Raw genomic sequence first — 72,089 nt, 5'->3', positions numbered from 1 at the left:
AATAGTTGTAGCAGGAATCTTCTTGCTTATTTTATTTTACCCTTTAACAGAAAACAACAAACTTATTCAAACAATAGCACTATGCTTAGGAGCCCTTACCACCCTATTCACAGCAATAGGTACCCTCACCTGAAACAACATTAAAAAAATTGTCGCTTTCTCCACTTTAAGCCAATTAGGCCAAATAATGGTAACAATTGGCACCAACCAACCCTATCTAGCATTCTTACACAACTGCACACATGCTTGTTTTTAAGGCCATGCTATGCATATGCTCCGGATCTATTATTCACAGCCTGAACGACGAACAATGTATTCGAAAAATAGGAGAAGCCTATTCAAAGCCGTACCTTTCACCACAACAGCCCTTGTTATTGGAAGTTTAGCACTGACAGGAATGCCTTTCCTCACCGGCTTCTATTCTAAAGACCTGATCGCTGAAACTGCTAACACGTCTTATACCAATGCCTGAGCCCTGCTAATAATTCTAGTCGCCACTTCCCTCACAGCTGTCTATAGTGCTTGCCTTATCTTCTTCCCACTACTAGGACAACCTCGCTTCTCTCCCTTAACCTCAATAAATGAAAACAACCCACCCTTAATTAACTCCATCAAATGCCTATTAATTGGAAGTGTTTTTGCCAGGTTTATTATCTCCAACAACATCCTCCCAACAACGGTCCCCTGTACCTAAAATTAACTGCCCTTCCAGTGACGATCCTGGGCTTTGTACTAGCACTTGAAATTAATCTGAACACACAAAACTTAAAATTTATTTACCCTTCAAATACCCTCAAATTCTCTAGTCTTTTAGGATATTTCCCCACTGTCATGCACCGTTTACCTCCCTACCTAAACCTATCAATAAGTCAGCATCCTCCCTCTTAGACTTAATCTGACTAGAAAATACTTTACCAAAACCCACATCCCTTATTCAATTAAAGCTCTCCATGCTAGTCTCAAGCCAAAAAGCCCTTATCAAACTATATTTCCTATCATTCCTTATTACCTTCATCCTTAGCTTTTATTTAATTACCACGAATAATCTCCATCATAATCACAATACCAATAAACAGCGACCAGCCGTAACAATTACCAACCAGGTACCATAACTATATAATGCTGCAATCCCCATAGCTTCCTCACTAAAAACACCAGAATCACCAGGGTCATAAATAACCTAGTCTCCCAGAGAGCCACCAGAGAACTACGTTGAATAAAAGATGTGAGAGTACACATCTGTACCTTGTGCCTAAGGAGAAAGGATTCAGTCCTTCATAATTAACTATGAATTTGGCTATAGATTTTTTTCGTAGTGGCCTTTATTATATTGAGGAATAATATTTTATTCCTATTTTGCTGAGAGTTTAGAAAAATCATGAATGGATAATTGAATTCCGTCAAATGCTTTTCCTGCATCTACTGAGATGATCATATATTTTTGTTTTTGTTTTTATTCTATTGAAATGGTTAATTCTACTGATTGATTTTCAAATGTTAAACCAATCTTACATTCCTGGAATAAATCTCTCTTAAATCACTGGAAGAGATATAGGGGTATGGAATTGGCAGGAGGGGAGGGATGCGGGCACACAGCAGCCCTAAGACGGGTGATGCATACATATGGGCCTTCATTTTACTATTATTTTTTTCACCTGTATACATATGTGTGTGTGTGTGTGTGTGCCTGTGCATATACATTACATATAGTCTTCTTTGTATGTATAGTTCATAATAAAATGTGTTATAATAAAAATATTAACAACAATATGTTAATAAGTTTTGAAAACCAAGACCAAAAAGGACATATTTCTGGAAAAATATGAAATGACAGTTTCGGTGCCAGAAGAAACAGAAACTGGAATAGACAAATTAAAGAAATAGAAATGGTAATCAATGAGACTTCCCTCCCCCAAACCTCCAGGCTCAGATGTTTGATGTGATTTTTCCACATCTTTGGGAAATTCCTGCCTTACACAAGTTGTTCCAGAAAATACAGAGAAAACTGTGCAATTAATTTTATGAGGCTGTCTGTAACTTATATTTCAAAGCTGAATAAGTACATTAGAAGAAAAGTAAATTAGAGCCTCATTTGGCAAAAATTCTTAATTCAGCTAAATGAATCAAACAGTGTATTAAAAAGTAATATATTGGGCTTCCCTGGTGGCGCAGTGGTTGAGAATCTGCCTGCTAATGCAGGGGACACGGGTTCGAGCCCTGGTCTGGGGGGATCCCACATGCTGCGGAGCAACTAGGCCCATGAGCCACAGCTGCTGAGCCTGCGCGTCTGGAGCCTGTGCTCCGCAACAGGAGAGGCCGCGATGGTGAGAGGCCCATGCACCGCGATGAAGAGTGGCCCCTGCTTGCCACAACTAGAGAAAGTCCTCACACAGAAACGAAGACCCAACACAGCAAAAATAAATAAATTAATTAATAAACTCCTACCCCCAACATCTTCTTTAAAAAAAAAAAGTAAATATATCGTGATTAAGGTTCATTCTAGAAATATAAGACAACCTCTGAAAAATCTATCAGTGTAATTCAAAATGACAGGCTAAAGAAGGAAAAGTATAGTTTCCTCAAAAATTCAGAAAAGAATTTTATAGAAATCAAACCTTATTTTTGAATAAAAATTCTTGGAAAATGAAATGTCATATACCAAAAACTCATATTAAACATCAGATGCAATGTAGAAACTTTAGCTGCCTTCCCACTGAGTTATGAACTAAGACCCTCAGAACAGTTGGAAGGCAGCTATGCTCACCACTACGCAACCAGTCCTGCCAAAGGCCCTCAGAATATTCTCTTTGTATTCAGAGGCAGCTATGGTCTTATGGTTAATAGCAGAGACTCCAGAGCCAGGCTGACTAATTTAGGTTCAAAACTGACTCAGTCCTCTTTGGTTGTGTGACTTTGTACAATATGCTTAATCTCTCTGTGCTTCAGTTCATGCACCCATTAAATGGGGATAATAACAATGTCTACCTTACAGAATTGCAAAGGTGTTTTCCATATAGCAAGTAATATTATTGTCATTGCCATTATTATATCTTAAAAACATGCTACCAAGTGAAAAAAAAACTAAGTAAAAGAACAAGGTCTGCAGTTAAGATGATTATAGGTCCAACAGGGTTTCCCTGTTGTTCTGGGAGTATTAATAATAAGAGCACTTCTGTTCACTCTCAAAAGTGTTTCTGGATTGGGCAGCTAATTGTAGGATCAAGCCGTCTGTAGCACTATGTACTATACCATGTATGTGAATTAAAATAAATACACACACAAAATGACACTAGTGTCATTTTATAAGGACACATGCAAATTTAAGGTTAGATCAAATGGTACAGTAGTTATCTATGACGGGGAAGGGAGTGGAAGGGAATAAGGGGAATAAAAGGGAATATATGCAAATGTATATACATATACCTGCAAGAGAGGGGCCTCTCGTGGACCAATTATGATAATGAGCCATGAATGAAGAATCTAGAATAGTTCAATTCTGAAAGATGGAGGAAGGGGAAAGGGAGGGAAAAGAAGAAATAAAAAAGAAAGAAGAGAGAAGAAAAGAAAAGAAGTAAAATATAAAATTAGTGCCTCTATCCTCCTTCCAAACAATAGAAAAATTTTAATGCCAATTACCCCTCCCCCTTCTTACATTATATTACATTATTGGATAGAGTTTTAGGATTTTAATTAGCCCTTATTTTTGTATCCAAACCTTGTCATTATTTCTGTTTTATACAGTTGAATTTGTTTAGATTAACAGCCTGTTTTTAAATTTCTTTACTTACTATTCCTTTTTGAATCTCAGACCTTTTTATAGATGGGATTTTCTTTTTTAACAGAGCTAAAAGTGGGACATTCTCTCAGTCCTCATCTTAAAATGCTTTTATTCCACCTCATTCTTGAATAGGCTTTGCTGAATTTAGAATTCTAAGATGGCAATTACATTCTTAACAATATGGAGCTACTATTCCTATTTGAAGGACTTTTGATTTCCATTGGTGGAGTTGAGAAGCCAGCTGTAAGGCAAATTGCCGTTCCTTTGTAGGTAATTGTTTTTTCTCTCTGGCACTATTAAGATAAGCTTTTTGCCTGTGGAGTTCTGGATTTCATATAGTTTATCTAGGTATGGGTTTATTTTCCTTTATTCTGCCCAGGATTTATTGGGCTTCCTGAATCTGAGGGTTGGTGTCTTTTACCAATTCCGAGAAATTTTTAGTTTTTATCTCTCGGATGAAGAGTTTCAAAGAGTTCGACTTGCTTCTATTTTTAAATTTTTTTCTTTTTTTTTTAAACTAGTATTTTTTAAGCATTCAATTCCTTTATGTTTTTATTCATTTCTAATATCTTATTCTAGAGCCTTTTCCAGATCATTCTATCTGTAGTTTCCAGGGTTCTAATCCTCCTGATTATTATGGGTTGCTGACCCTGACTCTTGGAGGAATATTTTAGAATGAGTGTTTTAATTTTGGTTTGTGAGCTCATCTTCACCAGGCTTTATCTGTGGGAATTTCTCGTAGCTCCTGCTCTTGGATCACCCTCCAAGATCATTTTGCTCTTGTGTTTTTCAAGTGTCCCAGTGATGTCAGTTTCATGGGACAAATTTTAACTATGTTTCTCATCTTGGAGTTTTCTAGACCACATAGTGAATATAAAATAGGCTGCAAACCTACCTAAGGAGCAGGCTGGATGATTGAATTTATGAGGGGAGACAATTTTTCCCCACCCAGAACCATCCCTACAGTGGCAGGTGGACTTCCAGAATCCATTCTTTCACTTAAGGCAAGATCTTGATGGTACAGCTATATGTAGTGATGTTAATTCCAGTTGCCTGTCTTTTGCAGACTAGTTTCCTACTCATTCCCCATGTGGGTCTGAAAACCCGGGCACCTAGGTTCCTGGGCCCATAATGATTCCCTGCACTACCTCTCCTTTGCCCCATCAGACATTCTATTAGTTCACTTTCTCACCACTCTAGTTTCAAGCTCCACTTGCTTCCAGAATATAAATACTTCCTTTTTTCCTTTGTGGGTTCAGCTATGCATTAAAAGCAGTTTGCATTATAGTTTATCCAATATTCCTAAACTTGTAGTTAGGTATTTGTTCAAGGACTGGAAGTCTGAGAGGTCCTGATTTGTGTACATTACTTTTGTACCTGCCCATCTTGCTGAACTGACATATTAGTTCAAATAAGTTTACTGGTGGATTCTCTTGGATTTTCTATGTAGGCAATCATATCATCTACATTATTCATTTCAAATATTTATACCTAATATTTATTTGTCTTATACCTATTATTTATTTGTTCTTTTCTTGTAAAACTGGCTAGGACCCTTAGTGCAATATTGAATAATACCAAAGACATATTAATGCACATAGCTCATAATGCTTCTCTTGATTCACTATTAATTATGATATTTGCTGTAGGTTTCTGGAAGATGCTCTTTATTAAAAAAAAACTTTTCTGAACCTATAAAATTTAACACTCACCATATAACTCAAGTGATGTTAAATGATTCTGCTAATGCTATCATAAGCCAGAATTTTTACCTTAGGTATAACATATGTATCATGCAAACATAAGCAATGGTACTATGGAGATTTCCATAGAGATATCAGGGACTGGGTACATTCTGAGGGCCTCAGACCACTACTGAAGCTACTCCCCAAGATAGTGCAAGCACTGTCGGAGATGCCCATTTTTAGCTCCTGGGCTGTTTGTTACCCTTGCCACTATCCTCGAGCCATGTCCAATCCTGACCCACTCAGTCTCATATTACTGTATAGCCATTACCGGTAGAAGAGTTTACTTACGAGAAAGTTACTTATTCCCCACGTGAACAGAGCTGCAGCTGCAATCTGTAATCCCACCATGTGATGAGAAAACACCCTAGATGTTCATTGTCAGGCTCTGTGCTTTCAAGTTCAAAAGCCTTTCTGCAAAGATAATGAAGATGAGTTTTCTCTCTGTTGGTCAGTGTGCCTTGTTGGTGACTTTTGGGTCCCTGCATATTCAAATGTCTTAGGTCCCGTTCCCTAGAAGCAGAGATTAACACAGGGGTGAAGGCACACAGGACTGACTGGGGGAGGAGAAGAGCATGAGGTACACGGGACAACGCAGGGGAAGACCCAAGCAAGGACAAGGTCTTAGCTGGAGCACGATTCCACCTGACCTGCCCCCCGCCCCCCGCAGTACGTGGGGGTGATTTGGAGCTGGGAGTGTATCACAGCGTGGATCTCAACTGGAGGCCAGGGGGCTGCCTTTTGTTCTCCTGTGTCAGTGAGTCATGGCTGTGGGATGCCTGGGTCAGGGCTGTCAAGAGGGCTCCACTTCTGCTGGGGGTGGTTCTCTAGAAGAAGCAGGAACCATAGGTCATCTACCCTCACAGCAGCTGGGGATGAGTGTGCCCACCACAGGGGTCTGGATGGGACTCTAACAGTCCACTACACCTAACCAAATCTGCTTCTAGTTGAGGGCACTGCTGGGTGACCGAGAGGTAGACATCAGATTCACGGGACAAAAGACTATGACAGCAATGCCAATAGTCAGCATTGCTCCAGGAATTCAGGACCTGGGCACTCAGCCTGTTGGGGAAAGCTGTGAAATGCCAAAGGGAGTTGGCGTTTCAAGAAGACACTTTAAGAAAACCGAGGAATGTACTGGAGGTAATTACTTCTCACTCAACTGCTCTTTAAACATATACATATTCATGAGCGGGCAGTGGGAGAGGCTGTCTGATCGTTAACTCGCTGTCAAAACATGACATTTTTTTCTTCCACTTAACACTGTGGCCCGCTTTCATGTCCCCAACATCTCCACGCGATCCAAAGACTCCAGGATGAGAACTATTCTATTAAGTTTCCATCATGGGCTGGGCCTGGCGCCAGCTTCCTATTTGACAGTGAAATCTGTTCGAGCGGATCTGTGACCCACTTTGATGTGGTTGCAGATGGAGGGCTCAACCTCCTTGAAAATTCAAATCCCTCTTTGCTCCCTTGAGGGAGAGAGTTTAGTGCAGAAACTGCGTTGGCTTTACTGATGGCCTCTGTACTCCTCTGAAAAGCCTTCAACCTCGTAAGACCCCTTTTCCTCCCAGAAAAGAGACATGATAACAAAAGGGGAGGTCATTTTAAAGATTTACTACCTTTTCTCCCTTTGTTCTTTCCTTAAGTGAGGCAAAGTGACGTTAATTTTCATCCTTTGGTTAACACAGAACATAACCCATATATTCACCAAGTCTGGTAGGAGTCCTTCAGTTTTTCTTGTGATGGTCTCTATTTGGGACAAAGAAGTAAATCCAAGATAGTGAGCAAGACAAAGAAGGGAAAGAGAAGGTATAAAGCGATTTTATCTGCCAGGGTCATGCAGGAAAGTCAAAGGGAGAAGTTAGCTTTGAGGAAACAAATGCAATTTCCAAGGTCAGAGGGAAAGATAAAAATTGAAGGCACTTTAGAATGTTACCCTAGTGCTCCGTATAAACAAGCATTAAAAAAACAATTTTTCCTAATTCAGATAGCACTGGAGGTTCAAATCTGTATTCTGGTATAATCAAGGAACATTATTTATAAAATACCAATTAAAGGTGGTGGGGTTTTTTTTCTTTTGTTTTTGTTTTGCAGAGAAGCTCAAAATTGATCTTCCATATTATTATTCACCGAGGCTGTCTCGAAGAGAATCTAGTCATGTGATAAATAAGTAATCAAACTGGCAGCTTGTCCTGCATCCATCCTCTGTACGCGGATTTGGCCAAACCCTTTCAGCTTCTCAACAATTCATTTTGCTATCGCATCGTTTCTTCTTTGTCCGGAGCAGTTTCTGCTTCCTGAGTAAATACGTATGCAAGTGGGCTTCTCCGAATGCACTTCAGGTCTATTTAGGTGCTGCCTTGTCACCCATTGGGAGGAATGTCAGCGAGAGATAAATCAAAGAGCTGTCACCTTCTTCCACGGCACATTGTAGGGGACATTAACTCACCTCCAAACAAGACAGAGGTGGCCTTTCTGTCTCTGGGTAAAATCTCCCACTGCTGGCGGCTGGGTGGGAGTTGTTGCAGGAGCTTCAATGGACTGCATAACCTTGTCTCCGGCAGGTGGGGGCAGTGGAAGGAGACAGGCAGGAGACCTCTCCTCTCTGTCTGGAATCCTCTCCTACACCTCCCCCACCCCCTTCCCCTTTTACTAGACCTGCTCCTTCTCATCCTCCAGGTCTCAGCTTCAATGTCACCTCCACAAAGAAGCCTTCCCTGAGCGCTCTGCTGTTCCCATCACTCTCCCTATTGGTTTCCTCCACAGAACAAACATAGCACAATGTGAAATGATGTGCATTCTTGTTTCTTCTGGAAGGCCAGCTCCAGGAGGGCATAAGACCTCACCCATCTTATCCATCAACGCTGACCCAGCAGTGACCCCGTGTCTGGCCCACGTAGATGCTCAATACATATTGCTGATGCTGTTGTTGAGACTTGAGGGGTAATAACTCGAGGGGTCATGGCTCTTCCCCCTATCCCCATATTCAGAACTGAGTGAGCTGATGCAGGAGCTAGGAGACTGCAGGTCCCAATGTTGGCTTTGTTCTGATAACACTATGACCAGAGACTGTGGCTTGGATCTATGGCCAGACGGGCACTCCAGGCCACCCTCTCCACTTGAACTGACCCACGCAAACTGAGTTGCAGGCTTTGAGGTTGAGGGTGGAGGTGATGGAGGGGGAGGGCAAGGAAAAGAGGGGAGGTAGAGGAGGGAGGAGAAAGGGGAGGAATTGTGGGCCAAAGGTGTGGAGAGCCAATGTCCTCCTCCAGGAAACCTGAGGATCTGGGAGAGGGTAGTCTTCCCACTTCTGGGCTCTCTCCTGTCAACCTTGATCAAGTGGCCAAACACATGATGATTTGAGAACCTTCAATTCAGCAATTCTTTCTTTTTTCTTTTCTATTATGGTTTATTACAACATATTGAATATAGTTCCTTGTGCTATACAGTAGTACCATTCTATGTATGCTAATCCCAAACTCCCACTCCATCCTTCCCCCATCTCTCCTCCTGCTTGGCAACCACAAGTCTGTTCTTTGTTTTTTTTTTTTTGTGGTACGTGGGCCTCTCACTCCTGTGCCCTCTCCTGTTGCGGAGCACAGGCTCTGGACGCGCAGGCTCAGCGGTCATGGCTCACGGGCCCACCCACTCCGCGGCATGTGGGATCTTCCCAGACCGGGGCACGAACCCGTGTCCCCTACATCGGCAGGCCGACTCTCAACCACTGCGCCACCAGGAAAGCCTGACAAGTCTGTTCTTTATATCTGTGAGTCTGTTTCTTTTTCATTTGTGTCATATTTTAGATTCCACATATAATTGATATCATGTGGTATATGTCTGTCTTTCTGACTTACTTCAGTAATCTCTAGGTCCATCCCTGTTGCTGCAAATGGCATTATTTCATTCTTTTTTATGGCTGAGTAATGTTCCATTGTATATATATACCACGTCTTCTTTATCCATGCATCTGTTGATGGGCATTTAGGTTGCTTCCATGTCTTGGCTACTGTAAATAGTAATTCAGTAATTCTTTATGGATCTCTCTGGTGTGGGACCTGGGGCTGGAAGCCTTTGTCTGTCTTACTCACGTCACAATGTGGGTTTCAAGAGTAGCCTAGGCTGATCGCATCACTCATTCTTTTCCCCCAGGTTTCATTGAATGGAGGCGTACCACTACTTTCAGCTCTCTGTCCCCTCACCTAGGACCCTTCTGAAGACTGAGATGCCCCCTCAGGTTACCCCAAGGGGTGGGAAAATGAGGATTGTCTTCCACTTCCCCACCCCTCTGCCCACCCAGCTCCCACAAAATGGGGCACATGTAGAATCTATATGAGGGCATCACCACGTCTGTTCAGCAAATATCTGCTGAGAGTCAGGTACCGGCTAAGCCCTGCGGGATTCCAGAGATGCGTGGGGCCTGAGCCAGGCCTTGAGGATTGGCATTCATTCATTCATTTATTCTACAAACTGAGCATCCACTCCTTGACCAGCATTGTGTCCAGAACTCGGGCTGCAAGTGGTCAAGACAAATGCTGTTCCTTTTGGAGCCGGTGGCCAGGGAAGACCTCTCTGGGGACGTGCTGCTCAAGCTGACTGATGAGAAGCCAGCCCTCTCAGCATCTGGGGAGAGCAGTCCAGGCCAGGAGAAGAGCTTGTACTGAAACCCTGGAGCAGGAAAGCCCCAGCATATTCCAGGACCTGATAGAATGTGGCTGGGGCAGTTCTTGGCACAAGAGAGGTGAGTTGGAGAGGCAGCAGGCTCACCAGCCCCCGGAGGCCATGGTAAAGTGTTCAGATTTGCTCTAAGACTAATGGAAAAGCTTTGAAAGGTTTTGAGGTTTCTAAGCAGGAAGCAGTGTGATCCGATTATTAAGATGGCTCTGGTGCCTCAGTGGAAGACAGATTGGAGGGGAGCCCAGTTAATTGGCTCTGGAGGCCAGAAGTTGATGTTGGTGCAGGTTAGGATGGGGGATGTGCCAGGTGGCGCTGGTTGTGTAACAAACTAAAGCTCAGTCATGTCAAATCAACAGCCATTTTTTTGGTGCTCATTATTCAGGAATTCAGGCGGGTAGAGCAGGAACCACCGTCTCTGCTTCCCCGCGTCTCATCTGGGGAACTTTGATCAGCTCAACTGGGACCAAGTGTCTGTGGCCTAGTATCGCCATGAGGTGTCCATGGTGCTGGAATGTCCAGATGGTTCCTTGTTTCCCCTGTGTGGCTCCTTGGTGCTCCTGGCCTCTTCCTCTCTCTCTCCATGTGACCCACCAGCTCCTCCCCCCATGGCTGGGCCTCCCACCGCTTGGTGGTCCTAGGCGATTTGAACTTCTATATGATGCTCGTTTCAACAGAGGCAGGAAGCAGAACCTGCCAGACCAGTTAAGTTCCTCTCCAGGAACTAGCCCGGCATGACTTCCCCATAGTCTATTCCTCAGAGCTCTCAAGGTCCCTCACATTCTTGATGGACCCCACCTCTTGATGGAAGCATGACAAAGTCACATTGCAGAAGGCCATATAAGGTGGGAGATGTCATTGCAGCCATCTTCAGAAACGGCCATCAGCCACATGGAAAGTGGAGAAGAGAGAAGTGGACACGTCCCAGGTACTTTTTTCTCTTAGAAGGTAAACTCAGTAAGAGAATAGTGTAGTAAAAGACAGAAGAGCTAGAGATCTGAACACCCCTGTGTGGAAAACTCTGAATCTAGGTAGAAACAATACTTCATAAAATAAAAGTATGTTTTTTTAAGTTCAGAGAAAGGAGAAGTAATTTGCATCTGGGGGCAGGGCAGGCTACTACATTTGGTTGCCCAGGTTGTACACTGTACAACTCTGGGGGCTGACATTCACATATGCAACACGCCCTGTGGAGGAGGATCCAGAAAACTTCATGGAGGAGATAGCGTTTGAGATGTAGGATTTCGATGGGTGGAAGAGATTGGTGGATGGATTTCCAGGTAGAAGATGTAAGGGAGCACTACAGAGGTAGGAGTGCTTGTGTGGTTCAGTGTGAGCGCCCTAGTTTGGCTGGTGTGTAGGAAAGGGAAGGGCAGTAATATGGAATAAGGCTCAGAAAAGGGCTTGAAGAAGATCACAGGAGGCCTTGAATGCCAAGCTCAAACTGTAATTTATTCTCTAAGCCAGGGGTCAACAAACTATGGCTTACAACCCAAATCTAGCCCACACTTGTTCTCAGGCCTGGCCTGTGGACTGATGATGGTTTTTACATTTCTGAAGAGTTGTAAAAACAAAAGAAACAAAAACAAGAAAGTTATACAACAGAGGCAGCAAGTGGCTGGAAAAGCCTAAAATGTTGACTGCCTGACCCTTTACAGAAAGAGTCTTAGGAGGTTCTTGTGTGCCTCTCTGTGCTTGACAAATGGTATTCTGGGGACAGGACCTGGGGAAACAGGAGGTGGGAAGAGAGAGGAGGCAGGAGAACAGGTAAGAGGTGGCCCTAGTCAGCCAGGTGCCCAGAAGGGGGAGCTTGTGTTAGGGAGGTAGTAGGTACACAAATGAGCCCCACCAGGACCATTCATGGGTAATACTGCTGATTTCTTCAATATCAGGGAGCAAACGGTGATGAACACACCTGCCAGGAGACAAGGATGTGCTGGGCAGCCCATCACAGGGCATCCCACGCTGCTGGGCTTCTTCACAGCCCACTTGCATCAAGGGTTCCGTGTCAGGTTCTATTTGAAGATTAAAAAAAATTTTTTTATTATTATTTTTTTTGCTAAAACTAAATACAGTTGAAAATCATTGGTAGAGATGACAAGGTCCCCCTTTCATCCCAAGAAGCCCAAGGAATTGTTTCTAATGAAGAACTCACTGTTACAGAGGAATTATGTCTCCCTGCCCATCCTTTCCAGAGCTATGAGCTTCTGGATGGTTCTTGATGTTGGTGGCGGGGCAGCATAATGGGAAAGACATGACCACTGACTCTTGCATCTCACTAGGCACGTGGCTTTCCGTTTGAGCATCAATGTCCCCAAGGGAAAAACACAATAATATCTATGTCACAGATAATGTGACCTGTCTGTCACAGAGATTTGAAAAATGTATGGAAAGTACCTGGCACGTGGTAAGAGCGCAAAAGGTAATTATTATCATTATTCTTTTCATCCTCTCCATTCAGGGCCAGCCTCACCCTAGGACATACCTTTGTAGCCATTTTGCTTGAAGCATCCTAGGGTTGGAAGGGATCTGAGCCATGTGAATTCTTAGTCCATGACTCCCCTTCCTCTCCCTACAAGCAAGAGTGGTTTCTGACAATTAGAACAGGGCCCATGTGGAATGGATGTTGCCTTGCAAAATGTTACCACTGATGCTCCAACGGGGACCCTGCCACGTCACCAAGCATCGATGGTCAAACCCCACGGGAAATCCAATGGGCAAGGCAGCCCATTCTACGTGGGGGGGCAAAGTACCAATGATAAGAAATACTTAGAATCATTTAAAGCTCTTATTTTCCACCTGCTGGCTCTGAGGGTCCCACAGCTATGCTAATTTTGCTTCTATCTCAATGTTTCCTCCAAGTCTTTCTTTTCCCTGTGAAACAACATAAGCTCTTTCTGCCTTCGCTGTCTGCTGTTTTTATATTTTTCCAAAGGTGAATGTCTTCCTCTTCCTTCTACCGTAGCCAGCACCCTTCACCCTTCACCATGTGAAGGGACTCGCTGGCCAGTACCTGGGGCCTAGGGCAGTGGTGTAGGGCGAGGCTGCCAGCCGCCGGATTTGTGTAAAGATGAAGGATGCCAGCCTTCAGTGAGGCAGACAGAGGGCAGGGAGACAGTGGCAATCAATCCTCGGTTATATATAACTGTTCACGCGCAGCGGAGCCAGCCCCATGCTGACCACCCACTCTGCAGCTCAGCCTAGAGGCCGCGGGCAGCAGGCTTGCTCACTTCTCCTGAGGCCCCTCGGCAGATTGTGGAGCCAGAGAGGGTAGGAGGGGGGGCTCTGGGCTCCTCTGCTCAGCAGAGCTGGATGCATGACCTCTCTGAGCATAATTTTCTACCCTGCCACCTCCATCCTGGTTTTCGTCTTAACTCCAACTGTCTCTCTATTCTGCCTGGATGGGGCAAGAGGGAAAACTGGGGTTGAATTCAGGACAGAAGTGAATTCTGGCTGTGCAGCTTTGGAGGAGCCACTTAACCTCTCTGAGCTGGTTTTCGCCTCTGTCAAATGAGCCTAATGATCCCTCCTTCATGGGAATATTGTGAGGATTAAATAAGGTGTGTGTGTGTGTGTAGTTGTTTGAAGCAACCTCCCTGTCACTCAGGAGGATCCAGTAGAATTGAGACTATGACTCAGGAAGGCAGAGATATCCTCCCAAAAGCCTCATCCAGGGTGCCACTTACTCCTGTCTCTTTTGGTTAGCCTGAGGAAATCCTCTCCTTACAGAGAAAGTCCCTGGGCCCCATGCATCAGAGTGCTGGGAAGGCACTGGTTGGAACGGCAGAGCCGGGGTTACAAAACCGATGCTGTTCACAGTGGGGAACGGCCAGCCTGCCACAGTGCAGACAGACACTGACCAAGAGCGCCCATCGGCACTTCCACCTGTAGTAAGCTGCCTGCTCCCTTAGAACCCCCATTGCTAAGAGCACCTGCTCCCCTAGACTCTGCCCTGGATGGGAAAGGACTTCACAATACAAATGTGACGTTCAGGAAACTCCCAGGAACTGACTACGTGATCATTTCTGTCTAGTTGATGGGTGGCCCGGGAGCTCTTCCTCCTCTAATTACCCTCTCATTACCGTCAGGAAAGTTTGCTGTAAACTGTAGAGGCATCAGAAAGCCTAGAGATTCAGCGAATGTCAGGATCCTTCCTGCTTTGGAGCCTGTTAGCTGGTGTCACCATGCCCTTGATGAAGAACTTTCAATGACTCCCTACTGCATTACATAATGAGCCTGAACTCCTCTGTCTGGCTTTCAGGGACTCTATTTGGGATGTAAAGTGACTGCTTATAATGGGCCATCTTTTGAGGGTTGCCAGGCACTCTGGTTCTGGGGTTCCCCCATGTTAAAGGACCCTTTGGAACCTGCCACTCAACTAGGACCTGCTGAAAGTGCTGTGCCACTGATGGGTTTGGTTCTGAGCCTCTCCCCCCAGGGGTGGTGACTTGCTGCCCGCTCCCACATTTCTGCTACTTCTGCTTGCTTCTCCCACCCTTAGGTCTTGTAGGAGCTTCTGCTTATAGCAGTGAGAACAAACAGTGTGATTCAGAGGGAACTACCTCCATCTAAAGACAGTGCTTGAGAGGGGACACAGTTATGAAGGGGAGGGAGGTAAAGCAAAACTGATGGGTCCCCAGATAAAGAATTCCATGTAGTTTTCCTTTCCTTCCCTTAAAACAATAATGATAGTAATGACAACTTTAAGAAAAATAAGAGAAAATATATCTGTACACTTCTACACACATATAATTGGAAAGTATAATATAAATAGACTTTTTTTTCAGGGCAAAGAGGTTTGTGGGGAATTCAATCCATAGGGTCTCCTTACCATAGTTTGACAAGTGGCCATGACAGTTCAAGGTTCATAGATTTTCGGGTATGATTTTGGCCCCCGGGGGTTGTCTTGGCAGAGTCTGGAGGTATTTTTGGTTGTCACACTGAGGAGGGTGCCGCTGGCATCTAGTGGGTACAGCCCAGGGACACTGCTTAGCACCTCCTGTAGGGCACAGGACAGCCTCCACGACAAAGAATGATCCAGCCCAAATTTCAGTGGTGCCAAGGCTGAGAAATCCTACCCGAGAACAGTTTCCCCCCTCACCTGATCACAGACTGTCCAGAGGTGTTTGTTAAAGAAGAAAGCACCCCAACCTGGCATAAGGAACCCGAGTTTCCACTAATGGGGCCTAATAAAGAATTTCAAAGCTTCTTGGCGTGATGGAGTCAGCACCCGTCCTTCTCCTGGTGAGAGATAAGAAGATCCAGTGGAAGGACCTTGTCCAGGGTCAGCAGTGGAGTCAGGACCCAGATTTCCAGCTTCCTAGTACAGGGCTGTTCTGACCACCTCACAAATATCAGGGATGGTCATGTCCTCCCTCCCTGCCACTCTCAGAAACCGGCATGCAGGTGGGGAGAGCTCCCGGCCAACCTCAGGACAGAGCCTGGTCTGGGCCACTGCTTAGCAAAGAGGCCTGTCATGGGCTGGGACCCCTAGAAGCCGAGCCTGAGACCAGAGTCTGTGGGCATGTGATTTATCGAGTGAGAGCCCTTGGAAGAACCCAGTAAGGGAGTGAGGGAAGCAGAAGTAGTAACGGGAAGGAACACAAGTCTGGTTTCAGCAGAAGTTTAGCTATGGCATGTCCTCAGGGAGCACGACCTGCGCCCCCAGGACCCTTCCCACCTTGAGGCAAAGGAGGGGGGCTTCTGTACCCCTGACTACCTTCTCTCCATCACTCACTGCTGTTGGCCTGGGGGACCCTGGGGAGGAAAGCAGTGATGTGCTCTTTTCAACTCCTATCAGCTGGTGAGACCAACTGCACTAGTTCAGTGACATCACATTGGGAGCTTGAAATTGGCCAAGGGGGGAATATTTACACTGAGGAAATCGGCAAGTGCTACAAACCAGTACTTTTTTCCGTGAGCCCTTGTTCTAGCACACCCCTGGGGGGAGGGCTCTGTGACTCCCAGGTGGTGGCTTCAACGTGCCACAACTAAGGAGCTGGCAAGACGCAACTGAGAGCTGGTGCAACCAAATTAATTAATTAATTTAAGAAACAGTCCAACTGTAAGCACTAGAGAAGGCTATAGCTGTTAGGCGAAGCCCCAGCAGGAACGTAAGGATGGGCAAAGCCTAACTAACCCGAAACTGCATCTGGTGATGTCCTTCCCCAACCCATTGCAATGTCGGTGTGAACAAAGAACGTCACCTGCCATTTCAGTAAACAAAAGATGTTGAGGCCATCAAGCCACCAGCCTCTGCAGTCATCCCCAACAGTGCACTCTGAGGGGATTCAGGATGGAGAAAAACAGGATACTGGCCCTAGATAATTAAGGTGGATATCAAAGGAATAATTTCAGTAAGCCCAGATCTTGCATCTTCCCGCACATAGAAAAGTGCTAAATTCATTAACCTGAGAGGTCTGGTTTTCTTGGGTTGGTTGGTGTCCATGCAATTAGGAAAGCTGTGTCTGCTAGCTGACAGCTGTGGAAGTCAGGATTCCATCCTCCCACGGAGAGTGGGAGAGAGGCCCTATCTTCCTGATAATTACTTTTCACAGGAATCTTCCCCAGGCCCTAGAGAAGGCACCCCTGAGTTGTAGGAGGTACATATACATCTCAAAGGGACAGAGGAAGGATTAACAGTTGTAGATCTCTAAGAAATGGAGACTGGAGTCGACTTCAGGTGTTGGCTAGAACAGTAGTAAATTTTCTTGGCCTCCTGGAGCTTGCCCAGGCAGGCATTTGATGGGGGGCTAGGGTCTTCCTAGGGACAAGGCCTTATGCTCCTAGAAGCCCTGCTAGGATTTGGTCCTCTCCCAGTGCAGGGATTTGGACAGAGTCCTTAGTTCTCACCAGGGACCCTTTTCCTGGCCCCTCACCCTGAGCTGGCCCCTGCTCTGGGTTCCCCAGGCACTGGCATTCCCTGGAGTAAATTATCACATTATTGTGATCACTTGTTTTATTTGTGTCCTCTGATGGAAAACTGCCTGTGATGAGAGCCTGTTTGTCCTGTGCTGCTGTATGTCTAGCGCCTGGCCAGGGGGAAACACTTAAGAAATGTTGAATGAATTAATGAATGTTTAAATGAATGAATGAGTCCCAAGTAAGAAGCATCTAAGACAAGGTGGATTTAGGCAGAACAAACTGGGGGAAATGAGGGGAAGGTGAAAAGTCAGACAACCTGGGAGCCTGTTACACTCTCTTTAGAATCAGAGAGAAGCGAGGTTTGACAAATGTGTCAGATGATGGTTTGAGGGGCATGGGACCTGCAGGCATTTAATGCCCCACCTGGACTTCTGTCCTGGGTCGGGCAGCTCCATGCTGCCTTTCCCTGGATGTGGGAGTGACAACAGGGACCAGAAATGAATGAGTCAGTTAATTCCACATTGCACCAGCTCTCCCCTCCCTCTCCTGCTATCACACTTGTTTCCCCAACAAGCTATCAAGCACTTTAGAAGGTGCAGAATTAGTGAGAGAATAAGCTCTTAGACAGAACTCATCCAAGGGACAGACTGATCTCCTTTGAGAGCAAATCTCTGGAAAACTGAGTAACCTGAGTGGTACACAGCCTCCTCCCTCTTGAGGCAGGTGGTGGGCAAGGACAGGTGAAAAACATCGTCTTCTTATCCTCCTTGGGTGCAAGTCCTTTTTGCAGGGAAAGCTGTCCAAGTACTTAATAGAAGTAATTAGGGGTCGGGTGGTCACGAATGGAAATCTTTCAGTACCCAGCCACCAATGCCAAGCTTGGTCATGCCAAGGAGAGGCGAACATGGAGGGGGTGGGGGGGGAGGGTCCAAAGAGGAGAAGAGGCAGCCACCACCATCGCCCCACAGGATGTGGTGATCTGAGGGGGGCTTGTTCTCCCGGCTCTCAGACTAAAGGCAAGCTGTGAAGTCTGGGGGTTTGCATCCATAATCAGCAGCCCACACCGGGCAGAGGGGAAAGATTCAGAGCTACAAAAAAGATGGGCAACTGCTAAGGAAGGAAATACAAGTGGTTCCTGACATTACTGCAGCCCAAGGCTCAGAACTGTGCCCTCTGCAAGGTGAAGAAGCACTTTAACGTACTCAGCATGTCTTGTAAATCCTTCCTTTGTTGTATTCGTCACACGTTATGTGTGGCTTTCAAGTCTTTAGAAATGGTGGAAATTGATCCATCCATCCACCCACTGATCCATTCATCTGCTCACCTACTCACCCATCCATCCACCCACTGATCCATCCATCCACCCATTCATCCATTCATCTGTTCACCTACTCACCCATCCATCCACCTTCCCATCCATCCACCCATCCATCCATCCATCCATCCATCCACCCACCTCATCCATCTACTTCACAGATATTTATCAGGTTCCTGCCAAACCCACAACAGGGCTAGGCTCTGGGCATACAAGACAAACAAGACAAGCATGGACCTTGATCTTGCACTTCACAATCCAGAGAGGAGGAAACAGTACACAAGCAAGCAAACAAAACCCGAGAAGCCCACACAACGAGTCCTGTGAAGAGAATGAAACAGGGTGATAATGGGTTAGAGGGTGACAGGGAAGGGTTTCTTCAGCTGGGATGGGCAGGAAGGACTTTTTGAGAAAGTGACCTTTGAGCTAAATGACAAGAAGGAGAAAAGATCTATGGGGAGAGCATCCCAGGATGAGGGGACAGCCAACTGCAAGGGCCCTTGACTGAAGAAGCCAAGGGGCTGAAAAGAGTGAGTGATGGGGACCTGCGTGGGGAGAAGGGGAGGAGTCAGCAAACTCAGGGACCACTCACAGCAGCACCACACAATCTGAGGGCCAGCTTGCTTGCCCTCCCAATACTCATGTGAATACCCTGATACTCACATACCAGAAACTTTTATTACTCTGCTATTTTAATGCTCCAGTAATACTCCTCCCAAATACTCTGTTTGGACCATTTCAGTGGCTGTAGGTCAACTGCAATAAGCTGGCTTGGACCCCAGCCTGGACTCTATCCCACCTCCTCACCCTCTTGGACTTCCTTCCTTGAGGGAGGCCACATAGTGTGGCCCTCTTCAGATGGGATACTGTGTGTTCCCCTGTTCATGCGACAGTTGAGGGCTCCTTTCTGCCAGTCCTGGTCAAGGGTTGGTGTTCAGTGATGGTGACCCACTGGCTCTGACCTCATGGAGCATCTCTGGGTACAGAGGATTCCATGAGGCAGGGGGAGACATCCACAGTGCCAGCTCAGAGCCACCTAGTGGGGATGTCCTGCCCCTGCATTTCATTTTCTTTTTCTTTCTTTCTTTTATTTTAGCACCTTTATTGGAGTACAATTGCTTTACAATGGTGTGTTAGTTTCTGCTTTATAACAAAGTGAATCAGCTATACATATACATATATCCTCATATCTCCTCTCCCTTGCATCTCCCTTCCACCCTCCCTATCCCACCCGTCTAGGTGGTCACAAAGCACCGAGCTGATCTCCCTGTGCTATGTAGCTGCTACCCACTAGCTATCCATTTTACATTTGGTAGTGTATATATGTCCATGCCATTCTCTCACTTCGTCCCAGCATACCCTTCCCCTCCCCGTGTCCTCAAGTCCATTCTCTACATCTGTGCCTTTATTCCTGTCCTGCCCCTAGGTTCTGAGAACCACTTTTTTTTTTTCAGATTCCATATATATGTGTTAGCATACAGTATTTGTTTTTCTCTTTCTGACTTACTTCACTCTGTATGACAGACTCTAGGTCCATCCACCTCACTACAAATAACTCAATTTCATTTCTTTTTATGGCTGAGTAATATTCCATTGTATATACATGCCATATCTTCTTTATCCATTCACCTGTTGATGGACACTTAGGTTGCTTCCATGTCCTGGCTATTATGAATAGAGCTGCAATGAACATTGTGGTACATGACTCTTTTTGAATTATGGTTTTCTCAGGGTACATGCCCAGTAGTGGGATTGCTGGGTCGTATGGTAGTTCTAGTTTTAGTTTTTTAAGGAACTTACATACTGTTCTCCATAAAGGCTGTATCAATTTACATTCTCACCAACAGTGCAAGAGGGTTCCCTTTTCTCCACACCCTCTCCAGCATTCATGGTTTATATATTTTTTTCATGATGGCCATTCCGACGGGTGTGAGGTGATACCTCGTTGTAGCTTTGATTTGCATTTCTCTAATGATTAGTAATGTTGAAAATTCTTTCATGTGTTTGTTGGCAATCTGTATTTCTTCTTTGGAGAAATGTCTATTCAGGTCTTCTGCCCATTTTTGGATTGGGTTGTTTGGTTTTTTGATATTGAGCTGCATGAGCTGCTTGTAAATTTTGGAGATTAATCCTTTGTCAGTTGCTTCATTTGTAAATATTTTCTCCCATTCTGAGGGTTGTCTTTTCGTCTTGTTTATGGTTTCCTTGGCTGTGCAAAAGCTTTTAAGTTTCATTAGGTCTTATTTGTTTATTTTTGTTTTCATTTCCATTTCTCTAGGAGGTGGGTCAAAAAGGATCTTGGTGTGATTTATGTCATAGAGTGTTCTGCCTATGTTTTCCTCTAAGAGTTTTGTAGTGTCTGGCCTGCATTTAGGTCTTTAATCCATTTTGAGTTTACTTTTGTGTATGGTATTAGGGAGTGTTCTACTTTCATTCTTTTACATGTAGCTGTCCAGTTTTCCCAGCACCACGTATTGAAGAGGCTGTCTTTTCTCCATTGTATATTCTTGCCTCCTTTATCAAAATAAGGTGACCGTATGTGTGTGGGTTTATCTGTGGGCTTTCTATCCTGTTCCATTGATCTATCTTTCTGTTTTTGTGCCAGTACCATACTGTCTGGATTTCTGTAGCTTTGTAGTATAGTCTGAAGTCAGGGAGCCTGATTCTTCCAGCTCCATTTTTCTTTCTCAAGATTGCTTTGGCTATTCAGGGTCTTTTGTGTTTCCATACAAATTGTGAAATATTTTGTTCTAGTTCTGTGAAAAATGCCATTGGTAGTTTGATAGGGATTGCATTGAATCTGTAGTTGCTTTGGGTAGTAGAGTCATTTTCACAATGTTGATTCTTCCAATCCAAGAACATGGTATATCTCTCCATCTGTTTGTATCATCTTTAGTTTCTTTCATCAGTGTCTTATAGTTTTCTGCATACAGGTCTTTTGTCTCCTTACGTAGGTTTATTCCTAGGTATTTTATTATTTATGTTGCAATGGTAAATGGGAGTGTTTCCTTAATTTCTCTTTCAGATTTTTCATCATTAGTGTATAGGAATGCAAGAGCTTTCTGTGCATTAATTTTGTATCCTGCTACTTTACCAAATTCATTGATTAGCTCTAGTAGTTTTCTGGTAGTGTCTTTAGGATTCTCTACGTATAGTATCATGTCATCTGCAAACAGTGACAATTTTACTTCTTCTTTTCCAATTTGGATTCCTTTTATTTATTTTTCTTTTCTGAGTGCTGTGGCTAAAACTTCCAAAACTATGTTGCATAATAGAGGTGAGAGTGGGCAACCTTGTCTTGTTCCTGATCTTAGTGGAAATGGTTTCAGTTTTTCACCATTGAGGACGATGTTGGCTGTGGGTTTGTCATATATGGCCTTTATTATGTTGAGGTAAGTTTCCCTCTATGTCTACTTTCTGGAGGGTTTTTATCATAAATCAGTGTTGAAATTTGTCAAAAGTTTTTTCAGCATCTATTGAGGTGATCATATTATTTTTCTCCTTCAATTTGTTAATATGGTTTATCACATTGATTGGTTTGCGTATATTGAAGAATCTTTGCGTTCCTGGTATAATCCCACTTGATCATGTGTATGATCCTTTTAATGTGCTGTTGGATTCTGTTTGCTAGTATTTTGTTGAGAATTTTTGCATCTATGTTCATCAGTGATATTGGCCTGTAGTTTTCTTTCTTTGTGACATCTTGGTCTGGTTTTGGTATCAGGGCGATGGTGGCCTTGTAGGATAAGTTGGGGAGAGTTCCTCCCTCTGCTATATTTTGGAAGAGTTTGAGAAGGATAGGTGTTAGCTCGTCCCTAAATATTTGATAGAATTTGCCTGTGAAGTCATCTGGTCCTGGGCTTCTGTTTGTTGGAAGATTTTTAATCACAGTATCAATTTCAGTGCTTGTGATTTTTCTGTTTATATTTTCTATTTCTTCCTCGTTCAGTCTCAGAAGGTTGTGCTTTTCTAAGAATGTGTCCATTTCTTCCAGGTTGTCCATTTTATTGGCATAGAGTTGCTTGTAGTAATCTCTCATGATCCTTTGTATTTCTGCTGTGTCAGTTGTTACTTCTCCTTTTTCATTTCTAATTCTGTTGATTTGAGTCTTCTCCCTTTTTTTCTTGATGAGTCTGGCTAATGGTTTACCAATTTGTTTATCTTCTCAAAGAATCAGCTTTTATTTTTATTGATCTTTGCTATTGTTTCCTTCATTTCTTTTTCATTTATTTCTGATCTGATCTTTATGATTTCTTTCCTTCTGCTAACTTTGAGGTATTTTTGTTCCTCTTTCTCTAATTGCTTTAGGTGTAAGGTTAGGTTGTTTATTTGAGATGTTTCTTGTTTCTTGAGGTAGGATTGTATTGCTATAAACTTCCCTCTTAGAACTGCTTTTTCTGCATCCCATAGGTTTTGGGTCATTGTGTTTTCACTGTCATTTTTTCTTGGTATTTTTTGATTTCCTCTTTGATTTCTTCAGTGATCTCTTCGTTATTAAGTAGTGTATTGTTTAGCCTCCAGGTGTTTGTAGTTTTTACAGATTTCTCCAGTAATTGATATCTAGTCTCATAGCGTTGTGGTCAGAAAAGATACTTGATACAATTTCAATTTTCTTAAACTGCCCCTGCATTTCTTACCTTCTCCGGCAGCTCTTAGGGTGTGGAGAGCCCAGCGCTTCCCCCAGTCTCAGCAGAATCTGCAGCCTCCCCCATCAATCAGGAAGGAACGCAGGTGCTGATTGGCTTTGATGTCCATATCCCCGTCCTACCTGAGCCTTCTCTGGTTTGGAAGCTGGCTGGTTGCCGTGGCTGCAGGTGGTGGCAGCCCTTCCCAGGGAATCTATTTGCTTATGTTGATAAACCTGAGTGGAAACCTGAGGGAGGAGGCTGGAGAGACGGGGAAACTGGGAGGCTCTTAGGGGGTCTGGTTCTAAGCCTGGCCTATGGTCTAGTCTGACCCCACACCTGGGGCATTGTCCCCATTTCCATGGGTAATACAATGTGGTTCTGCAGGGTGAGTGAGGGATGGAAGTCTGGGATTAAAAACCTGGACAGGGCAGGGATGGTGTGGGGAGGGGCCCCCCAAGGAGCCACCGCATGGCTGGTGGAGGCCACACTGCCCAACGCAAGTGTCAACCCTCAGCAGATGTGATGGATGCTTGGCGGATGCCAGTTCATGCTGGATTTCGAGCCTGAGAGAGGCTCTCCATTCCCATAAATACATAGTGTCTGTGGGCTGGGGGATAGCCTGGGGTGATGGTACTTCTGCTGACTTGCAGTCAGGCTGGCAGGATCCACCAGGACAACATAATCTGAGTATTGATGTGGGCTCATGTGTATTCCTGGTGAGTGGACCCTGGGGACATGCGAGCAAAAGTGGCCTCTGACATTTATGCAGGCTCGTGAGCCCCAGATGCAGCTGGGACTGTTAGGTCACTGGCAGCGGGGCTGGGGGCTGATTACAACATGTAGAAATGAGAACTGAGCTCCTGTGATACCTGCTGAGGTCTTCAGACAGCTGGAACTCGGCTCCTGTTATCTGATGCTGGGATTCGAGCTCTGATCCTACTGTTCTCTTTAGACAGCACCCTCTTCTATGAATGCTTAAGGATTCTGGAGGAAGATTCTGGAAGAGGAGGGAAGGTGTCCCTCCCACCGTTCCACTGTATTCTCATCAACTCTGCCAACAAGTCAGTGTTTCTCTGCTCACAGGGGAGGGCTTGAGGCTCCCAGAGGGTCCCTGGCACAGCCCAGGGCATCAGGTATGAGGATAGGTGGACATTCCACTGGAGACTGACCCTCCACCCCCGAGGGCTCCTTTTGAGGCTGGTTGACGTGCGGTTGCCCCACTCTGATTATTCACAGTCAGGGGCTCACTTGGGGATTGTGGATCTGTACTGGAAAAGCACTCCCAGCGCTGGTACCAAAGATCTCCAGAGAGCAATTGAGTTCATGACTAACGTCCTGAGCATGCATGTGACGTTTTACCAGAAAAGCACATTGTATGTTTTCCAAGGCTGTCTCACTTATACCCTGGAAAGACATGTTTTCAGAAAATGGATCACGTTTGCAAACAACAGAGAACAATGTTCCTTTCTGTTTTGAAAAATTCTTTTACGTGGAAAAATAATAAGTTTGGATGTGTGTTCATTAGCCTGGAGTCTTAAAGAACAAGGCTACCTTGTTGGTTGCAGGCAAATGAAATCCACAGGGGTCTGCTTTGGGGAGGTTCGGTGAGAGTAGACCACTTTGCAAATAATAAATCACTTAACCTTCAAGGTCATTAGAGACCACTAAAAAGAATTTTATGGCCAAGGCCCAGGGCCTGCAGCTGGCTCAGTCGGTGGTGGTGAGATGTTAAGGAAATAGAGCCTTGATGTGTTCCAGGGTCCAGTTAAGTGTAATAAGGGTGTAAAAACCACCTGTCTCCAGCCACTGACTGCACCTAGAGTTCAAGCCTATAGCATTGGTGGGCGGAGGAGAAGGAAAGGAGAGGGGGGAGGGAGAGGGGGAGAAGGAGGAGGATTGGCGGATGGGGAGGGGGACGCATGGATGTTCAGTGCGAATCTCTCCATCACTGGGGAAAGCAATCAGTGTGCATGCATTTTTCAGCCTTTCTGTATAAAGGTTCCTGTGGACCAGCCCCATAGGGAAGAAGCAATATTCAGTTCTAGGGCCAGAGCCAGGGTGTGTGGCCACCCTTTGGTCTCTACTGTGGTACCCAGGCCTACCTGTACCATCTGTGAAGCCAGAACCAGAGTACAAATACCCTCCACACACCCATATCTAAACATTCATAAGTCATAAAGATAAACTGCTAAGAAAACGTTCCACCCAGCTACCTTGACAAAAATACCTTCCTAATGACTTGGAAGACCAGGTTTAAATGATGATTCTTGAATTCCTGGAAATCTGCACCAGAATATGGCAGTGTGGGGAGAGCTGAGCCGTATAAGACCTTCCCCTTTCTCTTCCCAGCCCTGGCTCCATCCTGAGCCTCTAAGGGTCTTGGGTACCCATATGTGGATACCTCAGCCTACACATCCAGCCTCTGTTCACATGCCCAGCCAACATCCACTGCCTGGCTGCTCAGTTCACCCTGGAGGAGGGATGCTTGGAAGGGGCCCACCCCCGAGCTTGGGGTCATTTGTGCAGAGAATTCTGGGATCCTGAGGATGTGCTAAAATAGGGCACTGGTACTGGGTGGGAGTGTGCCCTTGGCCTCACAGATTCTTTACCCCAGAGGAAGAGGACAACTGGAGGAGAGCTGGAACAGGGCCCTCCAAAGCACTGGGTCCAAATAGGGGCCCATTGCCCAGGTCCAAGGGCCGCACTGGTGGCTCCTGCTGTGTTCACGATGAGAGGAATTCATTTGTGATGCTGCCGTAACCTTCTGGTCATCAGATCTTAAGGAGAGCAAGATGGTAAGACAAGATACTTTGGTGGTTTTGATTCTCCTGAATGGGTCTGAGATGTTGAACTTGAGGCTTAAAATAAACTCATTCTGGGTGCACCTAGCAAGTGCAGGTTGCTTTTCCTGGAGTCTAGCATACAACCCCAGGAAATGTGCCATTCTGTGCTGTCCCTGCCAGGTCAGCTCCTGCTGACCCGAGAAGGGAATATGCAGTTGGGCGTAGAGAGGGCATGCAGTGGTCAGAGCACAAAGCCTATTCCAACACTGACTAGCTTTGTCCCACCAGGTAAGTTATTCCCAAGACCAAATCAGATCTCTCAACGACCACATGGAGGGGATGGATCCATAAAGGTGAGACAATAATGGTACCTGCCTGTAATGCTTTATTTTACATGTCAAGTTGGCTGGGCCACAGTGCCCAGACGTGAGGTCAAACATTATTCCGGATGTTTCTATGAGGGTGTTTTTAGATTAAATTAACATTTCAATCAGTGGACTTTGAGTAAAGCAGATTGCCCTCCATAATGTGGGTGGGCCTCATCTCATAAGTTGAAGGCCTTAATAGAATAAAAGACTGACCGCCCCTGGGCAAGAGGGTGTGCGCAGCAGATGCCTCCAGACTTGAACTGGTACATTGGCTCTTCCCTGGGTCTCCAGCCTGCTGGCCCATCCTGCAGATTGTGGACTTGTGAGCCTCCACAATCACATGAGCGAATTCCTTAAAATAAATCATATATATATATATATACATACACATCCTATTGGAGAACCCTGACAAATATACTGCCTTTACAGGGGTGAGTTGTACAAAGGGCTTGGTTCAGCACCTAGCATGGACAGTGCTCTCGATACACATGAACTATTATAACCGAGAGCACAGCTTTGGAGTCCTACAGCCACAAATCTGTTCCGGCTCTGTCGTGTCCTGTCATCCACCACCTTCTCTGAGCTTTGGTTTGCTCACCTATGAAACTGAGAAATGGAATATTGCCTGCCATGTCAGTAAACAAAGGATGCACAGTCATCAGTGATTGTAGCCACGGCCATGGCGATCCGGTGAGCCCTGAGGGAACTCAAGAAGGAAAAGATCTACCTGGATCTAGCAGCCATCAGACTACAGCCACCCCCCCTCAGTGAGCCCCGAGGAAACTCAGGATATGAAAACACAGGATACTGGCCCCAGATAGGTGAGGTGCATATCAAAGGAATAATTTCAGTAAGCCCAGACTCTTGCACCTTCCCATATATAGAAAAGCACTAAATTCCTTCAGAGGTCTGGTTTTCTTTAATTAACAATAATCTTTCGACGTTCAGACTACCTACCCTTTGTTGCAAAATTCCTACATATCCTAGCTGCCCACTGTTGCCTCCTTGGAGCAGTTCTCAGGGCTCCTTGAGATGCTCCCTCCCCGGCTTGAAGTCCTAAAACTTCCCACCGAATAAAACATAACTCTCAGTTTTTAGGTTGTGCAGTTTTTTTCAGTCGACAAAATGAGGATGATAGCAGCTCTCCACCTGAGTTGTGAGTATGCTTAAGTAGAGCTCAGGTTTTTAGAGTTTCTAGTACTGTGCCTGGAATTCATTTGTTTGCTTTTGCACCCCACATGCATACTGGTTGTGCCACTACTGTTCAAATGCTGGAGACACAAAGGGCCTGAGTTCCTGCCCTTGGGGAGCTCATGTTCTAGTTCAGAAAAGGTAGACAATAAACATGTAAACAAACAGGTGGGGTAACTTCACACCATGGTACACGCTGTGCAAAAGATAATACAGGATGGCGTGATGAGAGTGGCTCTGAGGAGGTGACACTTGAGACCCAGATGACACTAGTGGAGATCTGGGAGAGGGAAACGTCCGGCGCAGAGGAGGCCCTCAACTGGTATGCAGCATTACCACTGTTGTTAATGATAACTTGAGATGATACAGCAACAGAGAGCACTAAATCATCACCTGCTGCTTGTGCAATGTCACTTCTCAAAGGCGTTTCCCCAGTTGAGCTGTGGCTCCTGGTCAGTATATTTCCTTGGATTTGACCACAGATGTCCCTAATGTCCCCATGTCCCCAGTGTTTCACGGGAACTTTATATCCAGGAGATGACTGTTTCAACTGCCAATACTTGAAAACTCTTCTTCTTCCCCCAAATCATGTTCTTTTCAAAACTCTAGGTTGCAGTTCGCAGAAATGATGGTTAATTGGCACCCAGCAAGCCTTGGGGCCCCTCCCTTGCTCACTCATTCATTCAGTAAATGACCACCGGCCCCTACACTCTGCAGGGTGTGTGTCTTCCGAGCAAAGAGCTGAGCCTGCTGACCACAATGAACCACTTGAAGTGGACCGAAGGATTAAAATAGACTTATTAAGAGGGAATTCATCTATCAGAACCTATCATAACAAGGGTCTAGTGCAGTTTCCACAACTTGGGGTATCACCTCCCTAGGATTCTGGGAAAAACACAGTGTGCCTTCGGTGGGGGCCCAGTTGGATCCAGGGCCTTTAGTTGTGTCCCTGGTAGGATGCTCCCGGGAATGGCGATTGGAGACTGTGATGACAGACCGTAATTCCAACCCCACACAAGTCTCAGCTGAGTCTGTGGCCAGGCTGGGGAGGTGCTGGTGTTAGATTGTTTCGTGTCCTCTGAGCCCTCGGCCCCCTACTCCATGGTCTTTTCTATCTCCCCTATGACGGCCCATCAGTGCAGTTCTCTCTCCTGACTGAAAACTGTCTCCAGGAACCTTCATACACAATAAGGTACAAATGACGGCTGGAACATTTCGACAGGAATTCGAGCAGCACCTAACGGTTCGTGATGACCATTTTGTTTGCCTATATTGTTTCCTCAATGGAAGCATTACCTGCACTGAGGGTGGGGCCCACGGAGGTTGCCATGGAGTCTGGGAAGATGCTGGCCCACTTCTCCATTTGCCCAGCGACTCTGAGAAGACAGCCCCTCTGAGCCAGGGGTCTCCTCCACTGGAGCCAGTAATGCTGGGGGCTAGAAAGGTGACCGGGAGTCTCCTCGAGGGTGAAGAGGAGAAAGAAGAGTAGAGACAGAGAGTGGAAGAGGAGGAAAGGAGAGAAGGGGAGAGGGAAGCAAGGAGGTGGGAGAAGGAGGCAGGATTCAGCTCAAAACGACCCAATCAGAGGCCCCCGAGTGACGGCTGATTTTATGCATCAAGTTGACTGGGTCATAGGGTGCCCAGTTATTTGGTTAAACATTCTTTCTGGGTGTGTCTGTGAGGGTGTTTCTGGATGAGATTAGGATTTGAATCTGTAGACTGAGTAAAGCAGATGCCCATCCCCAAAGTGGGTGGGCAGCACCGAATCCATTGGGACCTGAATAGAACAAAAAGGCGGAGAAAGGAGGAATTTCTCTCTCTCCCTCTCTCTCTCTCTCTCTCTCCTCTCTCTCTCCCTCTCTCGCTCTCTCTCCATCTCCATCTCCCTCTCCATCTCTCCCTCCCTCTCCCTCCCCCCGTCCTCTCCCTCTGCCTGACTACTTGAGCTGAGTTTTCTCCTGCCCTCAAACTAGAACTTAACCATTGCCTCTCCTGGCTATCAGGCCTTTGGACTCAGACCAGAACTGCACCACCAGCATTCCTTGGGTCTCCAGCTGGCTGGCTGCAGACTGTGGGACTTCTCAGTTCCCATAACTGCCCGAGCCAATTCCTTGTAATGCACATAGATGGATACGCAGAGCTCCAATTGATCCTGTTTCTCTAGAGAGCCCTGCCTAATACACCCATCCATCCACTCTTGACCGGTTCCTCCCACTTACTCTCTGTCACAAGGTCTCATTTCTTTCCTTCATGGCGCTTATCACTACCTACAATTATAGTTTTGTTTACTTGTTTGTTTTATATTCTACCCATAAGATTATTGAGGCCCAAGCGAGCTGGGGCCCCACCTTCCTTCTGGAAGGTGTACCCACAATTCCTGGACCAGGGCACTTAGCAAGCACTCAGTAATTCTTTGTGGAGGCAAAGATGCAAGAGAGCAATGAGGAAGAAACATAAGGAATATATTATGGAAAACAGTGGAAAGATACTTCCCCAAATATCCCAGGAGCTTCTCACCAGCCCCTCGTCTAAGCGTCAGTCCCCAGCAAGGTCCGACGCTGCCGATACCCATCATCTTGCATCAACCTGCTGGGTGCATGGCATTGTTTCCTACTGTCTCTGAACCAAAGTGCTGCAGTCCACATCCTGGAAAACACTGCCTGTCACAGCCTATGCTCCAAAGAATGTCACACACACCCTAAGGCCACTGATGGAGGTTCTACAGAAGCCAAGTCCCAGGTTTGTTTTGTTTTTTTTTTTAACATTTTATTGGTCCAATATAACCTGCTTTTTGGAATCCTGGCCTCCGGGAAAGTTTATCACAAGTTCTGGAGATGACAAGTCTGGAACGGTGCCAGCACAGAGAATGAACAAGCGTTATTCAGTTGAGGCGGGACTCAAGGCTGAAGGAGGTGGCGAGTCAAGATGGAAACAACTGCTGTGCTTCAGAGGGAAGAGTGACTCTCGGCAGAGGCCATCACAATTGTACAGAAACGACTGTTCTTCCTTTACCAGTTGCCACCTCTTAGGATAAGGATCAGGGTTTGAGTTCTGTCAACAAATGTTTTTCTGACCTGCTCACCAAAATATAACAACAGACACCCTTTGGCCAGGTCTTAGCTTTTTCCTCGGTGCCACTGTAGCCAGATGTGGGGCTGTTCTCTGCGTAACACCCTAAGGCGGCCGAAGCCCATTCCAGAAGGGGCAGAAGTCCCACTCCCGTGGAGACGGACCTGAACTCCAATCCCCACTGTCTAGGCTGCTGCCTCTCAGGAGGAAGGAGAAGCTGCCTGGTTCTGCGGTCCAGGTCAGAGAAATGGACGGCACAAAGTCACCTTTGCAGGTGAGAGCTGCCAGTCTTCACATCCCCTGTGCTGTTTTCAGCTGTCACCTCTGAAACCTGACTCGGTCATCTTCTCCCCACACGCACCTCAAGCCGAGAGGCAGGCTCTCCTCGGGGAATCCTTCCTGGGCTCCTTCGCTCTGCGGATTCTAAACTCTGAGATCAGCGGTCTCAGCAGGTGCGCCCCGGGGGCAAGGCTCAGAGCAGGCGCTGCTCTGGTCACTGATGGTCACTTCTTCTCCGTTTTCAGCATTTCCCTCGGAGGAGCGCCACCTGCTGGGGGTCTGGAGAGCGAGGAGGGGGTGCAGGTGGCTCAGTCGTCCTCATCCTCATCTTCGTCCTCAGTGTCTTTGTTGGGGGCGCACCTCTGGAAGCACTGCACCACGGTGGCCAGAAAAAAGCTGGAGATGATGGCGGCGATGGACACAGCCACGCCAGAGAAGATGATGATGAACAGGTCTGTGAGCGAGAGGCTGAACTTGCACTCGCTGAAGCTGGCCTCCGACAGCTCTTGCAGGAATATCCTCCTGTTCTCCATGGGCAGGGAGCATTGGATTTCGTCAAGGCCTGTGAGAAAGGCAGGCAGAACGAGAGAGAGGTTTAGGCTGCAGCCCAGGATTGCCTACAAGTTAGCAAGGTGAGTGCTTACCAGGTGCAAAGCAGGCGCGTGCCCCCAAACACAAAAGGGGGAAAAAGTTGACTTGAATGCAATTTAAACGTTTTCAAAAAGCCTCAGGGGAATCACATGGAAGAAACCAGAATGTGCTGGTCTCCCTTACTTTAAGGTGTGGCACTCTTGATTTTGAATCACTCAAGGTGGTGATGGAAGGGAGCATAATCTTTTTAGAGTTTAGAAGCTCTGTAGACCGTAATCCAGATCTGGTAATACCCAGCGGCCTCGGGGCAGAGGGCAGGGCAAGGCTGTGGGATGCGGAGGGGTGGTGCCAACCAATGGCAGTACCCTCCAGTGTGTAAGGCAGCTTCCCAAGAAGAACGCCAGCCTCCTTTCCACTGCCACCCAGGAGAAACTGAACAGAGGATCAGTGTAGCGCTGTAGAAACTCCACTCACTACCCTAGAAGGGTTTTCCCTTGGCAGGAGTGGGGAAAATAAATATGTAGTTATGATGCTTGCATGAGCTCCTCTGTGCTTCAGAATCACCTGAAGACTATACCGAAATCCAGATTCCCAGGCTCCGCCCCCTGGAGAATCCAATTCAGCAGGCTGCACTGCGACCCCAGCCTCTGCATTTTTAAAATCCAGGTGATTCTGATGCCGCTGGTCCACGAGGCACACGTGAGAAACATTATCTTCTAGTTGGTGAGAGAGACTGAGGGGTTTGAGAGAGAGTTCCTGGGACACCCACCCCGCTACAACCAGAAGAGCCCTTGTAAACTCTGTTTTATATATTGGGGTTCCCTTTAAGATCTCACTTGAAAAGTGTTTGGCTAATTTAAAAAGAAGTTTCAAATCCACAGTTCAAAGCAAATGTTACATCTGGGTATGTGCTGAGACAGTGCTTCATAGCAACAGCAATAAATGCAATCTAGAGCTTACCATGGGCCAGGCGCTGTTCTAAGCACTTCACACATCATAAATAGTTTAATCCTCACAACTCTGTGAGATAAGTCCTGCCATCATCCCCATTTTACAGATGAGGAAACAGGCTCAGAGAGGAAAAGAAACTTGTCCAAAGTGGCACAGCTAGTAAGTGGCCTAGCTTGGACTCTAACTCAAACCATTGCCTCCAGGGACCTGGCCTGCAGCCACTGTGCCTCCAAAAGGAACAGAAAGCAGGTGTGGGGCTGGAGAGGAAAGCCAGGAAGAGAGGGGCTGGGGCACAGGAAGCCAACACTGTCTTCTCATGGCTGCCACCAAGAGGAGTGGTGGTGACAGCAGTTGTCGGTCACCTGGGGGTGAGGGACATGTTCCTAGTGTAATGGATTCATGGCATTTTAGAGATACCGCTGTATGACTGCTCCTCTATCAGTTAGCGGTTCCCCTCGGGGTACCCCATCTACCATCAAGTGAAATGGTAGGGCAGCTACAAGAACTGCAGGCTGGTGAATTTTACCCCTTCTACTTACTCGTAGGAGCCTAAAGCTGAGGCTTGCCTGGGACAAAGGACCATCTGTAGATAGGGTGTCGACTAAGGTCTAAAGGATGAGATGGAAGCAGTTATGGAAGAACAGTCCAGGTAGAGAAGAAGGAAGCTGGCAAAGAACTCGGAGTTCGGGGAACCGTGCAGCTGGGGCATCAGAGTGAGTTCATTCAGCATGAGCTGGGGCGGGAGAGATGGGCATGTGCTGAGATGAAGCCCCTGAGAACCGGAGTCTTCAAATAAATACTATGAAGAAAGGCCCACCTCCACCCCCAATCCTGTTATGGACTAGATTGTATCTCCCCCCACCCCAAATTCATATGTTGAAGCCCTAACCTCCAATGTGACTATATTTGGACACAGGGTCTCTAGGGAGGTAATTAAGGTTAAATGGGGTCATAAGGGTGGGGCCCTGATCAATAGGATTGGTGTCTTTATAAGAAGAGGAAGAGATAACAGAGAGCTCTCTCTTTCTCTCTGTGTGTGCACAGAGGAACGGCCATGTGAAGAAACAGCGAGAAGGTGGCCATCTGCAAGCCAGGAAAACAGGCCTCAGCAGAAACCAAGCCTGCACACGCCTTGGTCTTGGACTTCTAGCCTCTGGAACTGTGATAAAATAAATTTCTGTTGTTTAAGCCACCCAATCTGTGGTATTTTGTTATGGCAACCCTAGTAGACTAAAAACAATCCTCACTGGACAAGAACAAAAGATACAGACTTGTGTTAGTATTAAGCTCTAAAGACTGTTCGTTATCAAGCATAATCTGCACATCCTGATGGATATACAATATGAACTACATACAAAGTCAAGTTACTGTCATAGTTTCACGAACTTCGAATATAAGAAAATGCATGATATTAAAATGCATAAAAAGGTCAGACCTGTCTTTGTTCTGGAAGAGGAGAGAAAAATAAAGTAATAGTACCTAATATTCATATTGCACTTACTACATGCAAACACTGTTCTAAGTTCTATATTAACTCTTAATTCTCACAACTATTATTACACCCATTTTATGAATGAGAAAACTGAAGCACAGAGAATTTACACACCTTGCCTTCAGCAACACAGCTTCACAGGGATGTGAAGACACCGTTTTGACATTAAGCTCACCTGCCTGCAATTTCTGTGTATCTTTGGCATCCTTTCAGTTCTCAGGAAACCTTCAATTATTCTCTTTTTCAGTGCTTCCTGGTTTCAGAAAGCTGCCTTCAACCCATATCTAGCATAATCTGAAAGTCAGAATGATTCCTCACACCTCAATAATTAGCTGGTTTCTGTTCTGCAAAGAGCAGCCCTGCTAATTGCACAGCAATCCTGCCACCACCCTTTGGGTCTTTATTGTGTATCTTCCCTTCTAGCTCAGAAACAGAAGGTGGAGGAAGAATGACTGAGCTTCCTCCTTCCTTCTGTCCTGACCCATCTTTTATGCAGTCTATAGCCAACCCACTGATGCTCTTCTCCCCATGGGAACTGTTGCTCAGCAACCATACTCACGTTCCCTCCTCTCCCTGAATGGATGCCTACCTTAGATATCCAAGGAATTAGCTGGACCAAAGCTCTGCAGGTTTCTCCAGTTTACACTTGACTACGTTTTTGACTATTTCTTTTCTTAAGCCAAGCTTTTGTTTACTTCTGAGCATTTTAAATGCATTTGAACAGAACAGGAGAGCTTTATGAAGAGTTATTGTGGGGTTCCCTTGCAGACATTATTTTTTTCAATGGAAAAGCAGGAAAATCAATTGACCTGCCTCTTCTTAACATCCACCCCACCCCTCCCCACCAGCCAAAGATGTTACAAAAATAAAAAAGATGGACACCATTGGACCACATGAAGCTCAGCCAGTTTCTAAAACGAAGATAATATTTGCCATTTTCAAACCCGTAACAGGTCATTATTAAAGAGAGAAAAGGTCTAGAAGTCATTTTTTCAATGAGCTGTATTAACTGGCAAACACCCCAACAAAACAACACGAGCCCACAGAGCCTGCCATTTAATTCCAACCTTTGCTGGCCACGACTCCTCAAGTCGATTCTGATTTCTACGGTGTTCTTTGTGCCTTGAGATTACGCCTGGCATTTTTACAAAGCGACACTTTTACAAACTGTCATATCACATTTCTCTGTGGCTAGAGGAAGCAGGCTTGCTTGAAAAACCCCCCACACAAGCCCACCAGGAGTGGGAGGCTCTGGACCCACGCTCAATGGAGCCATCACAAGATACACTGACTTAATGGGTTTCCGTAGCTCACAAAGGGCAGAGAAAAGAGAGTCAGCAGGACCCAGCAGAGGCGGGCAGGGCACCACTGCCGCCCGCTGTAAGGACACAGTCAAGGCCAACTGCAGAACTCAGGAGTTGGAGTAATCTGACTTTGGGGTGCCCTCTTCTCTCCTGCCGGAGCTACTCTAGACCAGGGTTTCTCAACCTCCGCGCTACCAACATTCGGGCCTGGATAATTCTTTGAGGTAGGAGGCTGTCCTATATACTGCAGGATGTTTATCATTATCCCTGTCCTCTACCCACGAGATGCCAGTAGCATCCCCACCCAGTGTGACAATCAATAATGTCTCCAGACAGTGCCACATGTCCCCAGGAGGAGGTCGGGGAAGGAGACAGAATCCCCTGGTTGAGAACCGCTGCTTTAGACTGAAATGCTCAGCTAAGTAGGTAAGCTTCTAAGGCAGGGCTGCTCTTGGCTACTAGGCAGACATTTAGTTGTTAAATGGCTTTTTAATTCATGCATTAAACAAAATGGGTAAAGCTTAATGTTAGATACCAAAAAAAGAAAAGAAAAGAAAGGAGAGAGAGAAAGAAGGCAGGAAGGGGGGGAGGGAGGGAGGGAGGGAAAGAGGGAGGAGAAAAAGAGGAAGACGCAGTCCTGGCCTCAAGGAACTTAGGTCTAATAGGGGCAGCAGGACACAAGCATAAATAGTGATATTTTAGGAGAAAGAGTGAGAAGTCGCCCAAGAGGTCCAGTGAAAGCTGGAGAGAAGTTGCGAGGAGAGTGCGGGGTAGGGGTCTCTGGGGGGGAGGCCCGGAGGGACAGAGGGAGGATGGCTGGTCATGAGCCGTGGAGGGGAGGAGGGGAGTCCATGTGATGTCCCTACTTGATTTGGAATGTTCTCCCTCCTTTTCTTTTCTTTTCTTTTCTTTTTTCTTTTTTTTTTTTTTTGAGGTACGCGGGCCTCTCACTGTTGTGGCCTCTACCGTTGCAGAGCACAGGCTCCGGACGCGCAGGCTCAGCGGCCATGGCTCACATGCCCAGCCGCTCCGCGGCATGTGGGATCTTCCCGGACCGGGGCACGAACCCGCGTCCCCTGCATCAGCAGGCGGACTCTCAACCACTGCGCCACCAGGGAAGCCCCTCCCTCCTTTTCTGAGTCCACCTCCTCAGCTGTCTGAGTTAAGAATAGTAAACAAGAACCAGTATTTATGGGGCACTTCATGTGTGCCAGGCCCTGCTCTTAGGGCTTTATACACATTAGCTCACTGAATCCTCAGGCCAACCCAAAGAGGAGCCTCTAGTCATCCCCACTTTACAGGTGTTCAAAGTGAGACACAGAGGAGTCAAGTGACTTGCCCAAGGCCACACCGCCAGGAAACAGACAGAGCCTAGACTGACACCAGCCACTATGCGGTCCCACCCACTTTCCCAGGCAGGGAGACCTAAGGCTGCACCAGCCCCTCCCAGGGCCTCAGAACAAGTTCCCTCCTCCAGGCAGCGTCTATTTTTTTTTTTTTTTTGTTATGGTGTAGAGCATTCCTTTCTTTCTTTCTTTTTTTTTTTTTAACATCTTTATTGGAGTATAATTGCTTTACAATGGTGTGTTAGTTTCTGCTTTATAACAAAGTGAATCAGCTATACATATACATATATTCCCATATCTCCTCCCCCTTGCGTCTCCCTCACACCCTCCCTATCCCACCCCTCTAGGTGGTCACAAAGCTCTGAGCTGATCGCCCTGTGCTATCTGGCTGCTTCCCAATAGCTGTCTATTTTACATTTGGTAGTGTATGTATGTCCATGCCACTCTCTCACTTCGTCCCAGCTTACCCTTCCCCCTCGCGTGTCCTCAAGTCCACTCTCTAGTAGGTCTACGTCTTTATTCCTGTCCTGCTCCTAGGTTCTTCATGACCTTTTTTTTTTTTTTTTAGATTCCATATATATGTGTTAGCATATGGTATTTGTTTTTCTCTTTCTGACTTACTTCACTCTGTATGACAGACTCTAGGTCCATCCACCTCACTACAAATAACTCAATTTCGTTTCTTTTTATGGCTGAGTAATATTCCACTGTATATATGTGCCACATCTTCTTTATCCATTCATCTGTCGATGGACACTTAGGTTGCTTCCATGTCCCAGCTATTGTAAATAGAGCTGCAATGAACATCGTGCATGACTCTTTTTGAATTATGGTTTTCTCAGGGTATATGCCCAGTAGTGGGATTGCTGGGTCATATGGTAGTTCTATTTTTAGTTTTTTAAGGAACCTCCATACTGTTCTCCATAGTGGCTGTATCAGTTTACATTCCCACCAACAGTGCAAGGGGTTCCCTTTTCTCCACACCCTCTCCAGCATTTATCGTTTGTAGATTTTTTCATGATGGCCACTCTGATGGGTGTGAGGTGATACCTCACTGTAGTTTTGACTTGCATTTCTCTAATGATTAGGGATATTGAGCAACCTTTCATGTGTTTGTAGGCAATCTGTATATCTTCTTTGGAGAAATGCCTATTTAGGTCTTCTGCCCATTTTTGGATTGGGTTGTTTGTTTTTTTGATATTGAGCTGCATGAGCTGCTTATAAGTTTTGGAGATTAATCCTTTGTCAGTTGCTTCATTTGCAAATATTTTCTCCCATTCTGAGGGTTGTCTTTTCGTCTTGTTTATGGTTTCCTTGGCTGTGCAAAAGCTTTTAAGTTTCATTAGGTCCCATTTGTTTATTTTTGTTTTTATTTCCATTTCTTTATGAGGTGGGTCAAAAAGGATCTTGGTGTGATTTATGTCATAGAGTGTTCTGCCTATGTTCTCCTCTAAGAGTTTTATAGTGTCTGGCCTTATATTTAGGTCTTTAATCCATTTGGAGTTTATTTTTGTGTATGATGTTAGGGAGCATTCTATTTTCATTCTTTTACATGTAGCTGTCCAATTTTCCCAGCACCACTTATTGAAGAGGCTGTCTTTTCTCCATTGTATATTCATGCCTCCTTTATCAAAATAAGGTGACCATATGTGCATGGGTTTACCTCTGAGCTTTCTATCCTATTCCATTGATCTATATTTCTGTTTTTGTGCCAGTACCATACTGTCTCGATTACTGTAGCTTTGTAGTATATTCTGAAGTCCAGGAGCCTGATTCCTCCAGCTCCGTTTTTCTTTCTCAAGATTTCTTTGGCTATTTGGGATCTTTTGTGTTTCCATACAAATTGTGCAATTTTTTGTTCTAGTTCTGTGAAAAATGCCATTGGTAGTTTGATAGGGATTGCACTGAATCTGTAGATTGCTTTGGGTAGTATAGTCATTTTCACAATGTTGATTCTTCCAATCCAAGAACATGGTATATCTCTCCATCTGTTTGTATCATTTTTAATTTCTTTCATCAGTGTCTTATACTTTTCTGTATACAGATTTTTGTCTCCTTAGGTAGGTTTATTCCTAGGTATTTTATTCTTTTTGTTGCAATCGTCTTTTAAAGAGATGTTCTGGAACTCTCCAGCAACCCTCCTGGTCCCCAGGCCCTGACCTGGAAAGGTCAAGGTGCTGGCATAGCCTCTCCCTGGTCAGGGGAAGTGCTCTGTGGGTACTGTGAAGTGCAGATGTGGAGGGAAACCATCCTGTGAGTGTTCGAACAGACCCCCGGGGGGGCCCTGGCTCTACCTCTTGATATCCTATGATCCTGGCCCAGGCCCTGTCTCCCCAAGCACTGCCTTGTGATGATGCTCTGAGCATGTAATGAGGGGATATCTGAAAAGCTCTTACCAGGGTGCCTGGCCACCATTCAAGCTTGAAAAAGCCACTGTTAGTATCATTCAGATTTTCAAGGTTTCAAATTGTGAGCAGGCCTGACTCCCGGTATCTGATGAGGGTGGCTTTGTTAGTCAGGGTTCTCCAAAGAAACAGAACCAATAGGATGAGTATACACGGAGATACTTATTATAAGGAATTGGCTCATGGAACTATGGAGCTGACAAGTCCCAAGATCTGCAGTCGGGAAGCTGGAGACCCAGGAAAGCTGGTGGTTTAGTTACAGTACGAATGCCCACTGGCTCAGGACCCAGGGAGGGCCAGTGTTACCGTTCTATCCGAAGGCAAGAAGGAACTGATGTCCCAGCCCTAGGCAGTCATGCAGGAGGGGTTCCCCCTACTCGAAGGAGGGTCAGCCTTTTTGCTGTAATCAGGCCTTTAACTGATTGGATGAGGTCCACCCACATTAGGAAGGGTCATCTGCTTTACTCAGTCTACTGATTCAAGTGTTAATTTCATCCCCAAACACCCTCACAGACACACCCAGAATAATGTCTGACCAAACATCAGGGCACCCACGACCCAGTCAAGTTGACACATAAAATCGGCCATCACAGTGCTCTCTACACTTCCAGCAGCAGCAGGAGAGATGCTTCTCTAATTACATGAGAATGAGGCAGAAATTTAAATGAAACTCTCCTTTCCTCTACTTGCTCAAGACATCTGAGATAGGGAGGTGGAACTCGTTAAGGATCCTTAATGCCAGAAAGATCTGCATGTCCAGAGTCATCCTGACTACAGAGCCGGTGGAGCCTCCTTCTCTGCTCTTCCTCTGTCTCCTCCCTCCTCCTCCTCCCTTTCCTTTCCTTCTCTGTCTTATTCTTTGTATTTTTAAAATTTTGGTAAAATATGCATAACATAGCGGTTATCATTTTAACTATTTTTAAGTGTATAAATTCATTGGCATTAAGTACATATACCACGATGTACGACCATCACCACTATTTATTTCCAAAACTTTGTCATCCCCCAAACTCTGTACCCATTAAACCGTAACTCCCCTTGCCTCATTCCCAGCCCCTGGCAACCACTCCCTACTTTCTGTCTCCATGAATTGCCTACTCATATAAGTGGAATCATACAATATTTGTCATTTTGTGCCTGGCTTATTTCACCTAGCATAATGTCTGCGAGGTCCAGCCATGTTATAGCATGTATCAGAAGTTCCTTCTTTTTTTTTTTTTTGCGGTAGGCGGGTCTCTCACTGTTGCGGCCTCTCCCGTTGCGGAGCACAGGCTCCAGACGCGCAGGCTCAGTGGCCATGGCTCACGGGCCCAGCCGCTCCGCGGCATGTGGGATCTTCCCGGACCGGGGCATGAACCCATGTCCCCTGCATCGGCAGGCAGACTCTCAACCACTGCGCCACCAGGGAAGCCCCAGAAGTTCCTTCTTTTTTAAGGCTGAATAATATTCCATTGTATGGCGACACCACATTTTGTTTATCCATTCATTACTGATGGGCACTTGGGTTGTCTCCACCTTTTGGCTATTGTAAATAATGTTGCTATAAACCTTGGCATACAATAGACTTGTTGAAGTCTCTGCTTTCAATTCTTTTAGGTACATAACTGAGAAGTGGAATTGAGGGATCAGATTGTAATTCTACATTTAATTTTTTGATGAATGACCATAGTGATTTCCGCTATGGCTACACAGTTTATACTCCCATAAACAGTGCACAAGAGGGGCCTTCCTTGATAGTGCAGTGGATGAGACTCTGCACTCCCAATGCAGGGGGCCCGGGTTCGATCCCTGGTCAGGGAACTAGATGCCACAACTAAGAGTTTGCATGTCACAACTAAGGAGCCTGTGTGCCGCAACTAAGGAGCTGGCGAGCTGCATCTAAGGAGCCCACGAGCTGCAGTTAAGGAGCCCACCTGCCGCAACTAAGGAGCCCATGTGCTGCAACTAAGGAGCTGGTGAGCATCTACTAAGGAGCCCTGGAGCCACAACTAAGGAGCCCACCTGCTGCAACTAAGGAGCTCATGTGCTGCAACTAAAGATCTGGTGAGCCGCAACTAAGGAGCCCTGGAGCTGCAACTAGGGAGCCCGTCTGCCACAACTAAGACCCGGCACAACCAAATAAAAATAAATAAATATTAAAAAAAACAAAAACAGTGCACAAGGGTTCCAATTTCTCTATATCCTTGCCCACACGTGTTATTTTACATTTTAAAAAATGGCCATCCTAATGGAAGTGAAGTAGTATTCATTTTCCTGGTGGTTTTGATTTGCATTTCTCTACTGACTAGTGATATCCAGCATCCTTTTATGTGTTTATTGGCCTGCTCCTTCTTTTTAAATGAAGGCCATAGTCTCCTAAACAGCCTGCATGGGGCATTTCATCAAGGATTAGCAGCCATGTTGCAAAAGGTTGGTCCCAGGTAAGTCAAACCTGGGTAGAAAACAGGGCTGAGAAACCCTGGGGCGGGGACCCAGAGGCACACTGGGCAGATTTCTGAAAAGGAAGACTAGGCATATCTCTCAATCCAGTATCATTCACCTACTACTTCCTGCGCCTTCATCCACGCCCTAAACTGGGAAGAATGTGTGTGTGCAGGGGGTGGGTAGTATTTACTGAGCACCTGTTATGTTCTGATGCAGTGCACACCCCTTAACACACGTCATTTATAGTTGACCTCCAACTGGGAGGTGAGTGGCATTATCCTCAATCCATAGCTGAGGAAGCGGGTCTCAGAAATCTTTGGCAATTCACGTACTGTTAAATAGGGAAGCCCAAATTCAAACTATTCTCTCACTTTGTTTTACTCCAAAGCCTGTGTTTTTCCCGTCACTCTATGTCGTCTGTAACGCTGAAGAAAGTGACATCCTCAGCCTCAGGAAGTTTATAATCTGACAGAGGAGCCCAAACTAAAGTACATCAAGCAATGGGGAAGGAAGACAATATATGGTTGAGACTCGACTTTGGGCTTTACAGATTCAGAGAATGAAGAGCCAGGGTGTGTGGAAGGTCTGGTAATACTCATCCGTATTTATGGAATGAACACATACCTTTGAGTTCAGGGGATTCCTGGGGAGGAATGAGAAAGGCATTGCAGGCAAGAGGCCCGGATGGAATCTGGAAGTGTGGGTGAGAATGACATTAGAGGCGCCCTCCTGGGCTAGGATAGCGACCCTCAAATACAATATCTTCCCAAATGGCTGCCACAGGCTGATGTCCAGTGGCTGCGTGTGGAGTCGATGGAGCGCGTCATGGCCAGGATCTGAGAATCTGGATTAAGAGATTAAAGGATGGCAACGCTGAGCCAGGCTCAGATTGCAAAAGATTTTTTTTTTTTTTGTCAAAGCAACAATAGTGGTCTTTTATCTTAAGAATCTAAAAAAACATTCAAATCAGCAGATAAGGCAATGTTGTCACATGGAGACCACTGTCAGGCTGCCCTAATGCGACAGGACACATGCTGTGAGCCTGCTCACTCATTCATGTCACCTGCTGGCCCCTGTGCAGGCATGTGCGTTTGTACCCCCCTGGGGCAGTGGGTTTCTGCCTGTCCTGCATCCCAGAGGCAGCCAGGGACTGCAAGGCATGGGCATAAGTTTAGGGTAAGACCACCCGCCTGTGACTAAGATCTCTCAGAAGCCTAGAGTCTACAGCTATGATCCTCCGGCTTTTGACTTTTACATAATGGTACAAAATTTTTTTAAAATAAGAAATAGGGCTTCCCTGGTGGCGCAGTGGTTGAGAGTCCACCTGCCGATGCAGGAGACACAGGTTCGTGCCTGGGTCCGGGAAGATCCCACATGCCACAGAGCAGCTGGGCCCGTGAGCCACGGCCACTGAGCCTGCGCGTCCGGAGCCTGTGCTCCGCAGCGGGAGAGGCCACAACAGTGAGAGGCCCACGTACCGCAAAAAATAATAAATAAATAAATAAATAAAAATAAGAAATAGAGGAGACTGACACAGGGCTGCAGCTGATAATTCTTCTCAGGACATTAAACACACACATGCCATCATCATCTTATAAAAGAGAGAACATTGGTACACCATTAAAGTTAAGAAAGGGAGGATAACAGCAAATCAGTTAATACACTGGCCTTAAAAAACACTCACCACAGTGCCCTCATTGCTCTCATTTTGCCTGGAAAAAAGTGACCACTGATAAAAGGCCACATTTGGGAAGCATTGTCATATTCCGTACTCTCTATCCCACCTGGAACAAGAGCCCGGGGACCACTTCCTTATTCTTCAAGACCAGAGGTACACCTGCAAACTACAGCTCCAGGCCCAAATTGCCCTTCCTTCCCTCTCCCACATGTATTTGTAAATAAAGTCTTACTGGAACAAAGCTAGACCCCCTGGTTTACACATTAGCTAAGGCTGCTTTCGAGCTACAATGGCAAGTTTGAGTAGTTGCAAGAGATTCTATGGCTCACGAGGCCTAAAATATTTACTATCCAGCCCTTAATAGAAAGTTTGCCAACTCCTGTTCAAAACTCAACCCAGGAAACACCTCCTCTGGGAAGCCTGCCCTGAATGCTTCCTGTGTTCCCCCTTCCCCTGAATCAGACCCCTCCCTTCCTGGCCCCCCACACCTCCTCCACAAAAGTCAACTCTTCCACGGGGCGGCCTGTGTCTCTCACGTCTGCAGACACAGCTGCCAGCTCAGGGCCTGGCACACAGCACACGAACATCAGGAAAACTGGGAAAATCTAAAACAACTCAGAAATATCTGGGTGAGAAGGATCCTCGTGCATGGTTCCCAGCCGGGGTCCTGCAGGTGGGCTGGGGTTCTGTAAGCAAGGACTAGTTGTCAAAAGGCCAATCAGTCACTTGTTTGTGAGAAGGCCTCAGGGGCTATTTACTCGAACATGCAATTTGGTAGACAAAATCTTTCAAACTCAGGGTCTGGAAACATTAATACAATAGGTTCTTTACTGGCAAAAATGCTGGGAGCTATCAACTTTTGTGATTTCTCTGTCTTCTTCAGTGAAGTGCATCCGAGATGCGGAGACCTCTTCCTATTTATTACACGTGATTTCTGAAATAATACTAGTAATAGCTGGTGGGTTCAATAGATAACTCAGTTCCCGCCCTGAGTTTGGAACTGAATGATTGAGAGACACAGGACTCAGGGGAAATAGGTGAGAACATCAGTTTTGTTACTGATAAAACTGCAGGAGTCTATGCTGTCTTCCTGTGTCTACCCTACTGGCTGCCCCAATTCTCCCTTCAGCAGCCAGAATGAGACTTTTACAGAAAAACTTATATCCCATCATTCTCCTGCTCAACACCTCCCACCACCACCGCCACTAAGGCTCCTCATGTTTCCCAAAGTGAAATCCACGATCCCTACCACTGTTCCCGCAAACCCCTCACTCCACCTTGCTTGCCATTCCTCAGACACCCCATGCACAGGCCTACCTCAGGGCCTTTGCACCTGTTCCCTCTGCCTGGCTCACTCCACTTCCTTAAGGTCTCTGTTCAGATGTCACTTTATCAGCGATGATGTCACTTTATCAGAGATGCTCTCCCCAGCCCCACGATCACTCCCCATCCCCTGTACCTGGCTTTATTTTTCTCTATGGGACCACCTGACATGGTATATGTGTATCTATCTGTTTATTTCCTGCTTCCCTGCCCCTCTCCACTCAATTGTCAGCTCTGGGAGGTCGGGCTTTTGGTTTTGTTCCCTGCTGTATTCCCAGTACCTAGAACTTTCAAAAGTATTTTTGAATGATGTATGAATAAAGACAGGATTGGAGAGTGGGGCTTAGCTGCGCGGCCACAGAGGGGTTCCTAGACTACCTCCCCAAACAGACAGTCCATCCCACCTAATGGCTGATGGTGCTGGACAAGCACAGGTCCCTCTCTTGCAGGACAGAAGTCCTTTACCCTAAATTCATCGCCATGTACCTTGCAGCTCACTAGGAGGAAGAAGAAGCTGTATGTATTTCTCCCATGCTTTTCCCTCTTGGGAGGTGGAAACATTCACTGCTCTTTGGACACAGATGGATTAGAACAAAGTAACTCTGCAAACAGTGAGGGCAAATCAGCTATAACCCCCTGCAGCCTTACCACATGCTGGATAGTCTTCTAAGCATTGCACTGTCTACACTCCTCTAATCCATAAAACAAGCTCTGTGGCTAGTACTATAGTGACCCCGGTCAGCAGACAAAGAAGCTGAATGCTACTTCTGTTACCTGCTTCCGGTTCTCCAGCTGAGAAATGATGGAGCCAGGATTTGGAGTCAGGTGGTCTGACTCCAGAGCCTACGCTGTTAGCCATTACCCTCCCCTATTGTCTTAAAAATGCTTGCACAAGTTATTGTGGGGATACTGAGACCCAGTGAGTCACAGACTTAAGCCAAACCTGCACAGGAAACTTGTAAACCCAGTTTGGAACCCACGTCACCTCCAGTGGTGGCCCAAGCCCAGAGTACTCTGCGGGGAGAGGTCATTCTAAAGGGTCTGGGTGTTGTCGTATTTCCTAGGACTGCGGTCACAAATTATCACAAACCAGGTGGCTTGAGACAAATTCGTTCTCTTGTAGTTGCTGAGGCTGGAAGTCCAAAATTAAAGTGCCCGAGGGCCAGGCTCCCTCTGAGGGCTCGAGGGGAGAATCCTTCCTGGCCTCTTCCAGCTCCTGGTGGCTCGTGGCATTCCTTGGCTTGTGGGAGCATCACTCCGATCTCTGCCTCTGTCGTCATGTGGCTTTCTGCTCTGTATCTCTTTCACATCTCTCTCTTTCTCTTACAAGGACACCTGTCATTGGATTTAGGGCCCATCCTAAATCCAGGATGATCTCACCTCGAGATCCTTAACTCAGTTATATGGACAGACTCTTTTTCCAAATAAGGTCACCTTCATAGGTTCCAGGCATTAGGGCTTGGACATATCCCTTTGAAGGATGCAATTCAACCCAGTCCAGGTGTCTTACGTGTAACAGTCATTTGTCATCCTTCAGCTTCTCACCTCCATCTCTCCTCATTTGGAGTCTGCTCCCAGATTTCATGTTGGGCAATCACCTCTCACCCCATGGGTACGTCTTAGTGAGACTTTCTTCAAATGCATGGCCCCTCACCAGAGTCTCTCTGTCCCAATACACTGAAACTTGAGTGGACTGACCAAAAAGTATGGCCAGGGCCCGTTCAATCCAGCAGCCCCACCCTGGAGAACTCCTCAACTGGTTTTTCCTTTCCAGACTCCCAGGGCTGCCTCATTCTTTTCTGAGCCTGCTTCCCCAGCTTTCTCTTCAGTCCTGTGAATTACCTGACATACCTGCAATGAGTCCTTTTCTTGCTTACATTAACCAGAGTTGGCTTCTGTTGTTTACAGTCAAGAGGCCCAATTAACCAATGGATTATATGAAAACAGAGTCAGGTAAGCCCCTGTTCCACAGTCACAAATCATCTCACTCTGCCCTGCTGTCCCACAAAACCACGTGTTTGGCGGTTCCAGGCTCTGGAGGAAGTGCAATTGATTCTGTGCAACCCATCTCCCCTCCTAGGGAGACAACTCAGGGAATAGGCACGACTGATGGGAAGCTGAGTTCCTACCTTCTGTCTTGTTAGGGGTCTTCCTCCAACACAGATTGACCTTCCACTAAAACAAAGTGGGCTCTGGCTCGTTTGGGTCCAGGCGGAATGTGGTTCACTGCTCCTTTGCTTCAGAAGCACCTCCTTCTTTCCACCAGGCACACTCCGAAGAGATGGGCCATTCCTCGTGCAGGGTGGCTTGGCTCCCTGCCTGCTGCCGCCCTTCCTGGTCCTCTGCCCTTGACTGATGACATCTCCCCAGCAGCTGACACCTGAACCGGAGAGCGTGAATTGCTGCCACTCTCCCGAAATAGATGGTGACACAGCAGAAGGCAGAGTAAGATTTATCTCTCGCCCATGCCAGCAAACAGGCCTGCAGCCAGGCGTTTCTCCTGATCTGGCCTCTCGGGAACTGCCACTAAGTGCTTTTTGTCATTAAAAATATATTTTTGCTTTCCTAATTCCACTTATTATGCAAAGCCTCTGTATACACTGAAACAATAGAAGTAATCAAAAAGAAGCGGGATAAAAGAACTCACAAATACATGTTTAACACACTGGCTTACACCTTGCTAGATTTTTTTCTTCTGTGTGTGCACGTACTCCCCAGAGTAGAAATACACTCCGCCACTCTGGTGGATAACCGTTCTGGGAACATCTTTCATTCCACCAATATAATTATCAAACATCATTTGTAATGGCTACAGCGTACTTTACTGTGCAGATGAGCCATGATTTACTTGCCCAATCACTGAATGTTTCCAGTTTTTTTCTTACTAGAAGCAAAGCTGCTATGAGTACCACGTACACATTTTAAATTATTTCCCCAAGACACATTCTGCCAAGTTGGAGGTTGTGTGAGAGTCCCCAAACTCAGGCCCACAATGGATTTTGTCACTTTTTCATCTTTGCCAACCTGATAAGCCATAAAAGTGCACACTGGTGATTGAATTTGCATTTCTCTGATTACCAGGAGAGCTGACCATTGTATGGTGTGCTCACCACCCACTTGGAGTTGTTTTTCTGTAAAGTGCCTGCCCAAGACCTGTGCTAAGAGCTTCGCAAGGCTTACCAAGGTACGAGAAGGCCCTGATGAGAAGAAACGCTGGCGAGAGAGTCAGGCTGATCCCCTCCACCCAGCTCACTGCTGGCGCTACAGCTCCCAGGGAAGGGGGTTCCCTGTCCCACACCCGGGAGGAAGGACATTGTCCAGGACCACTGCTGTCGGTCCCATTGGCCTTGGCCAGAGTTCTCCACTGCCTCTTCCACTCTCCTCTTCTGCTCATTGGAGTAAGAGGGCTCGGCCTGGGCTGGTGAAACATCCAGCCAGGCCCTCCCTGCCAGCCTTCCAGAACCCAAACCCAAAGGACCAGGAAAAAGCAGCAGCCTTGGGTCTTCTACATACACAGCCAGACTTTCAGCCTCCTGACGTCACAGCGTCATACAGGGTTAGACTTGACGGTGCCCCTCCCCAACCTCTCTCCTTTACTTTACAGATGAGAGGCCCAGAGAAGTTAGGCAGCTTGTCTAAGGTCACATGGAGTCTGGACAGAACCCAGGTCTCCTGACTCCCCGTTTAGCACTCTTTTGAGGTTCTTAGCTCAGGTTCTTAGCTCACTACAAGCACCTGGAGTTGCATGTGCTGTGGCCCCTGCTGCAGCCACTGCGTGTTACACGGGAAGACTGCACGAGGGGGCGTCGCAGATGGCAGGCAGGGCTTGCTCATGCTTCTGGGGAGCACGATGCTGGGGAGCACCAGCTCTCATGTTTCACAGTGCTGACCTTTGCTCCCTACCACCACCTTCATTAAGTATCACCACATAGGGGAAAATTCCCACTTCTCACCGTATCAGCCGGCAGACACTTCATCTGATTAAGTAATCAGCTGATTTCTACTAGAGGAAGACGCAGCTGCAGTTTTGGGTCAAGGGCTCCTGCTTGGTTCTGGCTCCGCAGAGCATGTCCTGTAGAAGGGGCAGCACGGAAGAGTGGATCCTGCACCAGGGTTGAGACTTGTGTCTGCTGTCCTCCACTCCAGCCTGACTCCCACCCCGAACCTCAGGACACTGACATTAGTCACACACACAAGCATGGAAAACTGACTGACTCACAATGCGGTTTGCCCAGACTGTCCTCCCCCGGTAAGAAATGAGCAGAGATGATCCTGACAGCTTACACTTTTATTCTCTGGGAAGCTGGCAAGCATTTCCACTATCACCACCACTGCCATCAACTTGACCACCACCATTGCTATATCCACCATCTCTGCCGTGATGCCCACCTTGGCCAAGTCCACCATTTCCAAAATGATGCCCACTCCCCCATGTCCTCCACCTCCACCCTGAGGACCACCTCCCCACGTCCACCTTCTCTACCTCACCCATGTCCACCACGTCCACCCTGATGCCCACCTCCCCACATCCGCCATCTCCACCCTGATGTCCACCTCCCCATGTCCATCTTCTCTACCTCCCCATGTCCGCCATCTCCACCCTGATGCCCACCTCCAGTATTTCTACCACCATCACCACCAGGGCTGCCACCTCCATCATCCATTACAGACATTTGTTACAAGTTGGGCTCTGGGCTGAGGATACCAACCTGTGTCTAGTTATTATAACTGATGAACTGGTTAGAACCTTCCGGCAAGGCCAGCATGAGGAAGTCTAAGACTGGCCTCTTGAGCCTGGTACCTCCCACTGCTCATGGGGATTGATGCTCTATACTGCTCAGAGTCCCCCACTGGGCCTCCCTCCTTAGACCTGCCCCGCTGAGCACCCAGTGTCCCAAGTTAATCTCTGTCAGTGGACTCACTGGCCAGCTGGAAGAAGCGGTCCCGGGGGTGAGGAGGGGTGTGTGTGTTAAGCAGGCCCGCTCAGATTTCACTGTGGAGATGACGTTCTATGGGGAAGTCATATTTACTGAAACTCATCATTTGCCAGGAACTATGATAAGTACTTCACCATTACCGTGTCATTTAATCCTCTTTCTCCACAGCCCTTTTGAAGAGTGGTTCTCATCTGGGGGTGATTTTGCCCCTCAGTGGGCATTTGACGATGTCTGGAGATATCTTTGGTTCTCACACTAGGTGGGGTGCTACTGGCATCTACTGGGTAGAAGAAGGGATGTTACTAACCACCCAATGGTGCCAGGGTGACCCCCAAGGCGAAGAATTAGCCAGCCCATACTGCCCATGATGCCGAGGCTGGGATGCCTGCTTTGGAGTATTTTTTTTGTAGCCCCATTTTTCTAATTTAAATTTTGTAGTAAAATTTGTCATCTTAACCATTTTTAAGCGTGCAGTTCTGTGGCATAAAGTACATTCACGTTGTTGTGCCACTATCACCACCGTCCATCTCTAGAGCTCTTTTCATTCTGCAAAACTAAATCCCTGTTCCATTAAACACTAACCCTCCATTCTTCCATCCTCCCAGACGCTGGCAACCACAGTTCTGTGTCTATGAAATTTGCCTCTTCCAATGTGCCTCAGATAAGTGGGATCATACAGTATTTGTCCTCTTATGACTGGCCTCTTTCACTTAGCATCATGTTCTCAGGTTCATCCATGTTGTAGTGTGTGTCAGAATTTCCCTCCTTTTAAGGCTAAACAATATTCTGTTGTATGCATGGACCACATTTTGGACATCATTCATCCATCCATGGACACTTGTGTTGCTCTCACCTTTTGGCTATTGTGAATAGTGCTGCTACGAACACGGGTGCAAATGCGGGGTAGGTTTTAGATGCAGAGACCGGGGCTCTAAGAAGCCGTGTGACTCACCCGAAGTCATACAAGTCGTCTGGGAGGGTCTGGACTTAAGGGCAGGCCTGGCTGTCATCACAGCCCATCCTCTCTCCACGACACCACGGTGTCCTCAGTCTTGGTCAGGCTCACTCACATATGGGTCATGGGTTGAACTTCACTTACCTGCCTCTCTCTGGAGTGACCTGGTGGCTGCCCCATCTGTGCTGCTCATGACGACCACTCCAGGACGTCTTCCCACGGGTGCTGGTACTTCCCTCTCAACCCATAAAGCTCTCTCTATGCCCCGGATGGCTCCGAAACAATTTACCAACACAGAAATTCTGATTTTTCTGGGAAGTCAGGAACCAGGCTGGTTTTTTTTTTTTTTTTTTAGATTTACGCTTCCTCTGGCAGCGGGGACCAGGGGGAGCCCCAGGATCCCGGTGGCGGACACCTTCACCCTGCAGTTTTCAGCGGGTCCTGCCACTGTGGCAACTGCTGTCACTGGGGCCAGAGTTGTGGGCTGTTGGGAAGTGACTTCAGGGTACGGCGTTTGTGGGGGGTTCGTTAGAAACAACGTGTGCAGGTGGAGAGGATGCATCGTTATCTGACCCTCTCCTTTCACAGGTGGAGAAACCGCCCTGGGGAAGTGAAGTTACTTCCCCGTGGTGACAGAAAAATGCCCCCCAAATGACCACGTCCTAATTCCTGGAATCTGAGAAAATGTTACATTTGAAGATATGATTAAGTTCAGGGTATGGACTGTCCAGGTGGCTCCAATGTAGTCACAAGGGTCCTTATAAGAGGGAGGAAGGTCAGAGTCAGAGAGGAGGTGTAAGGACGGAAACAGAGATCACAATAATTCGGGGCCATTCGCGGAGCCCAACAGCTGGTGGTCCCTCCTCATAGAGTGTCACAATCAGTGTCTTTGTAGTTCGTAACCATGGGTCCATCTTCAGAGGCCAAAACAAGTTGCTCACATTCAGTGACAGCTCCTCAGACATCAGGAGACAGGGGCTATGTCCTTCCACGTCTGTCCTTAGTTAAACATCCATTTTCCTATGTCAATATGGTCTTATTCTCCAAATACAGAGAGTCTCTGGCAATTTCCAACAGACAGGAAGCCCAGGTAACTGCTTACAAGCTGCAGTTTGGTGAGGCCTGGAGGCTCCGACCTTCCCTCCAGGCCTCCCCGCATCTGAAATTCTACGCAGACTGTGCCTCCACAGTGAGCAGCGGTCCCTTCCTTCTGCCTTTACTGTATTTATTCCTGGTTAGCCCTCAAGTCACTACCACTTTGCTGAGAGTTAGTTGACCAAACTGTTTTCTCTAAGCAAGGGGGGTGGTTCTGGAGGCCACCTCGTCTCTGCCCTTCTCCCCTTTGCCTTGTGTTAGCATCCATCACTGAGTCATTCATTCAGTCAACAAATACATATTGAGCACCTAATATAGGCCAGCTCTGGGGTAAAAACAGTGAAAAAATCATTTGTGACTACAATTTAGTGAGGGGAACCAGACAGACCACGAGTAAATCAGTAATATGTATTATGCAGCAGATGGTGACAGGTGTTATGGAGAAAGAGAAGCAAAGTGCGGAGGGAAGGAGAGCTGGAAGCGGCGGGTCGCAGGATTCAGTGGGGCTGGGAGGAAAGGCTTGGTGAGAAAATGGTATTTGAGCAAGCGGCTAAAAGGAATGAGGGAGAAAGTCATGTCGACATCAGGAAAGGGTGCACCAGGTGGAGGGAGCAGCAAGTGCAAAGGCCCTGGGGTTGAAATATGCCTGGTGTGTTTGGGGAACAATAAGGGGTCTGGGTGCCTGGATCAGAGTGAATGAAAGGGGAGTCGTAGGAAATTAGACCAGAAAGAAAGGAGGAGGTCAGATCATGGGGGTGGGGGCTGCTTAGAAGCCCCTGGAAGAACCTTGGCTTCTAATCTCAGTGACATGGGAGTTACTGAAGAGTTCTGAGCAGAGGAAGGACGTGACTTGATATCTTTCTGGTAAGCAGGGAGGGGTCATTGTTCCAGATAAAGCTCTCAGAAGAGCAGAAAGTAGGAGCTGAACTTGCTTTCAACAGGTGTTTAGTCTACTCTGGTTTCCACTAATATGTTCGTCAGCTTTGATTTCCTCCAAGTCAAGGTTCTGAGTTGGCGAGACTCACTAAGTTTCGTTCTGCACCTAAAGCAGGAGCTGTGGACCTGAGAGGGTGGGCTTGCGGATAAAGGACCTGGTTCTGTCATGATATTTAAGAAGCCCTGCAATGGTTGGTGACAAAGACCCTGGCTCATCCCTCCCTCTATCACCTCTTGGCTGGTGACCTTGGCCAAGTTACATTAACCTGTCTGTGCCTTGGAGTTCTCACCTGTAAAATGGGGTGCGCCTGGCACTGACCTCTTTGGAAGACACCCATAGAGCTACACTGTCCACTACAGTAGCCACCAGCCACATGTTGAGAACTTGATCACGGCCATTCTGGACTTAGATGTGCTGTGAGTATAAAACACACCCAGGTTTTGAAGACTTTGTACGAAACAAAGAATGGAAAAATATCTCATGAATGAGTTTTCTATTGATAAGTTGAAAGAATAGCATTTTGGAAGCGCTGGATTAAATAAAATACTGAAATTCATTTCACCTACTCGTTTGATTTACTTAAATGTGGCTACTAGCAAATTTAAAATTCTAGACGTGCTTTGAATCCTATTCCTACTGGGTGGAGCCGCCCTAGAGTGCTTAGCTCAGTGCCTGGAACACAGTAGACACGCAATAAATGGAGCCAATGGGAGAAGCCTGCTCAGGGCAGGAAGCAGGGACAGCCCTCAGCCACATAGACAAGCGCCCGATTTGTTCCTTTAGAACCTTATTTTCCCACATGCAAAGGAAGTGAAGCAACTGGTTCTTGACGTCATAAAATCCAAGGGCTGGATGCCATTTTGGAGGCTACCGAATCCATCCCCCTGCCTCTGGCAAGGAGGGTGTTTATCGTTATCCCCTGCAGTATCGTCCCAGGGCTGCCGTAACACAGCACCACAGACTGGGGGCTTTACAACAGAAATGTATTGTCTCATAGTTCTGAAGTCTAGAGGTCTGAGACCGAGGTGTGGGCAGGGCTGCTTCCTGCTGAGCGCTGTGAGAGAGGCTGCTTCCCCTCTCCTAGCATCTGGTGGTTTGTTTGCAATTTTTGGCGTTCCTTGGCTTGTAAAGGCATCACTGAGCTCAACCTTCACCTTCATCTGGTGTTTTTTTCTGCGCCCATCTGTGTTCAAACCTCCTCTTTTTTCTAAGGACACCAGTCATACTGGATTAGGGTGCACCCTAACGATCTCATCCTACTCAATTATATCTGCAATGACCCTTGTATTAATCATGATTTTTACATTCTATATTTTATATAGCTTTGGCATCTTGGGGCCTTGCCACCGGGGATGGACTGTCCCTCCCGGGGTTGGCCAACTCCTAGAGACAGTAAACCCTCACCAGTGAGCACACCCTTGACATGCAAAGCTACCAACCCAAGTCCATACCGCACCCACCTCCTTTTATCAGGTTCTTGCAGTCCGAGACACTATCTCCCTGCCCTAAATCACCACAGGGCCAGGTACACGACAGCTAAGGATCACCCTTTTAGCCAGAGCCTCCTGAAATTATTCAAACTAGCCAACCTTTAACCTGCCTCCTCTGCTTACCCTGCCGTGCCCATTCCTTCCTGCAAAAACCACAATAAAGACTCTCACCTGTTTTTCCTTTCATTCCTTCTGTCTCCTGACCATCCCTAGTGCTTCCCCGTGTGGCCCTGCATGGCTTCCACTTTTCCTATTTCTAGAGATGTGTGAGTAGAAAACTTCATCCTTCAAGACAGTTATTCTGGGGCTTCCCTGGTGGCGCAGTGGTTGAGAATCTGCCTGCCAATGCAGGGGACACGGGTTCCAGCCCTGGTCTGGGAAGATCCCACATGCCGCGGAGCAGCTGGGCCCGTGAGCCACAACTACTGAGCCTGCGTGTCTGGAGCCTGTGCTCCGCAACAAGAGAGGCCGCGATAGTGAGAGGCCCGCGCACCGCGATGAAGAGTGGCCCCCGCTTGCCGCAACTAGAGAAAGCCCTCGCACAGAAACGAAGACCCAACACAGCCAAAAATAAATAAATAAATAAATAAAAAATCTCCCCTAAGCATTAAATTCTTGTGATAAATTAAGCTTATATATATATATAAAAAAGACAATTATTCTGCATGCCCCCAGTTTCTTCTAAAACTCTTTGACATCGGTATTTCCCTGATCTTTCAAATAAACCTCGGGGTAACAGATGAGGGAACCACAGCCCAGACAAGTCAGGTGACCTGCCCAGGTCAAGGAGGTGGCAGCAGGTCCAGGGTGTCCTGACTGTCAGCTCTAAGCTCTCAGCCCCGCAACGGGACCATGAGCATCTTCATTTCTGATGCAGACGATCATTTATGTTGGTTATGTTTTAAAAGGGACATCATCTCGTTGGTGTCTTGTGCAAAAGCAATGGCATTCTTTCTAATAATGTGAGGGGAGGGCCTTTTCTTCACATGACCAGGGAGAAGAGAGGAACATACTTTTGCACCTACTGATTTGAAAGAGAGATACCGGGGTGATGGGGCCTATATGCCAAGGGAACCCACCCAGGAAACCTGTGCTGGGAGCTGGGGGCGAGCGGCTTCCAGACCCTTTCATCCCACGACCCGGAGGAGGCTGGCTGGGGAGGGCACAGACCAAGCCAAAGTCAGAGACAGAAGAGGCCTTCGAGGTCATCTAGCCCCAGGGTCTAAAGCGGGTGGCTGGAGAGAGGAGCGCAGCCACCACCGTGTTCCGGGGGATCCGGCCAGCGCGGTGCCCTAGGTTGTTTCTCATATGCATGTGGTTCCCCTCCTGCCCCTCCCTCTCTGATGACTTCCACCTACAGCCCCCAGGGGCGTCTGGGGTCACCACTCATGATCTAGAGCAACTGAGAAAGAGGACATGACACAGGTCGACTGCTGGCTAACAAGGAAGTGGGGACAGGGACCCCGATTCCTAGCTCTCTGGATCCCGAGTGACCCGCAGCTCTCTCAGGGTCCTGACTCCTGCCCTTGGCATTTATCCCATGACCAGCCCAGAGGATGGAAGAGATGAGGCACCCGGGGGCTCCTTGATGGGCAGCCTCTGAAGCAGAGGGGCCAGGCTGAGAGCCACTGGGAGGATGGGCTGTGAACACACAGATAATGCCCGTCTCCGAGGATTGTACACATCTGGGATTTGACAGGAAAGGCTTAAATCCGGTGGGATTTGTAAGCCTGTTTGCACATTTCTATGAATTGGATAAGGAAGAAAAGAACAGCTTCTACGTGCAGTGCTGGAGGAAGCTGCACTCTGAGCATCTTCACATGACATCACTCGAGGTCAAAGGGCAGGTGCTATCACCTGCATTTGACAGAGGGAACACCAGGGCCCAGGAATGTCGGGGGATTTATCTGCCGTCAGACAGTTCACTGGAAGCTCGGCCACGGTCACGGCTGCCTAGCTGGATGTCTAGTGCATGGCCTGCCCAGCCCCCATCCCTAAGCTCTGCCCACCAGAGCCTCCTCCCCGGACCTGGAAATTGGGACCAAGACAGCACAGTCTCGCGCAGCCTCAGCTGGTCTCGTGAACGGAGCAGCGTATTTTTGGCCACATGGATGGAAAAATACAGAAAGTCCATCAGTATATGAAGGGGGGGTAAAAAAAGTGTGAGAAGTAGAGGGTGCAAAAAGGAGGCGCTGTGTTCCCTGCAGCCTCTCGGGTCTCAGCCACGAGCTCCCGGAGGCCTGACTGTTCAGGACTTGGGTTCCTGGTGACACCCACATGCTTACAAGACACCCTTCTGTCTGCTTATGTCAGAGGCAGCTGGTTTCCGATCCATCGGGGTAAACTGAGATCGGCGGCCTCAGTGTCCTGAATTCCCCCCACCAGCCATTCTCACTGCACCTCGCAGAGCAGAGGCTAACAGACTCCCAGAATGAATGGCCGCCCCGCCGTCTTGCCAGCGCTGCTCCAGCAGATGGCGCAGGCACAGCCGGCTCCCTCCCGCCTTCGCAGTGGAGAGCCTGAGCCTCAGGACTTGACCAGGATCACACAGAATCTGCTGACGAGAACCCCCACTCTGGGCCTCTGTCTTTGCTAAAAGGTGATCTGGATATCCGTGGCCGACCGAAGTCAGAGAGCGGGTATTGGGTGGGGACAAAAGCCAAGGCCCGTGATGTCGGCCTGTCCCCCCAGTGGCCCTTGTGACGCAGCCCTCGGGCGTGTGCATTCGTCCACTCACTCACACATGCCCACTGCCCCACGGAGCCCCTTCTACGCTGGGCATGGCCCCAGGCGCTAGGGACACAGCAGGGGGCGTGCTGATCTGGCGCTCCTGTTTCTAGAGGGACAAGACTTGTGAACGAGATAATGTGGACTCAGTGAGCGAGAGACGCCACAGACACAACCAGCAGATATGACAACGAGGAGAGGGTGGGGACAGGACTGCTTGGGCGGGGTGGTCAGGGAAGGCCTCTCTGAGGACGGGACATCTCCTGGGGACGTGATGATGAGGAAGACGCAGCCATTTGGGTTGGGAAACGTCTTAGCAGGAGAGGGAGCCGTAAGTTAGGAGGTCCTGGTTGGTCCCTGGCACCTGGCGTGTTCACGGGACAGAGGAGCCTCGTGGGACATAGGAGGGAGCTGGCTTGTTCTAAGTGCATCAAAAGGTTTCCAAACATGCCATATACTGCACCAGCTGCTGGGGACTCAAGGACAAAAAGACACTGTTTGTGTCCTCAAAACAGGCCAGACCTGTGACCTGGCAAGCTCAAGTAGTGGCCACAGAGATAACAGCATCCAATGAGGTCACACAGGCCAGACTCCCAACCCAGCCTTGAGGCCCAGAGGGTTGGAGGCTGGAAGGCCAAGTAAAAACCAGAAGGGCAGAGAAGCAGAGGTGGGGAAGGGCAGGAGGGAAGAATTGGGGACCTGGCTGGCACCGTTTGGGCAAAGACCCGAGGGCAGGAGCCCAGGACACTCCCAGGACTGGACTGACACACTCTGCTGTTCTCCTACAGTGACCAAGTTCAGGATACGGTTTGGCTCACATAACCGTGAACACACCCAATTCTGGTCCTCACGACAACCCGCCCACGAGGAGGCCCTTCTGGGCCATCATCACACTGCCAGCCCGAAGGACAAGGCCTGCCAAGCACCTCACTCCCAGCTACCTCGGAGACCACGGGATTCTGGGACAGCAGGCACTGGACGGCCACTTGGCTGAAAGGCCTACGCCTTTGGGTATCTGAGTCAGATGGCAGCCTGTCAGCTTCAGGTAACAGTGACACTGACCTCTCCAGAGCAAATCCCCAACTGCCTGTGCAGCTCCCCCGGGGCTGTCCTAGCTGGGAAGGAAGGCGGGTCCTCTGTCCGCTAGCTCGGCAATGAGGTCACCCTTTGAGTTAATTGATAGAACAGCAGGATGAAGGTGACATTTCCAGAAAGATCCAACGTTTGGGACAGAGTAGTGAGACCGGGTGGGGCTCTCCAGGGAGAAGAGAGACAGGGCAGGGCTGTCTCAGGTCATGTTTGCAGTTGACTCTCCCCCGGACTCCAGATCGTGGTGTCTGTAGAAGCTGACACCTGACTGGGACATGGGATGGTGAGAAAGGTGAGCCGGGGAATCAACTCTAACTAAGACATAAGTTAAAAACACATGAGCCTATGACGCCAGGACATGTACAGGCCTGTGAACCGCAGGAGGAGGCCCCTTGCAAGAGCGAGCAAGACCTCAGTCAACCCCTGCCAGCAATGTGGTTCTCTTAAGTGTAAAACACAAGGGAGCGGTCCATTCCGCTGGCGAGCAAATCATGCAAATTATAGCAATAAGGGGATGTCATTGTTCTGTCTATTAAATTCGAAAGCATGTTTAAAAATAATAATACAGGGCTTCCCTGGTGGCGCAGTGGTTGGGAGTCCGCCTGCCGATGCAGGGGACATGGGTTCGTGCCCCGGTCCGGGAAGATCCCACATGCCGCGGAAGGGCTGGGCCCGTGAGCCATGACCGCTGAGCCTGCGCGTCTGGAGCCTGTGCTCCGCGACGGGAGAGGCCACGGCAGTGAGAGGCCCGCGTACCGCAAAAAATAAAAAAAATAAAATAATAATACATAAACCTGGGAGAGGCACAGTGAGACAGGTACTTTCCATTTGCCAACAGAGCCTGCTGTCTGGGGTGCAATTAGGCAAAAAGGTATCCAGAGGTTTAACATAACCATAGACCCTGACCTGGTGATTCCACCTCAAAGAATCCACCCCAGAGAAATAACCGGAGATGTCCACAAATTTATATGAATGAGGATGTTCAGTTCAGCACCGTGTATATACAAAACAGAAGGAAAAAAACAATGCACATTTCTAACAACAGGAGACAGGTTCAATGACTAGACACGAAATGACCTCTTACATGACCGTAAAATGTTAAATTTTCAAAGAGCTATAAAGACAGGTAACTCTCACAACTCAGTAAGAGGAAAAGAGTCAGTAATAAGATATATAGTATAATATCAATTTGTTTAAAATATATATATGTGCATAAGAATAAAACCAGAACTAAACACAGTAAAACTTTCATAGCAGTGGGATTCTGCGTGGTTTTTATTCTCTTCATGATATTTATCTACATTGCCCAAGTCTACAAAGGACCTGTTATTTTATAATCAGAAAAATAAAATGCTTTTATTTTCAAAGAAAACGAGTCACCTTGGAGTCACCTGGGCGAAAAGGACCTGTGTGACCTCCAGGCAAGCATCAGCTTGTGCTCCTTTGGCTGAATTACTGTTTCTTCTGTCAGTATGACAACAAGTCCCCACTCATCTGACCAAATCAGGCCCTCACAGCATCTGACATCAGGAAAGGGAGGTGGAGTTACTGGGAGATTGGGGGGCAGGCTCCCCCAGAAGGCCGCGAGTCTGGCCTGCTAAGCAGGCAGGGTTAGTGATATAACTGGTGAGCACCCCACTCGCCATGAACCCCCTCCTTGACAGGATTCTGCCTGCAGGGTCCACCCTGCAGGGGCTGAGCCACACCACAGAATGCCCGGGTGCTCCAGGCACTACAGTGGACCTTGTCTCGGAGGCTTGTACCCACCCAAGGGGCCAGGGTGAACAGACTCAAGGCATGACATGCAGCCGTGTTTAATTTCCCCCCAGTCCCCGCTTCTCCCAGCCCTTGCCTCCCCACAGCCTCCCTTGTCAAGGTCCCAGTTGCAGCTCAGATCTCTCCCCTGGGGCTGTGGGCTGTGTCCTGCAGGCCACACGAAGCCACGGCTGCAAAGGGAGGTGACAGAAGGTGCCTCACTGTTCGGCACCCCTCACCCCCAGGCCCCAGCTCCTGCTTGGGCTTCTCCCATAATACACACTCCGGGCTCCGTGTGGTCCGTGTCCCCGGGGAAGCCTGCTGGCTCCATGCACCTCTGAGCACAGAGACAGCCCCTTGCCTGCCGGCTATGGTTCCTCATACCCAGTGGCCTTTCCCGCCTGAGGCTCCAGGCTCAAGGCTGGGACATATGAGATGTCCTGTGAGCCCACAGCCCCGGGCTGCCTGAGTGATCTGCCCCCTCCCCACCGCACAGAGACTACGGCCACCTGGATTCCAACAGAGGGGTCTCTGGAGGGACCTGGTCTCCCCAGGCCTCAACTTCCCAAACTTTAAGACACAGACAGTCTTCCCTTCCCTTGAAACCATAGAACTTTAGAGTTGGAAGGAACCTTAAAGTCCTCCTACCCATACTCCTTTGTTTACCAAAGAAAAATCTGAGACACAGAGAGACAGGAAAGTCGTATAACGTCACACAGCATTTCCACAGCTGCAGCAAAATGACTTCCCCCTCCAGCACGGTTTTCAAGCTTTAGTGAGTGTGCACTGCAAGCCCCTTTCAGGGGCTGGGGGTGGGGGGAATTAAAATGCAGATCCCCGGGCCTCACCCCCCAGGCACACATCCAGTAGGTCTGGGGCCCCAGGAATCTGCATGTCAAACAAGCTCCCTAGGTGATTAGCACACAGGTTTCTCATCACCCGTGTGTTTTCATTCCCTACCCACCTCACTGGGCTGCTGTAATGGGAAGGCAATGGGAGGGGCTGGAGGGCTTTTTAAAGATCACTGTCTGCTGAGAAGGTGCTCATGCTTCCCTGTCTCCCCACACCTTTCCCATCTCTCCCTCTCTATCCTGCTGGTCACTTGAGCGATTTCCCAGGTCTCTTGCTTCCAGGTCTGGAGCCCTTCTACTGAAAGAGGGATGGTCAGTGTTCCCTTGATGGTATACTGTCCCACTTGGCCCAGGACCTACTATCTACTGGGAGAACCACCAGACCAGGTGCAGAATCTGGGGCTGGAAGGTCAGCTGTCACCCATGAGAGTCAGGGATGGTAGGACAGTGCTGGGGCTATTCTCACCCTCCAGAAAGCGTCAGGATTGGGGTCAGATGCTCCTGAGTGCAAGCTCTTCTCAGTCACTAACGATGTGACCTTTGCACCTCGTTTGCTTCTTGTTGGGGAAGTTGTGGGTAAAGGTACTTGCCAGGCGCAGGTATTGTATTAAAAGAGACGGCACTTATAAACCACAAACCACCGCCGTAAGGTAGGGCCACCGGGCAAAACACAGGACGGCCAGTAACGTGAATTTCAGAAGAACAGCAAGTAATCATGTGTGTGAGAACATCCCAACAGGGCACGGGACACACTGATACTAAAATATTGTGCCGCGTTGATCTGAAATTCAGAGTGAATTGGGCATCCTGGAGTTTTGCTTGTTTGCTTTCTTGTTTGGGGTTGGTTTGCTTGTTTGCTGTTGCTAAGGTGGCCAGTGGGCATTCTGGCAGGCGTCCCCTTGCTCTCTTCCTTCAGACCCAGCACCGGCAGGCCGGCTCCCCGAGTTCTCAGACCCAGATGCCTCCGTGCCCCGCTTCCCCATCAAGCCCTGAGGAGCCTGCACAGAGGGGACCGGCTGCCCCGACGGGTGGCTGAGCGCTCCCATCAGCAAGGAGGCTCACTGGCAGACGATCACATTTTTTTTTTTTGCGGTACGCGGGCCTCTCACTGTTGTGGCCTCTCCCGTTGCAGAGCGCAGGCTCCGGACACGCAGGCCCAGCGGCCATGGCTCACGGGCCCAGCCGCTCCACAGCATGTGGGATCTTCCCGGACCGGGGCACGAACCCACGTCCCCTGCATTGGCAGGCGGACTCTCAACCACTGCACCACCAGGTAAGCCCCGATCACATTTTTTGTGCTGTCAGAGCTAGTCAAGGTCACTTGCTCAAGGTCACTTGTTCAATTTGCTTCTCTGGGGGAGGAGGGACAGGGGAGGTGAAGGAAAGACAATGAGGGTGGGTCCCCTCTGCTCCTTCCTCTGAATTCCCTCCCCTGGGTGCCCGCCTAGAAAGCCTTGGAGCTTGTGCCCCATGGTGCCTGGCTTTCCTTCGTGGGAAGTGGGTAGTCAGCGTGGCCAGGGGCGGGGGGCGGGGAGCCAGGAGGCCCTGGTGCATTCCCAGCTGCTTCTAATTCTCTGTGTGACCTTGAGCAAGTCACTCGCATCACCTCTCTGGGCCTTCCAGAGAAAACGGGGTAATAGTAACAGCACTAATGCTTGTTAGTACATACTGTGTGTCAGGCACTGCTCTAAGTGCTTTATAGATAATACCCTTTCAATCCTCCGAACTAGTGAGAAGTAGAGGCAGGATTTGAACTAAGCAGCTCTGTGCCAGAGTCTGGGCACTTGGCCCCCTTGCCCGCTGCACCTGTGAAAATATGAGAGGCCCAAATGCAGGAGGAGGAGGGAAGGGGGTGACTGACACCTAGCGATCACCTAGATCATCTACTCCTTGCTAAGATTACCACACCCTCCACAGAGCTGACTTCGCGCAACCCTCGCCGCAAACACGCTGTGGGATTTTGATCTTCAGTCTGAAGTCAGAGGCAGGGAAACGGAGGCACAAAGAAGGTCAGGGACTTGTCTAGGGTCATAATCTGAGTCTACGTGGGAGCTCAGCTCTCCCACGTCAAGGCCTGGGTTAGGTGCTTCGCAACCGCCCCACTTCCGGTTCACAGAGCTCGGGACGCTGCTCTGGCCACAGAACATGGGCAGTGAGGTCAGAGCCGCTCTCAGTGCTCCACCCCAGGAGATGCCGGAAGCCCCCATGCTGCCATGCTGCTGACTCCATCCTCTCCCCGCCTGAATGAGACCAACTCTTCCCCAGGGCCTGGACACTGTTCCTTGCTCTGGACCCGTCCATCCTTACCCCCAGCCACACATCCTCATCTGATGGCTCTTCGTTCCTACATTACAGACAGTAGGAAGGATAACATTTTATATTCTTTGCTCTTTAATTTACCCGCTTTATCTTGACAATCACTGGTCAGATGGATTGGTCAGCACCACTGTGTCCCAATTTCGCACAGGAGGAAGAGGAGGTTCAAAGAACTTTCCCAGAGTCACCCAGTTTTTAAGCCAGGACTCCAGTGTACACCTTCCAATCCAGGGCTCTGCAGAGGCCTCAGAGGGCAACCAAAGTACTGTAAAGATGACGAAACCGAAGCCCAGACAGGATACCTGTCCCGGTCAAGGTCACAGCCAGCCACGGCACAACTGAGACTGAAATCCACAGCTCCTGACCCGTCACCCCTAGCCCTCGAGTGAATGATGGTGGGAGCCAATGACAGCACCTCAACTGACAGCTGGGGTTCATGATGCCAACTCTACCAAGAAGCAAAGGCAGATGCCATGAGAACCAAGGGGAACCGCCGTTCAACAGTGACGTCTGCATCTGGACCTTCCTGTCTTCTGGTGGGGAGGGTCTGGGGAGTGAGTGAAGGCAAAGTTTAAAGTCAGGCGACTCTGTACCTTGCAGGTCAGATCTTTTTAGGACTTGCTCATGTGGGAGAGCCAGCCTGGGCTTAAAGTTCCAGCTCAGGGACCCGTGTCTGCAGAGAAGTGACGGCCCCTGATACCTGGGATTTGTGCTAGTGACAGTACAGAATGAATAAGCGAGCACAGGAATTCCGGACACAGATGAGCAGCATTTCTGAATTCTCAATAAATGGAAAAAATATATATTTACCCATGATAAATCCACATCTATGTCACCTTTTATACTGTGGGTCTTTCAGCTCTGGTTCCTGTTCTGACAAACCCTCGGGGTCAAGGTGAGAGGTGGAGTCTGGCTCTGAGAGGTCGCTGCTCACATGCTCACCAGGGGAAGCCTGGAATCCACTGAAAATAAGGGCATTTCACCCGCTCCCTGTCATGGGGCTCATTCTTATGTATGCTGGAGTCCCCTCTCCTCAGCTCTGCCTTTGCTTCCTTCCCACTGGCCTTCACAGGCTCTCTTACCTGCTGTACCCTTATGTTCCTGTCTGCCAGGTGGGGACGTATGTCCATGTCACTGCCAGAAAAGTGCACGAGGCAAGCAAAGGGTGCCCCAGCCCACAAGACTGTTCAGCAATTTCACGTCTGGGCTGAAAAGCTACTGAACGGCCAATCTTTACTGCATGACTGGCTCTTAGCAAGCTGCTGCTTTTCCTCACCAGGAATATTCCTCACTCCTTTTAGACAAAGAGCAAACTGGGAGCTGAGAAACAAAGACCTACTCAGGTTACAGAAGCCCTTGGAGAGCTCTTAGAACTGGTGGGCTCCCTCCCCATGTTCAGTGTAGTGAGATGGGTGCTGAAATGCTACCCACGGGGTAGGGTGTCTTCCACTTAGGAGGGGCCCAGAAATAACCCACACCCACCAGTACTACGACCCAAAGCCCCACAGGATGATCTCGGAAATCCAGGTCCCAAATACTACTGGAGAAACGGGGGAAAGCAGGGCAACCAGGCCCAGAATCTCCAGAGAATCCCAGATGTGTCCCTCCCCACTTCCCTTCCCTAGCAGAGTCCCAGGGAAAGTTCTGGGAACCTGGGAGGGTTACACCCGGAGCAACTCTCATCCAGGACAGTGGCCGTGGGCGCCCAGGCCTCCCCTTCCAGGCTCAACGCGAGGCCGCTGCCCTAGGCTCTCCCCGCGCGCTCTGCCTCACTCCTTCCCGCCTCCCGGTCCGGCCGGCAGGCTCACCTTTGGGCAGCTTGGACACGTTCTCCTGGATCCAGGAGAAGAGGTGGGCGAAGTCGCAGTCGCAGAGCCAGGGGTTCCCGTCCAGGCGCAGGGTGCGCAGCGCAGGCAGAGCGGCCAGGGCGGCCACGTTGAGGCTGCGCAGGTTGTTGTCGTTGAGCTCCAGCACCTGCAGCGACTCCAGGGTTTCGAAGGCGGCCTCGTGCACGCCCGCCAGGTTGTTGTTGGCCAGGCTCAGCTTGACCAGCCTCCCGGCCGAGCGGAAGGCGCCGGCGCCCAGCTGGGTCAGGTTGTTGTAGCTGAGGTCGAGGAAGGCGAGCTTGGCCGAGCCGCTGAACGTGCCCTCCTCCAGAGAGCGCAGAGAGTTGTTCCTGAAATCCAGGTAGACCAGGTCGCCGTAGAAGATGAAGAAGCCCTCGGGGATGTGCTGGATGCGGTTACCGGCCACCAGAAGCTTGCGCACGTCCAGGGGGAAGGGGTCGGGCACGCTGGGCAGCCCGCGGTCGCGGCAGTCCACGGTGTGCGGATCGGTGCAGGCGCAGCCCGCGGGGCACGCGGGTCCTGGCGGGAGCAGCAGCAGGAGGCTACAGAGCCCCAGCGCGGCGCCGGCGCCGGCGGGGGCGCGGGGCGCGGCGCGGGGGCGCATAGCCGGGACCCGCGCGAGCGGCGGCGACGCGGACGCGGCTCTGGGGCCGAGCCCTGGCGCGGGGCGGCGCGCGGGGTTCCGGCGGCCAGACGCTGGGAGCCGGAGGGCTGCCGGGGCGGGGAGGGCTTGCGCCCGGGCGCGCGGGGCGATGGAGCGCAGCGCGGACCGACCAGGGGAGCCCGGGAGGCTCGGGCGGAGGGGGCAGCTCCGGGGAGGGAGGGCCGAGGGACTCGCGAAGGATTTACCCGAACAGGAAATTAACCCTCTGGAAAATCCCGGGAGAGAGGCGGGAGCGGCAGGGGTGGCGGAGTGGCCGTCCCAAACGCGGCCCCGCCCGGGCAGCTTATTTCCGACACCGGGCAATAAGACCTGTCTCGCGGACTTGGCGCGGAACACTCGACGACCAAGTTCAGTGACCAAGCGCCCCCAGCCCCAGTGGATTTCAGATGGCGTGTCACGGTCGTGCGCCCCGCACCCCCGCGCCCGCCTGGTGCCAAAGCGCGCTCCCCGCGCGCCACCCCTTGCAAAAGGGAGCGCGACCTGGGTCCCTCTGGCTCTGCGCCAGGGCATTCCCGGCGGGCTCTCTCGGGCCGCGCCAGGGGCTGTTGATCCGGGGTTGGGCGGGGCTCCAGAGGGCTCCAGGGAGCTCCAGGGTGGCTGGTCCTCCTTCCACCTTTCCTCCACCGGCACTTAACCCATCTCAGTGAGACAGGCGGGGTCAACCAGGGAGCGCTGCCAGGGCCCCCGCTGTGGCCCGAAGGAAAGCCAGGGGCCAGTCAGCAGTTTCCACGCTGGCCCTGAGTTTGTCGGGGAACTGGCAGCCACCCGGGCGCGGATCTGCTGCTGATCTAACCAAGGCCCAGCCGAGAGGCTCCCTCAGAGGCCTCAGAGGCCAGGGTTCCCAGCTGTGTGGCCTCAGTTCCAGTGCTTCCACACTCTGGACCCCGTGTGCCCCATCTGTAAGATGGGAAAAGGTAATATGCATGACACCAGCTTTGGGGGAGGAACACAGAGTCAAGAAACAGAGTTTAAAAATGATCTTTTCGGGCTTCCCTGGTGGCGCAGTGGTTGAGAATCCACCTGTCGATGCGGGGGACGCGGGTTCGTGCCCTGGTCCGGGAATATCCCGCGTGCCGCGGAGCGGCTGGGCCCGTGGGTCTTGGCCGTTGGGAGTGCGCATCCGGAGCCTGTGCTCCGCAGCGGAAGAGGCCACAACAGTGAGAAGCCCGCGTACCGCAAAAAAATAAATAATAAAAAATAAATAAAAATGATCTTTTCCCTCTTAATTTCTACTCCATCCTCAACCAGCCCCCAGCTTTGGTCCCCAAGGAAGGTGGTCAGGGCGGTGCCAAGGCTGGAAGGACAGCAAGGAATGGCATGTGTAGCCTCAGAGCCTTCACCAGCCCCCAAGTCAAACTCCTTTCCCTTCCCAACCCCATTTAGAAACTTTTCTAAGGAGAAGTCCCCACAGAGCCACCAAGAGATTGTCCTGCTGTTGGCTATTTTGGTCCAAGTGTCCTGGAATTGATAAGCTCCCCCTGGACCAAAATAACCCAGGAACAGCTGTTGGGCAGCAGGCCCCCAGAGCCCGTGCCCTGGCCCCTGGCCCCATGCAGATTGATGGAGCCTTGAATTCTGAAGCCACAAAGCTAAGCCCTGGCCTTTTTCCAAAGGTACACACAGCTTGACGCCTTCCGATGGATCAAAGCCTCAGCCTCTGGGACACAGCCACGGGCTCAACAGAGCCCTGGGTGAGGAGGGGTACAGAGCCCTGAGGGAAGCTCTGAGGCACTTGGGAGCCTGCCTACACCCCAGGCCTCCACACCAGACCTCCTGAGTCTCCTGTCTGTGTCCCCACTCTCCCAGGGTCCCCAGTTTGTCTTGGTCATCCCCCGCTGCAAGGGCTCAGCCCCCATTCTGGTCTCATCCCTTTGATGAGGCAGGTCTGGGGGAAACGTCTGAATCGTCCCAGAGTGGGTGAACACCCCAGGCTGCATAAATAATGCATTATTGCCGTGTCAAGGCAAAGGCAGGTGGCAGAACAAACGGGTCCCCCCATTACAACTCTCCAGGAACACCCTGGAACGATCGGTTACACCCTCCACCCCTCCAGCCTCAGGCTTGGCTCTGGTCCCTCACTCTAGCACTGAGGGGAACCTATTCCTTACCCGTCTGAGCCCCTAGCATCGTTGCTCGGGGCATCTGCGTTTGGCTGGGCTGCCATCCTACACACGTGCCCCCCTGGGCCTGTGTGTCTGAGAGCACCTACCTGCCTGCCAAGTGGTCTGGTAGGCTGGAGCCCTGGCCGGAGTGTCAGGCCCCTGGACCTGGTCCTGGCCCTACCCTTAGCCACAAAACCTTTCACAGGCCACTCGACCTCTCTAGGGAAATACTTCCCAGTCGGGGATCCTTGGGCCCCCTGAGGATCAACTCTTTTCAGAATTTCAAAAACTCTGGTGAAAATTGGGCCTTTTCCTGTAAGGAGATCACCCAGAGCAAATGCCGCAGTTCTTGGCAATGAACTCAGTGATAGCCCTAGTTCTTCTGTGTTGAGCAGAAACTGGTGACTTTGATTCATGGAAACAGATGAATTTCTACCTAATAAGTTCAGAGCATTTAGCAAGGGCCTGCAAAACAGGGGGTTGCACGGTTGTAAAAGAATCAAAGGGTCCCCGGTAATGAAAATGTTGAGAAATGACACTCTGGGCCTTGACTGCCTCATCCTGAAACTAGAGGGAAAATACCTTCCCTCTCCCCTTCCACAGCCACTGTGAAGGCAACGTGGGGAAATATTGGTTTGGAACGTGAGCTGAAAAGTGTTTGGAGAGACACTGCATATAAAAGTGGCGGTAAGTCTTGCTGTGACAGGAACGCCTTGCTTCTTGCTTTGTGTCCCCCAAAGTGCCTTGAATCCAAATCGAAAGGCTTTTTTTGTGAATAGCAGAAGGAGCAGACGTGGCTGGGGCTCGTGGGGAGCAGACAGGCCCCCCATATTCCAAGACTCCCATGCCTTGGGAAAATGCAAGCTTTGCCACCTCTGATTTTCCCCCAGCAAGGAAAACATAGCTGTGACCTCAGCAAGGTCACACCGTGAGTCAGTGGTAGCTGCTGGAAATAGAACGCAGGCATCCTGACTCCCCTGCCGCCCCACTCGCCCTGCTGCCTCCCTGGGAAGGGGGCCTCTTACAGATTGAGGAAAAACACTGCAGGTGATGTGGAGAGACACCTTCAGAGACTCAGTTCATCGGCTCCATTTCTGTATTTATTCCCAGAGTCAACACACTTTGTGATGCCTGATCAAGAGGTTCAAAACAGGGGTGGGACAAATACCGGAGGTATCCTGATGTTCTCAGAACCTTCCCCAAATCACCAAGCAGAATCGCTCACCCTTCCCCAAATCACCAAGCAGAATCGCTCACCCCTGTATCTATGCCCCCCGAGATACAGAGCACTTCCTATCTTATCTTGGAAGCAGCCGCTGTCTGATCCCCCCTGAGGTTGGGTCTTGGGGAGCTACGTGGTTGGGGTCCGCAGGAAATCCCCCACGTGGTGGCTGGTCCCTGAGCAAAAGCAAACCGGGCGTGAGGGCTTCCCCTTTGGTTGCCTCTAAATTAGCCCAAATCCTAGGCCCTAAATTGTAAACAAGATGATGCCAGTATGGTATGTGCGGGAATCTGAATTTAGGTGCAGAGGCTAGGTTTGAAGGATAAGACTGTGGATGGCGTTTGGTGATGTCATTTGGGTTACTGGCCTGTGTCACCTGTGATGGGTGCCTGGCTGACCTGGCACCCCGTGGGCCCTAGGAAGGGAGACGTGCTCTGGCCCTTTGCCTGGGGGCAGGCTGACTAAGTGGAACCAGCTCTCTGCTCCGAGGAGGACACTGCTCTGTATCCGTCCCCTCACTAACTGGCAAACCCCAAGCTCCAATTTGTTCCCACCCACTGCCCTTCTCCACCACCACCACCAGGGGGCACCATCCGCCGCTTGTACTGGTGAGAGCTGAACCCTTCCTCTCTCAAGGCAGCAGCTCTGTCTCCTCCCATAAAACTTGCTTTTGTTTTGCTCTCCTCTGGCAAGGCTGGACCCACTTTTTAGAAGAAAAGCTCCTGCCCCTGTTTCACTCCTGGTACTAGGAAACGAATCCTTAACCAGCCTCAATGGAGGCAGGGTGGTAGTCGTGCTTAAGAACATGGGTTTGGAGTCGGACAGACCTGGGACAAACCTGGTTCTCTTGTTCCTTGGCTCTGTCACCTTGAGCAAGTTGCTTAATTTCTCTAAGCCTCAGTTTTCCCATCAATGAAATGGGATAATACTAGTGCCTATTTCACTGGGTTGTTATGAGGATTAAATGAGATCTATCAAGTGCTTGGCAGTGAGTCTTGACATCATAATTGTTTATTTCTTTGTTTTTTCACATATAGCAGGTAAATATTTAATGGAAGTGGTATTCTTTAGGTAAATAATTAAAGTGTTTATCTGGAATGTATTTTCTAGGGATGGCCTACATTCTAGGACTGGGTTTAGTAACTCTCTCTGCCCTGAACCTTATTCCAAATGTAGCATTTCTCAGACACACACACACACACACACACACACATCCCCACCCCTTCAGCCCCCTCCAGCTCTGGCTGACTTTGTGAGCACAGTTATAGGTGAGCAGCTTCCAGCATCCTGGCTTGGTTGGCCTGAGCGTGGGCAGACCAATGAGACCAAGGACATGGGGTCAGTCCCTCAGCCTGGCACAAGGAGACATCTGTTCTCTGCTCACAGCCGGTGCTCCTAGTGCTGGCCAGCCAGCCAGCAAATGAGTGACCTTGGGTAAGGAGGATGGGGATACTGCTACCCCGTCTCTCCCAGGACAAAAACGCAGAGCACACGTCCCAATAGTCAAGGGCACCGCCATCCCACAGGCAGGAGGCACATGATCTCCAGCGAGTTCGGGACTCATCCCCGCTTTCTCTTCCCTCACACCCACCTCCTGTCCACTAGCAAGGCCCTTTGGTACTATGTCTCTGCCTCCACTGGGATCTCCTTAGTCCAAACTGGCATCGTCTTTTACAGAAGTCCCACTGGCCTTCCTGCTTCCAGCTTTGTTCCCAACAAGGGAACACTCATGCTCCCCACTCACGCTCCCAACACTCAAGAAAGCCAAAGTGAGCCTTTGAAAATATGTTACCTCCCAGTTCAGACACCCCCAGTGGCTTCCTGTGAGTGGTAGGCAGACTTCTAAGATGACCCCCAATGATCCCCACCTCTTGGTACTCCCTGAGTGAGGGCAGGACCCATAACTTGCTTCTAACATATTTAGCGAAGGTGACAGATGCCATTTCTATGATTAGGTTACAAGAGACGGTGACTTCCATCTTGCTATCAGACTCACTCTGCTGCCTCTTTGGCTTGTGTGCTTCGATGAAGCAAGCCGCTGTGTTGGAGTGGCCTGCGTGGTGAGGAACTGAAGGTGGCCTCAGATCTACAGCCCATGAGAAACTGTGTCCTGCCAACAACCACATAAGACCAGCAAACATTTTGGTTGCAACCTGTGAGAGACCCTAAGCAGAGGACCCAGCAAAGGCCTGTCAGACCCCTGGCCCACAGAAACTGTGAGATTGAAAATGTGTTTTGTTTAAGCTGCTAAATTTCTGGGGAATTTGTTACGTAGCAACAGCTAGCTAATACACCTCGGCACTTGGAATAAAATCATCCCACCAGACCCTGCACCCTCTGGCCCTACATGCTTCTCTCACCCCATTTTGGACCCCTCTCCCCTTGGCTCACCACCCTCCAGCCACTCTGGTCTTTTCATACATGTAATTCATCACGTTTGTGCCAACCCCAGGACCTTTGCCTGTGCTGTGCCCTCTGGCTGGAATACTTCCCGCCCCCACCTCCCCCAGTTTTTGGCATGGTTGGTGCCATTTGGTCATTCGGGTCTTCTCAGCCCAAATCTCACCTCCTCTGACTGGCCTCCACTGACCTCCCTCTCCCCGCCATCACTTCTGTGCTACCGCCTTGTTTTATTTTCTTCAGAACATTTGTTCCACCTGATATTATCTAGCTTGCTTGTTAGTTTACTTACTTGCTTTACTTCCTGGCACTAAAATAGAACTTCTGTGAGAACCATTACATTGTCCCAGTTGCTAGAATCACCCCAAAAATATAATAGGCATTTGAAAAATGTTTAATTAATTAATTGCCGCCTACAAATGATGCTTCTCAACTAGGCCACCAGTTTCCCAACAGCTTCCAGTGGTATCTCACCTGAAGATGCCTACCTACCTCCTAGGGGGAGCAAGGACCTTCATCCCTCCAAAGGTGGTCTTGGCTCTGGGCCCATGGAGGGGGAGGGATTCATGTGTGGAGGACAAGGTGTGCCAGCTGTACCCTTGAAGTAGCTTGGGTGTTTGGGGCTCCCACCAACATATTTCTAGCTTCTCTCTACTCCATCAAAGCCCACAGCACCCCATAAATCGCTTTAACACATCCACCTTCAAGCCTTCACACGCATTCTCTTTCCAGCTTGCCTCTCACTATGTTCCAAGTTTGGCTCAAGGAAACTTGGCCTCCTCCAGGGAGCCTTCCAGAGTTGCTCTGAACAAATTCCTGGTCCCCTCATTATCCATCCCAGGAGAATAGATGCTATGCTAGGTATGGGGGTACAAGGATGAAGCAAGCACAGCCCCATGCTCAAGGAGCGCCTGGCTTAGGAGGCAGCCATAGGAAGAGGTAATCCCAATTTAGTTAGAGCTCAGGACTTACCCGTCAGCCTGAAAACTCCAATTCACGCTGCTTTATTAAGCACACTTAAATAGGGGCAGTAAATTTGGCTAAAGTCAGAGCTAAAAGCATCAGCCCTTGGGCCAGTCAGCCTGCATTCAAATCCTATTTCCATCACTTCTAGACTGCATCTCTTCTGCAAGTAATCTCTCACAGCCTCAGTTGCTTCATCTGTAAAATAGACACTCATAGTATCCACCTCTTAGGGTTACTGTGAGGATTAAATGAGATAGTGTACAAATTAGCATGCAGCACAACATCCAAGTGGGTGCTCAAAACTAGCAGCATCCTGGTGCTGTCATCCGTTCGGCTGCCTCCTGCAACAATCATCTTTCGCCTGCTTAATATTCACAAGAAAGGCATTGACCTGGGTTCTTGGGAGCTAAAGATAGAATAGAAAGTCTCATTGTCAGCTGACTCACAATCTCTCTGAAGAGATGGGACACACAGCAGCAGCAGAGGGCAGACAATTCAAGGACTCACTGTGTACGATGACTGCCAACA

The 72,089-nt window shown here is 48.7% G+C and overlaps 1 protein-coding gene across 1 annotated transcript; it reads right to left on the bottom strand.

Moving 5' to 3' along the window:
* Positions 1–29,853: 29,853 nt before the first annotated feature.
* Positions 29,854–64,811, bottom strand: LRRC38 (leucine rich repeat containing 38; the record flags this gene model as incomplete). The annotated part of the gene is made up of 2 exons (XM_082652297.1): positions 29,854–31,256; positions 64,169–64,811. The coding sequence occupies 2 exons, from the start codon at positions 64,809–64,811 to the stop codon at positions 31,003–31,005; spliced, it is 897 nt and encodes a 298-aa protein (XP_082508423.1). The 3' UTR covers positions 29,854–31,002.
* Positions 64,812–72,089: the final 7,278 nt, after the last annotated feature.

Source organism: Grampus griseus (genome assembly GCF_964374135.1).
Source record: "Grampus griseus genome assembly, chromosome: 1".
Taxonomy (NCBI): domain Eukaryota; kingdom Metazoa; phylum Chordata; class Mammalia; order Artiodactyla; family Delphinidae; genus Grampus; species Grampus griseus.
The sequence above is the reverse complement of the archived record's forward strand: the minus strand, read 5'-3'. Positions and strand labels throughout refer to the sequence as shown.